Raw genomic sequence first — 72,089 nt, 5'->3', positions numbered from 1 at the left:
AGGATGATGAGGGACTATGAGAGAATGATGAGGTACTTTGAAGGAGGATGAGGGACTACGATAGGATGATGAGGGACTATGAGGCATGATGAGGGACTAGGAGAGGATCATGAGGGACTATGAGGGACTATGAGAGGATGGTGAGGGATTATGAGGGATGATGAGGGACTATGAGGGATGATGAGCGACTATGAGAGGATGATGAGGGACTATTAGGGACTATGGTGGAATATGAGGGGATGATGAGGGACTATTAGGGATTATGAGCGGATGATAAGGGACTATGAGAGGACTATGAGAGGATGATGAGGGACTATGAGAGGATGATGAGGGACTATGAGGGACTATGGAGGATGATGAGGGACTATGAGAGGATGATGAGGGACTATTAGGGACTATGGGGGATTTTGAGGGGATGATGAGGGACTATTAGGGAATGTGAGGGACTATGATGGGACTATGAGAGGATGATGAGGGACTATGAGGGACTATGAGAGGATGATAAGGGATTATGAGAGATGATGAGGGACTATGATAGGATGATGAGGGACTATGAGGGATGATGAGGGAGTATGGGAGGATGATGAGGGACTATGAGGGATGATGAGGAACTATGAGGGACTATGAGAGGATGATGAGGGACTATGAGAGGATGATGAGGGACTGTGAGAGGATGATGAGGGACTATGAGGGACTATGAGGGATGATGAGGGACTATGAGGGATGATGAGGGACTATGAGGGATGATGAGGAATTATGATAGGATGATATAGGACTATGAGGGATGATGAGGGACTATGAGAGGAGGATGAGGGACTATGAGGGATGATGAGGGACTATGAGGGACTATGAGAGGATGACGAGGGACTATGAGAGGATGATAAGGGACTATGAGAGGACTATGAGAGGATGATGAGGGACTTTGAGAGGATGATGAGGGACTATTAGGGACTGTGAGGGACTATGATGGGACTATGAGAGGATGATGAGGGATTATGAGAGGATGATGAGGGACTATGATGGGACTATGAGAGGATGATGAGGGACTATGAGAGGATGATGAGGGACTATGAGGGACTATGGGGGATGATGAGGGACTAGGAGAGGATGATGAGGGACTATGAGAGGATGATGAGGTACTATGAAGGATGATGAGGGACTACGATAGGATGATGAGGGACTATGAGGCATGATGAGGGACTATGAGAGGATGATGAGGGACTATGAGGGACTATGAGAGGATGGTGAGGGATTATGAGGGATGATGAGGGACTATGAGGGATGATGAGGGACAATAATAGGATGATGATGGACTATGAGGGATGATGAGGGACTATGGGAGGATGATGAGGGACTATGAGGGATGATGAGGGACTATGAGAGGATGATGAGGGACTATGAGAGGATGATGAGGGACTATGAGGGACTATGAGGGATGATGAGGGACTAAGAGAGGATGATGAGGAACTATAAGAGGATGATGAAGGACTATAAAGGGATGATGAAGGACTATGAGAGGATGATGAGGGACTATGAGGGATGATGAGGGAGTATGAGGGACTATGAGAGGATGATGAGGGACAATGAGAGGATGATGAGGGACTATGAGAGGATGATGAGGGACTATGAGGGATGATGAGGAACTATGATAGGATGATCAAGGACTATGAGGGATGATGAGGGACTATGAGGGACTATGAGAGGATGATGAGGGACTATGAGAGGACTATGAGAGGATGATGAGGGACTATGAGAGGATGATAAGGGACTATGAGAAGACTATGAGAGGATTATGAGAGACTTTGAGAGGATGATGAGGGACTATTAGGGGACTGTGAGGGAGTATGATGGGACTATGAGAGGATGATGAGGGACTATGAGAGGATGATGAGGGACTATGAGGGACTATGAGAGGATGATGAGGGACTATGAGAGAATGATGAGGTACTTTGAAGGATGATGAGGGACTACGATAGGATGATGAGGGACTATGAGGCATGATGAGGGACTATGAGAGGATGATGAGGGACTATTAGGGACTATGGGGGATGATGAGAGACTACGAGAGAAGGATGAGGGACTATGAGAGGATGATGAGGGACTATTAGGAACTATGGGGGATTATGAGGAGATGATGAGGGACTATGAGGGACTATGAGAGGATGATGAGGGACTATGAGAGGACTATGAGAGGATGATGAGGGACTATGAGAGGATGATAAGGGACTATGAGAGGACTATGAGAGGATTATGAGAGACTTTGAGAGGATGATGAGGGACTATTAGGGGACTGTGAGGGAGTATGATGGGACTATGAGAGGATGATGAGGGACTATGAGAGGATGATGAGGGACTATGAGGGATGATGAGGGAGTATGAGGGACTATGAGAGGATGATGAGGGACAATGAGAGGATGATGAGGGACTATGAGAGGATGATGAGGGACTATGAGGGATGATGAGGAACTATGATAGGATGATGAAGGACTATGAGGGATGATGAGGGACTATGAGGGACTATGAGAGGATGATGAGGGACTATGAGAGGACTATGAGAGGATGATGAGGGACTATGAGAGGATGATAAGGGACTATGAGAGGACTATGAGAGGATTATGAGAGACTTTGAGAGGATGATGAGGGACTATTAGGGGACTGTGAGGGAGTATGATGGGACTATGAGAGGATGATGAGGGACTATGAGAGGATGATGAGGGACTATGAGGGACTATGAGAGGATGATGAGGGACTATGAGAGAATGATGAGGTACTTTGAAGGATGATGAGGGACTACGATAGGATGATGAGGGACTATGAGGCATGATGAGGGACTATGAGAGGATGATGAGGGACTATTAGGGACTATGGGGGATTATGAGGGGATGATGAGGGACTATTAGGGATTATGAGAGGATGATAAGGTACCATGAGAGGACTATGAGAGGATGATGAGGGACTATGAGAGGATGATGAGGGACTATGAGGGACTATGGGGGATGATGAGAGACTACGAGAGAAGGATGAGGGACTATGAGAGGATGATGAGGGACTATTAGGAACTATGGGGGATTATGAGGAGATGATGAGGGACTATGAGGGACTATGAGAGGATGATGAGGGACTATGAGAGGACTATGAGAGGATGATGAGGGACTATGAGAGGATGATAAGGGACTATGAGAGGACTATGAGAGGATTATGAGAGACTTTGAGAGGATGATGAGGGACTATTAGGGGACTGTGAGGGAGTATGATGGGACTATGAGAGGATGATGAGGGACTATGAGAGGATGATGAGGGACTATGAGGGACTATGAGAGGATGATGAGGGACTATGAGGGACTATGGGGGATGATGAGGGACTAGGAGAGGATGATGAGGGACTATGAGAGAATGATGAGGTACTTTGAAGGATGATGAGGGACTACGATAGGATGATGAGGGACTATGAGGCATGATGAGGGACTATTAGGGATTATGAGAGGATGATGAGGGACTATGAGAGGATGATGAGGGACTATGAGGGACTATGGGGGATGATGAGGGACTAGGAGAGAAGGATGAGGGACTATGAGAGGATGATGAGGGACTATTATGGACTATGGGGGATTATGAGGGGATGATGAGGGACTATTAGGGAATGTGAGGGACTATGATGGGACTATGAGAGGATGATGAGGGACTATGAGGGACTATGAGAGGATTATGAAGGATGATGAGGGACTATGATAGAATGATGAGGGACTATGAGGGATGATGAGGGAGTATGGGAGGATGATGAGGGACTATGAGGGATGATGAGGGACTATGAGAGGATGATGAGGGACTATGAGAGGACTATGAGAGGATGATGAGGGACTTTTAGGGACTATGCGGGATTATGAGGGGATGATGAGGGACTATTAGGGATTATGAGATGATGAAAAGGGACTATGAGAGGACTATGAGAGGATGATGAGGGACTATGAGAGGATGATGAGGGACTATTAGGGACTGTGAGGGACTATGATGGGACTATGAGAGGATGATGAGGGACTAAGAGAGGATGATGAGGGATTATGATGGATGATGAGGGACTATGAGGGATGATGAGGGACTATGATAGGATGATGAGGGACTATAAGGGATGATGAGGGACTATGAGGGACTATGAGAGGATGATGAGGGACTATGAGAGGATGATGAGGGACTATGAGAGGACGATGAGGAACTATGAGGGACTATGAGAGGATGATGAGGGACTATGAGGGATGATGAGGAACTATGATAGGATGATGAAGGACTATGAGGGATGATGAGGGACTATGAGAGGATGATGAGGGACTATGAGGGATGATGAGGGACTATGAGGGCATATGAGAGGATGATGAGGGACTATGAGAGGACTATGAGAGGATGATGAGGGACTATGAGAGGATGATAAGGGACCATGAGAGGACTATGAGAGGATTATGAGAGACTTTGAGAGGATGATGAGGGACTATTAGGGGACTGTGAGGGAGTATGATGGGACTATGAGAGGATGATGAGGGACTATGAGAGGATGATGAGGGACTATGAGGGACTATGAGAGGATGATGAGGGACTATGAGGGACTATGGGGGATGATGAGGGACTAGGAGAGGATGATGAGGGACTATGAGAGAAAGATGAGGTACTTTGAAGGATGATGAGGGACTACGATAGGATGATGAGGGACTATGAGGCATGATGAGGGACTAGGAGAGGATGATGAGGGACTATGAGGGACTATGAGAGGATGGTGAGGGATTATGAGGGATGATAAGGGACTATGAGGGATGATGAGCGACTATGAGAGGATGATGAGGGATGATTAGGGACTATGGGGGATTATGAGGGGATGATGAGGGACTATTAGGGATTATGAGAGGATGATAAGGGACTATGAGAGGACTAAGAGAGGATGATGAGGGACTATGAGAGGATGATGAGGGACTATGAGGGACTATGGAGGATGATGAGGGACTATGAGAGGATGATGAGGGACTATTAGGGACTAAGGGGGATTTTGAGGGGATGATGAGGGACTATTAGGGAATGTGAGGGACTATGATGGGACTATGAGAGGATGATGAGGGACTATGAGGGACTATGAGAGGATGATAAGGGATTATGAGAGATGATGAGGGACTATGATAGGATGATGAGGGACTATGAGGGATGATGAGGGAGTATGGGAGGATGATGAGGGACTATGAGGGATGATGAGGGACTATGAGAGGATGATGAGGGACTATGAGAGGATGATGAGGGACTATGAGAGGATGATGAGGGACTATGAGGGACTATGAGGGATGATGAGGGACTATGAGGGATGATGAGGGACTATGAGGGATGATGAGGAATTATGATAGGATGATATAGGACTATGAGGGATGATGAGGGACTATGAGAGGAGGATGAGGGACTATGAGGGATGATGAGGGACTATGAGGGACTATGAGAGGATGACGAGGGACTATGAGAAGATGATAAGGGACTATGAGAGGACTATGAGAGGATGATGAGGGACTTTGAGAGGATGATGAGGGACTATAAGGGACTGTGAGGGACTATGATGGGACTATGAGAGGATGATGAGGGATTATGAGAGGATGATGAGGGACTATGATGGGACTATGAGAGGATGATGAGGGACTATGAGGGACTATGGGGGATGATGAGGGACTAGGAGAGGATGATGAGGGACTATGAGAGGATGATGAGGTACTATGAAGGATGATGAGGGACTACGATAGGATGATGAGGGACTATGAGGCATGATGAGGGACTATGAGAGGATGATGAGGGACTATGAGGGACTATGAGAGGATGGTGAGGGATTATGAGGGATGCTGAGGGACTATGAGGGATGATGAGGGACAATGATAGGATGATGAGGGACTATGAGAGGATGATGAGGGACTATGAGAGGATGATGAGGGACTATGAGGGACTATGAGGGATGATGAGGGACTATGAGAGGATGATGAGGAACTATAATAGGATGATGAAGGACTATAAAGGGATGATGAAGGACTATGAGAGGATGATGAGGGACTATGAGGGATGATGAGGGAGTATGAGGGACTATGAGAGGATGATGAGGGACAATGAGAGGATGATGAGGGACTATGAGAGGATGATGAAGGACTATGAGGGATGATGAGGGACTATGAGGGACTATGAGAGGATGATGAGGGACTATGAGAGGATGATGAGGGACTATGAGAGGATGATGAGGGACTATGAGGGACTATGAGGGATGATGAGGGACTATGAGGGATGATGAGGGACTATGAGGGATGATGAGGAATTATGATAGGATGATATAGGACTATGCGGGATGATGAGGGACTATGAGAGGAGGATGAGGGACTATGAGGGATGATGAGGGACTATGAGGGACTATGAGAGGATGACGAGGGACTATGAGAGGATGACAAGGGACTATGAGAGGACTATGAGAGGATGATGAGGGACTTTGAGAGGATGATGAGGGACTATAAGGGAATGTGAGGGACTATGATGGGACTATGAGAGGATGATGAGGGATTATGAGAGGATGATGAGGGACTATGATGGGACTATGAGAGGATGATGAGGGACTATGAGGGACTATGGGGGATGATGAGGGACTAGGAGAGGATGATGAGGGACTATGAGAGGATGATGAGGTACTATGAAGGATGATGAGGGACTACGATAGGATGATGAGGGACTATGAGGCATGATGAGGGACTATGAGAGGATGATGAGGGACTATGAGGGACTATGAGAGGATGGTGAGGGATTATGAGGGATGCTGAGGGACTATGAGGGATGATGAGGGACAATGATAGGATGATGAGGGACTATGAGAGGATGATGAGGGACTATGAGAGGATGATGAGGGACTATGAGGGACTATGAGGGATGATGAGGGACTATGAGAGGATGATGAGGAACTATAATAGGATGATGAAGGACTATAAAGGGATGATGAAGGACTATGAGAGGATGATGAGGGACTATGAGGGATGATGAGGGAGTATGAGGGACTATGAGAGGATGATGAGGGACAATGAGAGGATGATGAGGGACTATGAGTGGATGATGAAGGACTTTGAGGGATGATGAGGGACTATGAGGGACTATGAGAGGATGATGAGGGACTATGAGAGGACTATGAGAGGATGATGAGGGACTATGAGAGGATGATAAGGGACTATGAGAGGACTATGAGAGGATTATGAGAGACTTTGAGAGGATGATGAGGGACTATTAGGGGACTGTGAGGGAGTATGATGGGACTATGAGAGGATGATGAGGGACTATGAGAGGATGATGAGGGACTATGAGGGACTATGAGAGGATGATGAGGGACTATGAGGGACTATGGGGGATGATGAGGGACTAGGAGAGGATGATGAGGGACTATGAGAGAATGATGAGGTACTTTGAAGGATGATGAGGGACTACGATAGGATGATGAGGGACTATGAGGCATGATGAGGGACTATGAGAGGATGATGAGGGACTATTAGGGACTATGGGGGATTATGAGGGGATGATGAGGGACTATTAGGGATTATGAGAGGATGATAAGGTACTATGAGAGGACTATGAGAGGATGATGAGGGACTATGAGAGGATGATGAGGGACTATGAGGGACTATGGGGGATGATGAGGGACTAGGAGAGAAGGATGAGGGACTATGAGAGGATGATGAGGGACTATTAGGGACTATGGGGGATTATGAGGGGATGATGAGGGACTATTAGGGAATGTGAGGGACTATGATGGGACTATGAGAGGATGATGAGGGACTATGAGGGACTATGAGAGGATTATGAAGGATGATGAGGGACTATGATAGAATGATGAGGGACTATGAGGGATGATGAGGGAGTATGGGAGGATGATGAGGGACTATGAGGGATGATGAGGGACTATGAGAGGATGATGAGGTACTATGAGAGGACTATGAGAGGATGATGAGGGACTATGAGAGGATGATGAGGGACTATGAGGGACTATGGGGGATGATGAGGGACTAGGAGAGAAGGATGAGGGACTATGAGAGGATGATGAGGGACTATGAGGGACTATGGGGGATGATGAGGGACTAGGAGAGGATGATGAGGGACTATGAGAGGATGATGAGGTACTATGAAGGATGATGAGGGACTACGATAGGATGATGAGGGACTATGAGGCATGATGAGGGACTATGAGAGGATGATGAGGGACTATGAGGGACTATGAGAGGATGGTGAGGGATTATGAGGGATGCTGAGGGACTATGAGGGATGATGAGGGACAATGATAGGATGATGAGGGACTATGAGAGGATGATGAGGGACTATGAGAGGATGATGAGGGACTATGAGGGACTATGAGGGATGATGAGGGACTATGAGAGGATGATGAGGAACTATAATATGATGATGAAGGACTATAAAGGGATGATGAAGGACTATGAGAGGATGATGAGGGACTATGAGGGATGATGAGGGAGTATGAGGGACTATGAGAGGATGATGAGGGACAATGAGAGGATGATGAGGGACTATGAGAGGATGATGAAGGACTATGAGGGATGATGAGGGACTATGAGGGACTATGAGAGGATGATGAGGGACTATGAGAGGACTATGAGAGGATGATGAGGGACTATGAGAGGATGATAAGGGACTATGAGAGGACTATGAGAGGATTATGAGAGACTTTGAGAGGATGATGAGGGACTATTAGGGGACTGTGAGGGACTATGAGGGACTATGAGAGGATGATGAGGGACTATGAGGGACTATGGGGGATGATGAGGGACTAGGAGAGGATGATGAGGGACTATGAGGGACTATGAGAGGATGATGAGGGACTATGAGGGACTATGGGGGATGATGAGGGACTATGAGAGAATGATGAGGTACTTTGAAGGATGATGAGGGACTACGATAGGATGATGAGGGACTATGAGGCATGATGAGGGACTATGAGAGGATGATGAGGGACTATTAGGGACTATGGGGGATTATGAGGGGATGATGAGGGACTATTAGGGATTATGAGAGGATGATAAGGTACTATGAGAGGACTATGAGAGGATGATGAGGGACTATGAGAGGATGATGAGGGACTATGAGGGACTATGGGGGATGATGAGGGACTAGGAGAGAAGGATGAGGGACTATGAGAGGATGATGAGGGACTATTAGGGACTTTGGGGGATTATGAGGGGATGATGAGGGACTATTAGGGAATGTGAGGGACTATGATGGGACTATGAGAGGATGATGAGGGACTATGAGGGACTATGAGAGGATTATGAAGGATGATGAGGGACTATGATAGAATGATGAGGGACTATGAGGGATGATGAGGGAGTATGGGAGGATGATGAGGGACTATGAGGGATGATGAGGGACTATGAGAGGATGATGAGGGACTATGAGAGGACTATGAGAGGATGATGAGGGACTTTGAGAGGATGTTGAGGGACTATTAGGGACTGTGAGGGGCTATGATGGGACTATGAGAGGATGATGAGGGATTATGATAATGAGAGGATGATGAGGGACTATGATGGGACTATGAGAGGATGATGAGGGACTATGAGAGGATGATGAGGGACTATGAGAGGATGATGAGGGACTATGAGGGACTATGAGGGATGATGAGGGATGATGAGGGACTATGAGAGGATGATGAGGGACTATGAGGGACTATGAGGGATGATGAGGGACTATGAGGGATGATGAGGAACTATGATAGGATTAAATAGGATTATGAGGGATGATGAGGGACTAAGAGAGGAGGATGAGGGACTATGAGGGATGATGAGGGACTATGAGAGGATGATAAGGGACTATGAGAGGACTATGAGAGGATGATGAGGGACTTTGAGAGGATGATGAGGGACTATTAGGGACTGTGAGGGACAATGATGGGACTATGAGAGGATGTTGAGGGATTATGAGTGGATGATGAGGGACTATGATGGGACTATGAGAGGATGATGAGGGACTATGAGGGACTATGGGGGATGATGAGGGACTAGGAGAGGATGATGAGGGACTATGAGAGGATGATGAGGTACTATGAAGGATGATGAGGGACTACGATAGGATGATGAGGGACTATGAGGCATGATGAGGGACTTGGAGAGGATGATGAGGGACTATGAGGGACTATGAGAGGATGGTGAGGGATTATGAGGGATGATGAGGGACTATGAGGGATGATGAGGGACTATGATAGGATGATGAGGGACTATGAGGGATGATGAGGGACTATGGGAGGATGATGAGGGACTATGAGGGATGATGAGGGACTATGAGAGGATGATGAGGGACTATGAGAGGATGATGAGGGACTATGAGGGACTATGAGGAATGATGAGGGACTATGAGAGGATGATGAGGGACTATGAGAGGATGATGAGGGACTATGAGGGACTATGGGGAATGATGAGGGACTAGGAGAGGATGATGAGGGACTATTAGGGACTATGGGGGATTATGAGGGGATGATGAGGGACTATTAAGGATTATGAGAGGATGATGAGGGACTATGAGAGAATGATGAGGGACTATGAGGGATTATGAGGGACTATTAGAGGATGATGAGGGACTATGAGGGATGATGATGGACTATGAGGGATTATGAGAGGATGATGAGGGACTATGAGAGAATGATGAGGAACTATGAGGGATTATGAGAGGATGATGAGGGACTATGAAGGACTATGAAGGATTATTAGGGACTATGAGGGACTATCAGAGGACTGTGAGCGACTATGGGAGGACTATGAGAGGACCGTGAGCGACTATGGGAGGACTATGAGGGATTATGAGAGGATGATGAGGGACTATGAGGGACTATGAAGGATTATTTGGGACTATGAGGGACTATCAGAGGACTGTGAGCGACTATGGGAGGACAATGAGAGGACTATGAGCGACTATGGGAGGATTATGAGAGGACTGTGAGCGACTATGGGAGGACTAAGAGGGATTATGAGAGGATGATGAGGGACTATGAGGGACTATCAGAGCGACTATGGGAGGACTATGTGGGTCAAATATTTCTCAGAGGCCGGTCATCCCGCCTCCTCCATGTCCTGGTCTATACAGCAGATAAACCTTCAGGTAGGGCGGCTCATCTTCTCCAGAGAGAATGTAGTTGTTACGGTTCTGTCCTGATATGTGTTTTATCCTCGGAGAAAGAGCTGTGATATTCAGATACAGTGCCTTGCGAAAGTATTCGGCCCCCTTGAACTTTGCGACCTTTTGCCACATTTCAGGCTTCAAACATAAAGATATAAAACTATTTTTTTGTGAAGAATCAACAAGTGGGACACAATCATGAAGTGGAACGACATTTATTGGATCTTTCAAACTTTTTTAACAAATCAAAAACTGAAAAATTGGGCGTGCAAAATTATTCAGCCCCTTTACTTTCAGTGCAGCAAACTCTCTCCATAAGTTCAGTGAGGATCTCTGAATGATCCAATGTTGACCTAAATGACTAATGATGAAAAATACAATCCACCTGTGTGTAATGAAATCTCCGTATAAATGCACCTGCACTGTGATAGTCTCAGAGGTCCGTTAAAAGCACAGAGAGCATCGTGAAGAACAAGGAACACACCAGGCAGGTCCGAGATACTGTTGTGAAGAAGTTTAAAGCCGGATTTGGATACAAAAAGATTTCCCAAGCTTTAAACATCCCAAGGAGCACTGTGCAAGCGATAATATTGAAATGGAAGGAGTATCAGACCACTGCAAATCTACCAAGACCTGGCCGTCCCTCTAAACTTTCAGCTCATACAAGGAGAAGACTGATCAGAGATGCAGCCAAGAGGCGCATGATCACTCTGGATGAACTGCAGAGATCTACAGCTGAGGTGGGAGACTCTGTCCATAGGACAACAATCAGTCGTATATTGCACAAATCTGGCCTTTATGGAAGAGTGGCAAGAAGAAAGCCATTTCTTAAAGATATCCATAAAAAGTGTCGTTTAAAGTTTGCCACAAGCCACCTGGGAGACACACCAAACGTGGAAGAAGGTGCTCTGGTCAGATGAAACCAAAATTGAACTTTTTGGCAACAATGAAAAACGTTATGTTTGGCGTAAAAGCAACACAGCTGAACACACCATCCCCACTGTCAAACATGGTGGTGGCAGCATCATGGTTTGGGCCTGCTTTTCTTCAGCAGGGACAGGGAAGATGGTTAAAATTGATGGGAAGATGGATGGAGCCAAATACAGGACCATTCTGGAAGAAAACCTGATGGAGTCTGCAAAAGACCTGAGACTGGGACGGAGATTTGTCTTCCAACAAGACAATGATCCAAAACATAAAGCAAAATCTACAATGGAATGGTTCAAAAATAAACATATCCAGGTGTTAGAATGGCCAAGTCAAAGTCCAGACCTGAATCCAATCGAGAATCTGTGGAAAGAACTGAAAACTGCTGTTCACAAATGCTCTCCATCCAACCTCACTGAGCTCGAGCTGTTTTGCAAGGAGGAATGGGAAAAAATGTCAGTCTCTCGATGTGCAAAACTGATAGAGGCATACCCCAAGCGACTTACAGCTGTAATCGCAGCAAAAGGTGGCGCTACAAAGTATTAACTTAAGGGGGCTGAATAATTTTGCACGCCTAATTTTTCAGTTTTTGATTTGTTAAAAAAGTTTGAAATATCTAATAAATGTCATTCCACTTCATGATTGTGTCCCACTTGTTGTTGATTCTTCACAAAAAAATACAGTTTTATATCTTTATGTTTGAAGCCTGAAATGTGGCAAAAGGTTGCAAAGTTCAAGGGGGCCGAATACTTTCGCAAGGCACTGTAAGAGACTGTTCCTGATGTACAGCCCTGTGGGGAGAGGTAACAGATAAGAGACTGTTCCTGATGTACAGCCCTGTGGGGAGAGGTAACAGATAAGAGACCGTTCCTGATGTACAGCCCTGTGGGGAGAGGTAACAGATAAGAGACTGTTCCTACTGTACTGGCCGGTATGGAGTGATGAGGAGAGTGGTGGCTGATAGGAGACTGTTCCTACTGTACTGGCCGGTATGGAGTGATGAGGAGAGTGGTGGCTGATAGGAGACTGTTCCTACTGTACTGGCCGGTATGGAGTGATGAGGAGAGTGGTGGCTGATAGGAGACTGTTCCTACTGTACTGGCCGGTATGGAGTGATGAGGAGAGTGGTGACAGATAAGTGGTTATCTGTTGAGGCTGACTGTGTTTCCAGACCTGAGGCGCTGCGGCTCTATTCAGCGCTGCGGCGGAGAAAATATATTTAGTCCCGTAACCATGGATATAGAACCATAACATCACCTACCGTTCTGAGCTGGACCAGGCAGCTGATCCATAATCTTGATGATGGTACAGAGGACTACAAAACAATGTTTTGCTTTGTGAATGAAGACATTATTCTGGTTTAAGAAGATGAAAACTGTTCTTCCTGTTTATCGTTTGTGTCTAGTCTGTCAAGCCATTCCTCAGGTTATGTCCTGTTGTTTGGCAAGTTGGCTCTTCTTTGTGGGTTTGCTTATTAACTTGTTTGTTGTCTGTATGTGAAGGACATTTAGTGTTGACATTTAAGTAGCTGCTTCTGTTCCACACCACAGTCATCCTGATCCGGCTGCTATTCTGAGTATGTAGAATAGAATAGACTAGACAGGATAATATGTCTAGGTTAGAGTGTTCAATAGACTAGACAGGATATTGTGTGATGAAGACAGGCTGTAAATCCTAACTGAGGGTCCCAGCTGAGCCTTCGTATTAAAAAGAAGTGTGTGAGCGCCTGTGTTTGTGTGACGCCTGTGGGTGTGAGTGCCTGTGCGCGAGTGTGTGTGAGTATTCAGGAGATGACTGTGTCAGACTTCACTGAACTGGCGCCCTCTATCTGTACCCACAGCACCAACTGAGACAGAGAACCAGCCCCTCCTAAAGAACACAAGTACTAGAACACCAATCGTATTTGGTACAGTTAAAGAGAGTTCCTGCACCTCGTTGATCATTACACCTCGAGACCAACTCCTCTCCAGTCAGCAAGTCTCTCCCAGATATTACGTAACCTTTTTCAAACCCAATTTTGTTGTTGTCTGTTGGTTTTAGTCAATTACAAAACTACGTTTAATAAAAGAACATGTCTAAAGATGACTTGTCAACATTGTCTGCTCCCGAGCGTTCTCACATGATGCCTCTGACAATAGCCACACGAGTGAGAGCTAGCTAGCTACCAACCAGAACATTAAGCTAACCAAGACCAATAACACAAACAAATGGTCTTTACAGCTACAAGTAGTGAATGGAGTAACTAACAGACTATACAACTACAAGTAGTGAATGGAGTTACTAACAGACTATGCAACTACTAGTAGTGAGTGGAGTTACTAACAGACTATATAACTACAAGTAGTGAGTGGAGTTACTAACAGACTATACAACTACTAGTAGTGAGTGGAGTTACTAACAGACTATACAACTACTAGTAGTGAGTGGAGTTACTAACAGACTATATAACTACTAGTAGTGAGTGGAGTTACTAACAGACTATATAACTACTAGTAGTGAGTGGAGTTACTAACAGACTATATAACTACTAGTAGTGAGTGGAGTTACTAACAGACTATATAACTACTAGTAGTGAGTGGAGTTACTAACAGACTATATAACTACTAGTAGTGAGTGGAGTTACTAACAGACTATATAACTACTAGTAGTGAGTGGAGTTACTAACAGACTATATAACTACTAGTAGTGAGTGGGGTTACTAACAGACTATATAACTACTAGTAGTGAATGGAGTAACTAACAGACTATATAACTACTAGTAGTGAGTGGAGTTACTAACAGACTATATAACTACTAGTAGTGAGTGGAGTTACTAACAGACTATATAACTACTAGTAGTGAGTGGAGTTACTAACAGACTATATAACTACTAGTAGTGAGTGGGGTTACTAACAGACTATATAACTACTAGTAGTGAATGGAGTAACTAACAGACTATATAACTACTAGTAGTGAGTGGAGTTACTAACAGACTATACTAAATGAGTTGAATGTCTTACCTGTGATTAAATGTTTTCCACACATAGCTATGTGTAGTCTACTTGGACACAGGGTTTCCATAATTTCCCCCACATATATCCTGAATCCACAGCACACGGCTTTTCTTTTAGGCTCTATTTCACTAGGTGGGAGCATCGCGAACCATAGGTAGGGATTTTTGACCTGGTTACATGTACATTGAACAACAAAGCAGCTTTTCGGCATGTTTTGTGATTTCTGTTTATCAAAAAAACGACAACTAAATTGTCTCTTTTACAATGGGATCAATGGGAAAGAATATTTGTTTTCCTCAATTTGTGGGCGTGGCTGAGGGGAATTCCTTCTCATGACATGAATACCTCTGAGTTTAGGGTGTCACACACAGCTGTCTGTTTCCTAGGTAACGACCCATATGACTGACATCAGTAGATGATTCTCTGGTTCTCTAGTACAGGAGTTCACACACAACATAGCTAGTATTCTAGTTGACAGTTTATCATAGAGGAATCATTTAATAATGTACATTCCAAATCCTCACAACAAAAACAACAAGAACATATACAATACACATTGATAACAGGAGCTGCCTTTAACAGTATTCGTTATGTACAGTTTTCTTTACCATTTACTTACTTGTTAGTTTGTAATCAACAATGTCTTTAGAAGAACATGATTTAGAGTGTTATACATATAAACATGATCTGTACCGTGAGATCGGTACAGTATTTACAAATCTTTACTGTATATCATACAGAGAGAAGCCGGATCAACATGTACCACAAACAGTACAACAACAGATTATCACAGATCATCAACCAATGATCAATAAATAAATTGCTCAAATATCTGAGTACTCCTGATTAATTACATTTAGTTCCTGATTTGCTATTGCTGACATATTATAATCTGGATATGTGAGGTGACATTGTGGTAACTTTGTGGTATTCAACAGCTATTTGTTATAAAAATACATTTGCTGCTTTGAGTTCCGTCACTCATGAAATTATGATAATAATCTGCGTGTGAGAGACGCAACACTCAGTGTAGACTAGTGGTTAGAGAAACAACTCTCAGTGTAGCCTAGTGGTTAGAGAAACAACACTCAGTGTAGACTAGTGGTTAGAGAAACAATTCTCAGTGTAGACTAGTGGTTAGAGAAACAACTCTCAGTGTAGACTAGTGGTTAGAGAAACAACTCTCAGTGTAGCCTAGTGGTTAGAGAAACAACTCTCAGTGTAGTCTAGTGGTTAGAGAAACAACTCTCAGTGTAGCCTAGTGGTTAGAGAAACAACTCTCAGTGTAGCCTAGTGGTTAGAGAAACAACTCTCACAGTGTGGCCGAGTGGTTAGAGAAATAACTTTCACAGTGTGGCCGAGTGGTTAGAGAAACAACTCTCACAGTGTAGCCTAGTGGTTAGAGAAATAACTATCTCTTCAACACATCAAACATAGGAGATTTACAGTAGAACAACGAACAGAAACAACTCTCTCAGCGTAGTCTAGTGGTTAGAGAAACAACTCTCAGGTAGTCTAGTGGTTAGAGCGTAGAGCGAAACAACTCTCTCAGTGTAGTCTAGTGGTTAGAGCGTAAAGCGAAACAACTCTCTCTGTGTAGCCTAGTGGTTAGAGAAACAACTCTCTCAGCTTAGTCTAGTGGTTAGAGCGTAAAGCGAAACAACTCTCTCAGTGTAGCCTAGTGGTTAGAGAAACAAATCTCTCAGGTAGTCTAGTGGTTAGAGCGCAGAGCGAAACAACTCTCTCAGCTTAGTCTAGTGGTTAGAGCATACAGCGAAACAACTCTCTCAGCTTAGTCTAGTGGTTAGAGCATACAGCGAAACAACTCTCTCAGCTTAGTCTAGTGGTTAGAGCATACAGCGAAACAACTCTCTCTTCAACACATCATCAAACATAGAAGAAGATTTACAGCATGACAACAAACAAAACAGAAACTTCTATCTAAACTATAACGTCTGGGACAGAACCAATAGTATTATAGTCTGGGACAGAACCAATAGTATTATAGTCTGGGACAGAACCAATAGTATTATAGTCTGGGACAGAACCAATAGTATTATAGTCTGGGACAGAACCAATAGTATTATAGTCTGGGACAGAACCAATAGTATTATAGTCTGGGACAGAACCAATAGTATTATAGTCTGGGACAGAACCAATAGTATTATAGTCTGGGACAGAACCAATAGTATTATAGTCTGGGACAGAACCAATAGTATTATAGTCTGGGACAGAACCAATAGTATTATAGTCTGGGACAGAACCAATAGTATTATAGTATCGGACAGGGACAGACAGAACCAAAGTATTATAGTATAGGACAGTACAGACAGTACCAATACTATTGTAGTATGATACCATACATGGGACAGGTATGTGTTGGAGTCATTATTATTAATAAAAGGTCTGTGTTGTATATGGTATGGGACAGGTCTGTGTTGTATATTGTATGGGACAGGTCTGTGTTGTATATTGTATGGGACAGGTCTGTGTTGTATATTGTATGGGACAGGTCTGTGGTATGGGACAGGTCTGTGTTGTATATTGTATGGGACAGGTCTGTGTTGGAGTCATTATTATTAATAAAAGGTCTGTGTTGTATATGGTATGGGACAGGTCTGTGTTGTATATTGTATGGGACAGGTCTGTGTTGGAGTCATTATTATTAATAAAAGGTCTGTGTTGTATATGGTATGGGACAGGTCTGTGTTGTATATTGTATGGGACAGGTCTGTGTTGTATATTGTATGGGACAGGTCTGTGTTGTATATTGTATGGGACAGGTCTGTGGTATGGGACAGGTATGTGTTGTAGTCATTATGGTATGAGACAGGTCTGTGTTGTACATGGTATGGGACAGGTCTGTGTTGTACATGGTATGGGACAGGCCTGTATTCTAGTCATTATGGTATGGGACAGGTCTGTGTTGTAGATGGTATGGGACAGGTCTGTGTTGTATATTGTATGGGACAGGTCTGTGTTGTAGTCATTATGGTATGGACAGGTCTGTGTTGTAGTCATTATGGTTTGGAAAGGTCTGTGTTGCATATGGTATGGGACAGGTCTGTGTTGTAGTCATTATGGTATGGAAAGGTCTGTGTTGCATATGGTATGGGACAGGTCTGTGTTGTATATGGTATGGACAGGTCTGTGTTGTTTATGGTATGGGACAGGTCTGTGTTGTATATGGTATGGGACAGGTTTGTATTGTAGTCATTATGGTATGGGACAGGTCTGTGTTGTATATGGTATGGACAGGTCTGTGTTGTATATGGTATGGGACAGGTCTGTGTTGTAGTCATTATGGTATGGACAGGTCTGTGTTGTATATGGTATGGACAGGTCTGTGTTGTAGATGGTATGGGACAGGTCTGTGTTGTATATTGTATGGGACAGGTCTGTGTTGTATATTGTATGGGACAGGTCTGTGGTATGGGACAGGTATGTGTTGTAGTCATTATGGTATGGGACAGGTCTGTGTTGTACATGGTATGGGTCAGATCTGTATTGTAGTCATTATGGTATGGGACAGGTCTGTGTTGTACATGGTATGGGACAAGTCTGTGTTGTATATGGTATTGGACAGGTCTGTGTTGTACATGGTATGGGACAGGTCTGTATTGTAATCATTATGGTATGGGACAGGTCTGTGTTGTACATGGTATGGGACAGGTCTGTGTTGTATATGGTATGGACAGGTCTGTGTTGTATATGGTATGGACAGGTCTGTATTGTAGTCATTATGGTATGGAAAGGTCTGTGTTGCGTATGGTATGGGACAGGTCCGTGTTGTATATGGTATGGACAGATCTGTGTTGTTTATGGTATGGGACAGGTCTGTTTTGTATATGGTATGGACAGGTCTGTATTGTAGTCATTATGGTATGGGACAGGTCTGTGTTGTATATGGTATGGACAGGTCTGTGTTGTATATGGTATGGACAGGTCTGTGTTGTATATGGTATGGACAGGTCTGTGTTGTATATGGTATGGACAGGTCTGTATTGTAGTCATTATGGTATGGACAGGTCTGTGTTGTTTATGGTATGGGACAGGTCTGTGTTGTACATGGTATGGGACAAGTCTGTGTTGTAGTCATTATGGTATGGAAAGGTCTGTATTGCATATGGTATGGGACAGGTCTATGTTGTATATGGTATGGACAGGTCTGTGTTGTATATGGTATGGGACAGGTCTGTGTTGTAGTCATTATGGTATGGACAGGTCTGTGTTGTATATGGTATGGACAGGTCTGTGTTGTATATGGTATGGACAGGTCTGTGTTGTATATGGTATGGACAGGTATGTGTTGTTTATGGTATGGGACAGGTCTGTGTTGTATATGGTATGGGACAGATCTGCATTGTATTCATTATGGTATGGGACAGGTATTTAGTGTATATGGTATGGAACAGATCTGTGTTGTTTATCGTATGGAACAGATCTGTGTTGTATATCGTATGAGACAGTTCTTTGTTGTACATGGTATGGGACAGATCTGTGTTGTTTATCGTATTGGAAAACAGTTATTATAGTATAGGACAATACGGCCCACAGCGTAGAGACTCTAGACTGCTCTGTACCTGCAGAGCCCTGCTCCGTCCAGACATACCCACTGCAGTCCTGGAGCTTGGCTCTACAGCAGACTCTGACCCACCCAGCCCCGCCTCCGGATGCACCCTGCCGTCCCGCATCCTGAACTCCACCGAGGCGAACGACGACATGCTGCCGTTTTTCCTCGCCCAGGTCCGGGATGTGTCCACAACTGTCTCCCTCTTAGACCTGCCCTGCAATCCCTGATCCTTGCTCTCTGACCTCTCCCTGGCCCCGTTCCCGTTGAGACTGAGATTGTCAAGGAAGGGGTCTGAGTCGCTGCTGTGGGACATGTTATAATAGGTGCACTTAGGGGTCGGAGGTCGGGCCAGCTCCTCTAGCTCGGAGGAGGAGAGGACAGACAGGGGGTTGAGGTGGTGGTGATGGTGGAGGGAGGTGGAGGAGAGGTGGTCGTAGGCTGGAGCCTCCTCACTGAGGGTTGTATCCACGGATGTGTTGTCAAGGTTACCATACATCCCCATGGGAACCGGGGGAGACTTCCTGATTAGGTGATTCTCCTTAAGAAGCCAGCGCCCTTGGTCAATCAGAACCCCCTCACTAGAGTCAGGGAGGCTCTTAGAGTCTGCTGCGCTCTGCCACGCTCCTCCCACCCCTTCAGGAGAGTCCCCCTCCTTAAATAGCCAACGTCCCTGATCGATCATCCTGACCAGCTCTGGTCCTGGTTCTGTCTTCACTGAGCTGGACCCGCTGACGTACGACAGGCTCTCCCCACAGACTTTAGCCCCAGAGTGACAAGACTCAAAGCTCCCTGTGGGCCTCTTCCCTTCAAGACTCTCAGGGCTCCTTAACTGATCTGCTTTCATTTCTACCGAGGGTTTAGAGGCCCAGAGCTCCAGAGAGGTAGTACTGGCTTTACTCTGCTTGTCACTAGTCTGTCTGATACGTCGAAAGCCAGGCGAGTGTCTCCCTGCCTCTTCCTTGTCTTCATCTCCGCTCTCCGTTGACATGTCCACTGACCCCTGGGTCTTGTACCCTCCGCTGCTGGATGTCTCAGGTCTGTAGTCAGACAGGTCAGAGGTGTTGGGGCTGGGCAGTCTCTTCAGGCCGTACTGGCTGTCGACGCACCCGTTAAATATAACCATCTGTTTGGTATGGACGACTCTGGTTGCCCCCTCCGGTTCGATCCGCAGGTTACCCTTAGGGTCGTAGGTGAACATCAGGGAGGAGGACTTCAGAGCAGTGTTGACAAAGTCTAGAAGCTCCTGAGATATCTCAACAGGATGGGAGCAGTCTTTACCTCTGACCTTTTCTTCCTCATCCTCATCCTCATCTTCCTCTCCTTCGTCAGTCTTTAGTTCGTTGGAGGTGTCTAGACCCTGATCTTTGACACCACAGAGGTATATGGCTCTAGAGGAGGAGTTGTTGGACACTACGTCAACCTCCTCGTGTTCTGAGACTTTACACTCTACCTCAGATTTATCTGACTTTACAGACTTATCTGACTTTACAGACTGCCTTGAAGTCATTGACTTTTCTGAATTTACGGATTTCATTGATTTCTCAGACATTACAGATTTCTCTGACTTTACTGAATTATCTGACTTTAAAGACTTAATTGACTTCCTTGACATTGATACTTCAGACCCAACCTCTGCTGCCTCCTCTTCCTCCACCTGCTCCCCCTCGTCATAATTCTGCTCTTCACAGCTGCCCTGGTCCTCCTCCTTCTCCTCTCCCTCCTCTTCTAAACCTCGTTCTTCTATATAACAGACTTCATCTAACATCCTGCCACTGGAACAGACTTTGTTATCTGAGGATGGATGACTATCAACACTCCTGCCCTCTTCAAAGTCTGATTCAGATCTTTTGTCCTCACTCTCCACCACTTCTTCCTTCTCCTCTTCCCCCACCTCTTCTCTCTCCTCCTTTTTCTCCTCCTCATCTTCTTCACCTTCTCCCTCCTCTTCCTTTTCTGCTAACTCCTTCCTCTGCCTCTCAACTTCCTCACCCTCCTCCTCCTCTGTCTCCTCCTGCTCATCTCCTTCCTCCCCTTCCTCCTCCACCCTTTCCTCCTCCCCCTCATAATCTCCCTCCATATCCTTAACTTCCTCCTCAACCAACTCCTCGTATTTCTCCTCCTCTTCCTCATTATCTCCCTTCTCTCCATTCTGTGCCTTTTCACCCTCCTCCTCTTCTTTCTCATCCTCCTCCACCTCCTCCTCCTCCACCTTAACTCCCTCCTCCACCTCTTCTTTCTCATCCTCCTCCTCCTCCACCTTAACTACCCCCTCCACCTCCTCCTCATCCACCTCTTCTTTCTCATCCTCCACCTCCTCATCTTCCTCCTCCACCTCTTCTTTCTCCTCCTCGACCTCCTCCCCCACCTCTTCTTTCTCATCCTCCACCTCCTCCTCCACCTCTTCTTTCTCATCCTCCACCTCTTCTTTCTCATCCTCCACCTCCTCATCTTCCTCATCCACCTCTTCTTTCTCATCCTCCACCTCCACATCTTCCTCCACCTCTTCTATCTCATCCTCCACCTCCTCATCTTCCTCCTCCACCTCTTCTTTCTCATCCTCCACCTCCACATCTTCCTCCTCCACCTCTTCTTTCTCATCCTCCACCTCCTCCTCCTCCTCCTCCTCCACCTCTTCTTTCTCATCCTCCACCTCCTCATCTTCCTCCTCCACCTCTTCTTTCACATCCTCCACCTCCACATCTTCCTCCTCCACCTCTTCTTTCTCATCCTCCACCTCAGCATCATATCCTTCCTCCACATCTTTCTCATGAACAGAACCAGCTGGACTAGATACTTCAGAAGCTGACTGAGCTGACTTCAATGACTGAGCTGACTTTACTGACTTCAATGACTGAGCTGACTTTACTGACTTCAATGACTGAGCTGACTTCAATGACTGAGCTGACTTCAATGACTGAGCTGACTTTACTGACTTCAATGACTGAGCTGACTTTACTGACTTCAATGACTGAGCTGACTTTACTGACTTCAATGACTGAGCTGACTTTACTGACTTCAATGACTGAGCTGACTGAGCTGACTTCAATGACTGAGCTGACTGTACTGACTTCAATGACTGAGCTGACTTTACTGACTTCAATGACTGAGCTGACTGTACTGACTTCAATGACTGAGCTGACTTTACTGACTTCAATGACTGAGCTGACTGTACTGACTTCAATGACTGAACTGACTTTGCTGACTTCATTGAAACTGATACTTCAGACTCTACCTCTGCTGGTGATTTCAGTGACTGTACTGACTTTACTGTTGTAATTGAATTCTCTGACTTTACTGATTTCAATGACTGAATAGACTTCATTGACAGCATTGACATTGACTTTGATTCCCTCATGCCTGATTCTGTTAATGAACTAACATCTTGGGATGTCTTTACTGATTTCAATGACTGTACCGACTTCAATGACTGTACTGACTTCAATGACTGAGCTGACTTTACTGACTTCAATGACTGTACTGACTTCAATGACTGAGCTGACTTTACTGACTTCAATGACTGTACTGACTTCAATGACTGTACTGACTTCAATGACTGTACTGACTTCAATGACTGTACTGAAAGCAATGACTGTACTGAAAGCAATGACTGTACTGAAAGTAATGACTGTACTGAAAGCAATGACTTCATTGACTCTCTCTCTTTTGACTCCATCCTGTCAGGGTCTGATAGTCCACCAATATCAGGCTCTGACTTCACTGACTTCAATGACATTTCTGAGTTAATTGACTGCATTGACTGTACTGACTTTGCTGATTTCAATGACGTCACTGACTTCAATGACTGTACTGACTTCAATGACTGCATTGACTTGGACTTCATTGACTCTCTTTCTGTTTCAGGCTCAATTAGTAAACCATCATCCGTCTCTAATGACTTCAGTGACTGTAATGACTTTACTGACCTCAGTGACTGTACTGATAGCAATGACTTCATTGACTGAATTGACTTGGTTTCTGTTGACTCCCTCCTGACAGGATCTGAAAGTATATCAACACCCGACTGTAGTGTTGGTTCTGACTTCACTGAAGCAATTGACTTTACTGACATCAACTTTGATTCCCTGATGCCTGATTCTATGGCTTTATTAACATCTTGTGTCTGATCTGCAGCGCTGACCTCCTCAGAGTGAATGGCTGTTGCTTCTGTTTGTGGGAAGTCTCTTCTCTCCCTAGCATCCAAACCCTCCCCCTCCTCCTCCTGCACCTCCTCCTCCTGTTCCTCCTCCTTCTGCTCCTCCTCATTTTCCTCTCCCTCCTGCTTCCCCTCCTCCTCCTCTTCAGCTGAAGGTCTGGGTTGAGAAGCTTCAGACCCAGGCCAGTTATCAGGTATCTTCTTGACATCTTCCTCAAACACCTCTAGTTCCTCAATCTCATCACACTCTACTTTGTCTACCTCAGTGTCAACAGCATAAGACATATCACTGACGCTGCCCCCTAACATTGGAGACCTCATGGCGTATTGCACTGTTCTCTCTCCCTCCACCAACGACGACACCTCATCCCTGAGTTCCTGGGGCATGTTAAGTTCCTCCATGAGCTCCTCGATACCCAACCGTCCTCCGTTCTCGTCACCCGCCTCAGACTCCACATCCAAGGCGAACTCCTGGTTGGTGCTCGGAGACAGAGGAGGACTTTCCCTGTCTCCCATTTCACTGCTCCTTTCCTGGAAGTCTCTCCAGCTGTCCTTCAGCTGATCAGATGTCCGGCTCTGCAGGCTGGCCAGGCTGGCTCTCTGCTGTTCCTCGTCCTCCATGGTGGAGATCTTCTGGAGCGACTGCATCACCAGGAGGGCCTCCGACCCGCTGTTAGAGTTCCCTCTACAAAACTCTCCTCCTCCTCCTTTTCCCAGGGCTGACGACAGGGTGTCCTTCAGGGTGGACACCGACAGGAAGGACATCAGCGCCTTGGAGGACGAGCCGAACACCGATGACACCTGGAGAAGAAGAAGAAGAAGTAGAAGAAGACGAAAAGGATGAAGAAGAAGAATTCTCATCTTTAGCTTGTGTCTAGTCTGTCAAACCATTCCTTAGGTTCTATCCTGCTGTTTGGCAAGCTGGCGCTTATTTGTGTGAAGGAGTTAGAATTATTAATCTGTCAGTTAGTCATCGATTCATAAAAACACAGAAGCCATACAATACAAATAAATCAGCAGAAACAATCCTATGGCTAAGAACAACAACACGACTATTCCTAATAAACATGTGAACCCAGCTACCTGAGAGGAGAAGTCAGGCATGCTGTGTGATTTCTCCAGGCTGGCAGGAGGCTGGGAGGCCTGTCTGATGCACTGTATCGAGGAGCAGAGCTGACGGAAGATCGGTGTAAGAGTGGCCTTGGGGATAAGGAGGTGGTGGGTGGAGGAGGAAGACTCACTGTGCTCAACAGGATGAGGGACAAAGGACGCTGAGCGGTGGAGGAGACCGAGCCTGCTCTGCTGTTCCACCGGGTCGATCCTATTAGTAGTGGGAATAGCATTAGAGTAGTAGTAGTAGTAGAGAAGTAATAGTAGTATAAGTATAATTAGTAAGACTATTGTTAGAGGAGGAGCAGTAGATTATTATTATTATTAGTAGTAGTAGTAGCAGGAGCAGTTGAAGTAGTGGTAGTTGTATTGGCAGTAGTAGTAGTATTAGTGGTGGTATTAGTAGTAGTAGCAGTAGGAGTCAGAATATAGTTTGAGGAAGAGTAGTGGTAGCAGTAGAAATAGAGTTAGAATTGTAGTAGCTGAGTACTAGTTGTAGTAGTTATTATTATTATTAGTAGTAGTAGTAGTAGTAGTAGTAGCAGTAGTAGCAGTAATATTATTATTATTAGTAGTAGAAGTAGTAGAAGTAGTAATATTATTGTTATTATCGTTATTATTAGTAGTAGTAGTAGTAGTAATATTATTGTTATTATCGTTATTATTATTATTATTATTATTATAGTAGTAGTAGTAGTAGTGGTAGTAATATTATTATTATTAGTAGTAGTAATAGTAATAGTATTGTTATTATCGTTATTATTATTAATATTATTATTATTAGTAGTAGTAGTAGTAATATTATTGTTATTATCGTTATTATTATTATTATTATTATTAGTAGTAGTAGTAGTAGTAGCAGTGGTAGTAATATTATTATTATTATTAGTAGTAGAGGTAGTAATATTATTATTATTAGTGGGAGAAGTAATATTATTATTATTATTAGTAGTAGTAGTAGTAGTAGTAGTAGTAATATTATTATTATAAGTTGTAGTAGTAGTAATATTTGTATTATTATTAGTGGTAGTAGTAGTAATATCTGTATTATTATTAATAGTAGTAGTAGTAGTAGTAGTAATATTTTTATTAGTAGTAGTATTCGTAATAGTATTATTATTATTGGTAGTAGTAGTGGTACTATTATTATTATTATCAGTAGTAGTAGTCGTAATATTATTATTGGTAGTAGTAGTAGTATTCGTAATATTATTATTAGTAGTAGTAGTAGTAGTAGTAGCAGTAGAAATATTATTATTATTAGTTGTAGTAGTAGTAATATTTGTATTATTATTAGTGGTAGTGGTAGTAATATCTGTATTATTATTAATAGTAGTAGTAGTAGTAGTAGTAATATTTTTATTAGTAGTAGTATTCGTAATAGTATTATTATTAGTAGTAGTAGTAGTGGTACTATTATTATTATTAGCAGTAGTAGTAGTCGTAATATTATTATTGGTAGTAGTAGTAGTATTCGTAATATTATTATTATTATTAGTAGTAGTAGTAGTCAAAATAATATTATTAGTGGGAGTAGTAGTAGTAGGAGGAAGAGTAGAGTTAGTAGTAGAAATAGAGTTAGAAGAGTAATAGCTGAGTACTAGTTGTAGTAGTTATTATAATTATTAATGGTAGTAGTAGTAGTAGTTGTCGTAATATTAATATTATTATTAGTAGTAGTATTCGTAATATTATAATTATTATTATAATTATTATTATTATTATTATTAGTAGTAGTAGTAATATTATAATTATTATTAATAGTAGTAGTAGTAGTAGTAGTAGTAGTAATATTATTACTAGTAGTAGTAACAGTAATATTATTATTTTTTTAGCAGTAGAGTAGTAGCAGAAGTAGCAGTAGTAATACTATTATTATTATTAGCAGTAGTAGTAGTAATAATATTAGTATTATGTGTAGTAGTAGTAATATTATTATTATTATTATTATTGGTAGTAGTAGTAGTAGTAATATTTTTATAGTTGTAAAATTATTATTATTATTAGCATAGTAGTAGTAGCAGTAGTAGTAGTAAATGTATTAGTAGTAGTAGTAGTAGTAGTAATATTATTATTATTAGTAGAAGTAGTAGTAGTAATATTATTATTAGTAGTAGTAGCAGTAGCAGTAAAGCAGTAGTAGTAGTAATGTTATTATTAGTAGTTGTAGTAGTAGTGGTAGTAGTAGTGGTAATATTATTATTATTATTAGTAGTAGTGGTAATATTATTATTATTATTAGTAGTAGTAGTAGTAGTGGTAATATTAGTAGTAGTACTAGTAGTAGTAGTAGTAGTTGTAGTGGTAATATTATTATTATTATTAGTAGTAGTAGCAGTTGTAGTGGTAATAGTATTAGTATTATTGTTAATATTATTAGTAGTAGTAGTAGTAGTGATAATATTATTATTAGTAGCAGTAGTAGTAATATTATTTGTAGTTGTCGTAGTAGTAGTAGTAGTAGTAGTAGTAGTATTATTATTAGTAGTAGTAGTAGTAATATTATTATTCTTTTTAGCAATAGTAGCAGTAGCAGAAGTAGTAGTAGTAGTAATATTATTATTAGTAGTAGTAGTAGTAATATTATATATTTATTATTATTATTATTAGTAGTAGTAGTAGTAGCAGTAGTAGTAATATTATTATAGTCGTAAAATTATTATTATTATTATTAGCATAGAAGTAGTAGCAGTAGTAGTAGTAAATGTACTAGTAGTAGTAGTAATATTATTATAATTATTAGTAGTAGTAGTGGCAGTAGTAGTAGTAATATAATAATAATGATTATTATTATTCGTTATTATTATTAGTAGTAGTGGTAGTAGTAGTAGTACTATTATTATTATTATTAGTAGTAGTAGTAGTAGTAGTAGTAGTAATTTTAGTAGTAGTAGCAGTACCAGTAAAGCAGTAGCAGTCGTAATATTATTATTATTATTAGTAGTAGTAGTAGTAGTAGTAGTAGTATATAATTATTATTATTAGTAGTAGTAGTTGTTCTAGTAGTAGTAGTAGTAGTAATATTATTAGCAGTAGCAGTAGTAGTATTATTATTATTTTTAGCAGTAGTAGAGGTAGCAGAAGTAGTAGTAGTAGTAATATTATTATTATTATTATTATTAGTAGTAGTAGTAGTAGTAGTAGTAGTAATATTATTATTATTATTAGTAGTAGTAGTAGTAGTAATATTATTATTAGTAGCCATAGTAGTAGTAGTAGTAGTAGTAATATTATTAGCAGTAGTAGTAATAGTAATATTATTATTATTAGGAGTAGTAGTAGTAGTAGTATTAATATTATTATTCAATTATAGCAATAGTCGCAGTAGCAAAAGTAGTAGTAGTAGTAATATTATTACAGTTGTAAAATTATTATTATTATTAGCATTGTAGTAGTAGCAGTAGGAGTAGTAAATGTATTAGTAGTAGTAGTAGTAGTAAAAATAATATAATAATAATAATTATTATTATTATTATTATAAGTAGTAGTAGTAGTATTAATAGTAGTAGTAGTGGAAGTAGTAGTAGAAGTAATATTATTATTAGTAGTAGTAGTAATATTAGAAGTAGTAGGAGTAGAAGTAAAGCAGTAGTAGTAGTAATATTTTTAGTAGTAGTAGTAGTCATAATAGTAATATAATTATTATTATTAGTAGTAGTAGAAGTAGTAAATTATTGTTACTATTATTATTATTATTACTACTACTAGTAGTAGTAGTAGTAGTAATAGTAGTAGTAGTAGTAATATTATTAGCAGTAGTAGTAGTAGTAATATTATTATTATTTTTAGCAGTAGTAGTAGTAGCAGAAGTAGTAGTAGTAATATTATTATTATTAGTAGTAGTAGTAATATTATTTTTATGTTTAGTAATAGTATTAGTAGTAGTAGTAGTAGTAATATTATTATTAGAATTAGTAGTAGTAGAAGTAGAAGTAGTAGTAGTAGTAGTAATATTATTGTTTTTTTAGCAGTAGTAGTAGTGGCAGTAGTAGTAGTAGTAATAATATTATGATTATTATTATTATTAGTAGTAGTAGTAGTAGTAGTAGTAGTAGTAGTGTAATATTATTATTAGTAGTAGTAGTAGTAGTAGGAGGAGAAATATTATTAATAGTATTATTAGTAGTATTAGTATTAGTAGTGGAATTATTATTATTATTATTATTATTGTTGTTGTTGTTATTAGTAGTAGTAGCATAAGTAATAATACTGTTAATATTAGTATTAGTAGTAGTAGTAGTAATAGTAATATTATTATTACTATAATTAATAGTGTTATTAGTAGTAGTAGTAGCAGTAGTAGTGGTAATTGTATTATTATTAGTAGTGTTCATAGTATTATTATTAATAGTAATAGTAGTAATATTATTATTGTTGTCATTATTAGTAGTAGTAGTAATAGTAGTGGTAATATAGAAATGATTGGTAGAAGTAGCAGTAGTAGTAGTTGCAGCAGTAGTGTTAATATTATTATTATTAGTAGTAGCAGTGGTAGTGGTAATATAGTTATTATTAGTAGTAGCAGAAGTAGTAGTGTTAATATTATTATTAGTAGTAGTAGAAGTAGTAGTGGTAATATAGTTATTATTGGTGGTAGTAGCAGTAGTAATAATACTCGTATTAGTAGTAGTAATATCAGTAGTAGTAGTAGTAATATTATTATGATTAGTTGTTGTGGTATTATTATTAGTGGTAGCATTAGTAGAGATAATATTATTATGATCAGTAGTAGCAGCAGTAGTAGTGGTATTATTATTATTATTAGTAGTAGTAGTAGCAGTAGTAGTGGTAATATTATTAGTATTATTAGTAGGAGTGGTAGTAATAATATTATTATTAGGAGTAGTGGTATTATTATTATTATTCGTAGTAGTAGTGGTACTACTATTATTATTATTAGTAGTAATAGTAGTAGTAGTAGTAATAGTAGTAATATTATTATTATTATTAGTAGTAGTAGTAGTAGTAGTAGTAGCAGTTGTAGTGGTAATATTATTATTATTATTGTTAGTATTATTATTATTAGTATTATTAGTAGTAGTAATAATATTATTGTTCATAGTAGTAGTAGTGGTAGTAGTAGTGGCAATATTATTAGTATTAGTAGTAGTAGTTGTGGTAAATTATTATTATTATTAGTAGTAGTAGTAGTAGTAGTAGTGGTAATAGTAGTATTAGTAGTAGTAGTAGTAGTAGTAGAAGTAGTAGTAGTAGTGGTAATATTATTATTACTATTATTAGTAGTAGTAGTAGCAGTTGTGGTGGTAATATTATCAGTATTATTGTTAATATTATTATTATTATTAGTAGTAGTAGTGATATTATTATTAGTAGTAGTAGTAGTGGTAGTAATATTATTATAGTTATAATTATATTATTATTATTATTAGCATAGTAGCAGTAGCAGTAGTAGTAGTACATGTATTATTAGTAGTAGTAGTAGTAGTAGTAGTAGTAATATAATAATAATAATAATATTATTATTATTATTAGTAGTAGTAGTATTAGTAGTAGTAGTAGTAGTTATTATTATTAGTAGTAGTAGTAGTAGTAATATTATTATAGTTGTACAATTATTATTATTATTAGCATAGTAGTAGTAGTAGTAAATGTATTAGTAATAGTAGTAGTAGTAGTAGTAGTAGTAATATAATAATAGTAATAATTATTATTATTATTATTAGTAGTAGTAGTAGTAGTAGTAATTTCATTATTATTATTATTATTATTATTAGTAGCAGTAGTAAATTATTATTATTGTTATTATTATTAGTAGTAGCAGTAGTAGTGGTAATATTATTATTATCAGTAGTAGCAGTGGTAGTTGTAATATAGTTATTATAAGTAGTAGCAGAAGTAGTAGTTGCAGTAGTAGTGTTAATATTATTATTAGTAGTAGTAGCAGGAGTAGTGTTAATATAGTTATTATTGGTAGTAGTAGCAGTAGTAATAATACTATTATTAGTAGTAGTAATATCAGTAGTAGTAGTAGTAGTAATGTTATTATTATTAGTGGTAGTTTTGGTAGTAATATTATTATTATTAGTTGTAGTGGTATTATTATGAGTAGTAGTAGTAGTAGCAGTAGTAATATTATTATTATTAGTTGTTGTGGTATTATTATTAGTGGTAGCATTAGTAGAGGTAATATTATTATTATTAGTAGTAGCAGTAGTAGCAGTGGTATTATTATTATTAGTAGTAGTAGTAGTAGTAGTAGTGGTAGCAGTAGTAGTGGTAATATTATTAGTTTTATTAGTAGTAGTGGTAGTAATAATATTATTAATAGGACTAGTGGTATTATTATTATTAGTAGTAGTAGTAGTAGTAGTAGTAGTAGTAATATTATTATTAGTAGTAGTAGTAGAAGTAGTAATAATATTATTATTAGTAGTAGTAGTAGTATTTGTAGAAGCTCGAAGTCATACACTGAATTGTAAACCAATTTACAATCATTTTTTTATTTTTTTATTTCACTTGGCCTGGCCAAGATAAAGCAAAGCAGTTCGACAGATACAACGACACAGAGTTACACATGGAGTAAAACAAACATATAGTCAATAATACAGTATAAACAAGTCTATATACGATGTGAGCAAATGAGGTGAGAAGGGAGGTAAAGGCAAAAAAGGCCATGGTGGCAAAGTAAATACAATATAGCAAGTAAAACACTGGGATGGTAGATTTGCAATGGAAGAATGTGCAAAGTAGAAATACAAATAATGGGGTGCAAATGAGCAAAATAAATAAATACATTAAATACAGTAGGGAAAGAGGTAGTTGTTTGGGCTAAATTATAGGTGGGCTATGTACAGGTGCAGTAATCTGTGAGCTGCTCTGACAGTTGGTGCTTAAAGCTAGTGAGGGAGATAAGTGTTTCCAGTTTCAGAGATTTGTGTAGTTCGTTCCAGTCATTGGCAGCAGAGAACTGGAAGGAGAGGCGGCCAAAGAAAGAATTGGTTTTGGGGGTGACTAGAGAGATAAACCTGCTGGAGCGTGTGCTACAGGTGGGAGATGCTATGGTGACCAGCGAGCTGAGATAAGGGGGGCCTTTACCTAGCAGGATCTTGTAGATGACATGGAGCCAGTGGGTTTGGCGACGAGTATGAAGCGAGGGCCAGCCAACGAGAGCGTACAGGTCGCAATGGTGGGTAGTATATGGGGCTTTGGTGACAAAACGGATTGCACTGTGATAGACTGCATCCAATTTGTTGAGTAGGGTATTGGAGGCTATTTTGTAAATGACATCGCCAAAGTCGAGGATTGGTAGGATGGTCAGTTTTACAAGGGTATGTTTGGCAGCATGAGTGAAGGATGCTTTGTTGCGAAATAGGAAGCCAATTCTAGATTTAACTTTGGATTGGAGATGTTTGATATGGGTCTGGAAGGAGAGTTTACAGTCTAACCAGACACCTAAGTATTTGTAGTTATCCACGTATTCTAAGTCAGAGCCGTCCAGAGTAGTGATGTTGGACAGGCGGGTAGGTGCAGGTAGCGATCGGTTGAAGAGCATGCATTTAGTTTTACTTGTATTTAAGAGCAATTGGAGGCCACGGAAGGAGAGTTGTATGGCATTGAAGTTTGCCTGGAGGGTTGTTAACACAGTGTCCAAAGAAGGGCCAGAAGTATACAGAATGGTGTCGTCTGCGTAGAGGTGGATCAGAGACTCACCAGCAGCAAGAGCGACCTCATTGATGTATACAGAGAAGAGAGTCGGTCCAAGAATTGAACCCTGTGGCACCCCCATAGAGACTGCCAGAGGTTCGGACAGCAGACCATCCGATTTGACACACTGAACTCTATCAGAGAAGTAGTTGGTGAACCAGGCTAGGCAATCATTTGAGAAACCAAGGCTGTCGAGTCTGCCGATGAGGATGTGGTGATTGACAGAGTCGAAAGCCTTGGCCAGATCAATGAATACGGTTGCACAGTAATGTTTCTTATCGATGGCAGTTAAGATATCGTTTAGGACCTTGAGCGTGGCTGAGGTGCACCCACGACCAGCTCTGAAACCAGATTGCATAGCAGAGAAGGTATGGTGAGATTCGAAATGGTCGGTAATCTGTTTGTTGACTTGGCTTTCGAAGACCTTAGAAAGGCATGGTAGGATAGATATAGGTCTGTAGAAGTTTGGGTCAAGAGTGTCCCCCTCTTTGAAGAGGGGGATGACCGCAGCTGCTTTCCAATCTTTGGGAATCTCAGACGACACGAAAGAGAGGTTGAACAGGCTAGTAATAGGGGTGGCAACAATTTCGGCAGATAATTTTAGAAAGAAAGGGTCCAGATTGTCTAGCCCGGCTGATTTGTAGGGGTCCAGATTTTGCAGCTCTTTCAGAACATCAGCTGAACGGATTTGGGAGAAGGAGAAATGGGGAAGGCTTGGGCGAGTTGCTGTTGGGGGTGCAGTGCTGTTGACCGGGGTAGGAGTAGCCAAGTGGCAAGCATCATAGATTGTCATCAAATAGTAAAACATGAAAACTGATCAATGAAAAATACATATTGTACGAAAAATACAATAAAAAAACTGTATTTGGTGTAGTATTTGGTGTAGAAAATTAAGATTAACAAACATTTGTTCTGATTTTGACTTCTTAGCTACTTGCTGCTGCTTTCTTAGCCAGATGTCCCTTGTAAAAAATATTCTATATCTCATTGGGACATTCCTTAAATGAAAGGTTAAATAACATGAAAATAAATAAAGGCCGACCGACCTGACACTGGGCATAGAGGAGCACAGTTTCCTGGTCCTCTGGGGGTTAGAGAGGTCGACCTGAGCTTCGGCGTAGCTGACAGGGACAGACAGGCAGGACATGGACATGCCTCCCACTGAGAGGTGGTCTCCCCCCTGGGGCAGATGTTGATCCTCTGGGTAATCACTCTTCACTTCTGACTCAACATCTGAGTCGGCTCCTATCTGGAAGATCACCTTGGTCCTGGGCTCAGCCTCCCCAGTGTCCTGGCCTTCGTCCTCCATGTTTACCTTAAAAGAAGAAGAAGATTTAATTCATCCATACGAGACATAAATGTATCTTCTGCTGTACAAAACCCCTCCAATACACAAACACACCTTGGTCCTGGGTTCAGCCTCCCCAGTGTCCTGGCCTTCGTCCTCCATGTTTACCTTAGAAGAAGAAGAAGATTTTATTAATCCATACGAGACATAAATGTATCTTCTGCTGTACCCAACCCCTCCAATACACAAACACACCTTGGTCCTGGGTTCAGTCTCTTCTGTGTCCTGGCCTCCCTCCTCCATGTAGGGGACATAGGGGATGGACTCCGGGGCGATGTTCTGCAGCCAGTTCTCTACGTACTGGTGTACCCCAGAGGGGGCTAGAGGGGGGTGCAAGACAGGCATGGAGAAGCTCTCACTCAGTAGAGTCTGTTTAGGGGATTTGGTTCTGTCCTCGTTAGACATGGACCTCTGCTTAGCCAAGGTCTTTCTGGTTGGCTGGCTGGCCATCTTTCGACCCGTCTGTCTGACTATCTGTCTACTGTCTGTTTGTCTGTCTGTCTGTCCGGTATCTGTATGTATGTCTGTCTCTCCGATGTCAGTCTGTCTGGCTGGGGAAACATAAAACACATTCTTCCTCGGCTGTGTCTTCTGCCTGGAATACTTAGCGGTGTTGACCTTCTGGGATCTTTGCCCTCTTCCAAACTTCTCACCTATATTCAGCTGTTTTTCAGAAGCTAAACCTCGTTTTTCAGAATCTTTCAAGTTTATGTTTAACACCAAGGGCCCATTCTTCACAGGAATATAATTGATATTCTTCTCTACCTTCTCTCTACTCCTCTGGCTGACTTGGCTGTCACTCTCTGTTGCGCTTAGAATTTGTTCACTTCCTGTTGCACTGCCGCTCTTCTTCTCTGTGCTGGCAGGAGAAAAGGTATTTTTGGTGCTCCGAACAGACCCTGCAACGCTGTCCTTCTGTCTGCTCTTTGAGCTCGTAGTGGACGTTGGGCTTATTTGAATCCCGTTCCGCTTCACTGTCCTCTTCTTGTTGTTCTCTTCAAGAGCATCCGCCTCAACCCCCTTCTCTTCTTTCGCTACTGTCTTGGAACATTCCAGTTCCTTTCTCCCTGAACATCCTAATTCCTTTCTCTCTGAACATCCTAATTCCTTTGTCTCTGAACATCCTAATTCCTTTCTCTCTGAACATCCTAATTCCTTTGTCTCTGAACATCCAAATTCCTTTGTCTCTGAACATCCAAATTCCTTTGTCTCTGAACATCCTAATTCCTTTCTCTCTGAACATCCAAATTCCTTTGTCTCTGAACATTCAAATTCATTTGTATCGGAACATTCCAATACCTTTGGTTCTGGCCATTCTGTCTCTTTAGGAGATGACCCTGTGTAAGACTCTGACGCGGCGTAAGCTTCGTTGTCTGGGAAAGACGCCAGTTTGTTGCTAATGATCTCTGGTTGTTTTTGAAATGGAAGGGTGACATTCTGAGAAGGTGAGGTGGGTTCAGAAGACAGAGAGAGTATCTCATCCCTCTGTTGGTTCAGTGAGTCGCTGGTACTGGATGGTCGGGTTAAGTCCACGGAGGAGCGCGGCCCCGAATCTGAAGAGGCCGGTTTACTCCGCGGAATGGGGTTGGAGCCACCACCACAACCTCCACCATACCCTGCCTCGCCTGCATAACCCCCACCTCCCTCCCCACATGTCCCATACCCGGCCCCCAGGGCGTTGGCATAGTAGTTATCGTAGCTGCTCTGTCTCCTCTCGTAGATGTGCATGACGGTCTCAGTGATCTCCCTGCCATTACCATTGTTCTGAATCTGCATCACCTCTGCTACTCCAGAGGACCGGAGTGAGGAGTGGGAGCTGGTCCTGATGGCCCTGCTGGCCCCAGCCGAGCCACTCTTCCTGGGCTTGGGGACAGGTGGTATGGCGGGTAACCTGGAGCTGCTGCTGCTCTGCCGGACCACACAGTACCCCTCTGTGGTTTCCCCGTCTGCCATGCACTCTGTGTACGAAAAAGTCCCCAGGCTGGTCTCCTGGACACCTGTCTCCGTCACCGTGGTTACGCTCTCCACGGACGCCTGTTTCTTTTTCACCTGTCTCAGCCCAGGGGTTGGCATCCGCTTCTGACGGGGGTGGGCCTTCAGAGAACCAGCCCTGCCTCCACCGCCACTGTCCGTCCCTCCTCCGTCTGTCCCGCTGAAGGCCACGTCCCTCTCTGCATTGCGGCTGGGGTGGTTACTCTCCTTGGTCTCATCCTCACTGAGACCAATGTTAGGGTCTTTCGCCTCCACGTTGTTGTCGGGGGACTGTGGGGTGGATACCGACTTGGCTCCTAGTTTATGATTGGTCACCACGCTGGAGCGGCTCAACGTGGTCGTCCAATGGATCATCTCCTCCTCCTTAATGGTCAGACGGACCTGCCAATCAGAATCAAATCAGAGGTGCTTTAAACCATGACATTCCATAAATATATAAATAATGGAAGTAATGATATTAATAATATTAGTAACAACAACACCATACTCAACAACAACAACAACACCATTCTCAAACAACAATATTCTCAACAACAACATACTCAACAACATCAACATACTCAACAACATCAACATACTCATCGAAAATAACAACAACACCACCATAGTCAACAACAATAACAACAACAACATACTCAACAACAGCACCACCATACTCAAAAACAACAACAACACCATACTCAACAACAATAACAATAACAACAACAACATACTCAACAACAGCAGCAGCAACAACAACAACAGTACTAACCTTCATCTCGACGGTCATGCTGCCATCCTGGTTGACCCTGAAGGACTTCTCAATGTCATCATCCTGCGGTACGATGGAGGTCTTCCCGTTGTCCTCTACAAGCTGATACGTCTCTGTCTCCATATCTATAGAGCCCCCGGTCTTTCTCTGGTTTAGCTCTGTCTCCATGTTCTCTGGGAGGCGGACCGGCTGGCCATAGGAGCTATCGTTCACAGACTTGTTGATCTGGTTCACAAAGTATCTTTCTGATGACAGGCTGAAGTTCCTGGACCGCCGTCCGCTGGATAACGATGTTTTATTTTCTAAGAGATAAGAGTGTTGATAAGAGATAAGAGTGTTGATAAGAGATAAGAGTGTTGATAAGAGATAAGAGTGTTGATAAGAGATAAGAGTGTTGATAAGAGATAATAGTGTTGATAAGAGATAAGAGTGTTGATGGGAGAGGAGGAGAGGAAGGAAGAGAGAAAAAATAAATATATATTTTTTTGTTGTTGTTGAAAAAGTAGGACTATCAGAAGAAAAATAATATGTTTAGTCACAATACAATCAAACAATTTGATCTATGACACACTCAATCACGCTGATTAAGGTCTTATCCTTCACACATCGGTGTTTATTTAAATAATGACTTAGCCCACAAAATAAAAGCTTTTTAACTTGCAAATCCACATGATTGCCTGGACCTGGATTGTTGTATGCCACTCAACACCCATTTGTTATAATTCTTCCTTTTGCTTTTTGATATACTATCCCCCCAAGGGCACCTGTGGTTGTTCTGGAATACCTGAAGCAATCCTGCTACATTTTTCTTCAATCAATCAGTCACTAGTCAACACAAAGCACTACCAAGCTGAACACTCACCTGTTAGAGGCTTTAGCCTGGTTGGTTCTATAGAGTCTGAGTTAAAGGACAGAGCAGCAGCAGGCTGGGTCGGTCTCAGGAAGTCATAGTTCCCTGGTCTAAAAGGTTCGTTCCCCGAAGCTACCACCACCCCAGAACACAGGATCAAGGCTGGCAGACCTTCAACCTGAAAGACAAAGGAGGAGACATACAATCTCAAGTCAATGGAATTACAATATCTATCAGAATGAACAGTTGTTAGGTTTCATAATAATTCAATAAAGTTGGCTGCCGTTTTGCTCCGACCCAACTTTGCTATTTTGGGATTCTTTTAGCGATTATTTGTCCTTTATTTGAATTAAATGTATCCACTATCATTTCTTAAAACCGACAAGACGTTAAACATCAGATCAGCAGTCACTTACCTCAATTCCAGCTTCAACTTTGACCTCAACTCATCTGCCCTGGGCTCTTTCTGTTATTTTGGGGGTTTACAAGAGGAAACACCTGCGTTACAGAGACAACCGAAGGGGAGTCCAGGCGAGATCAAGCTGAAGGGAAAGCAAGCCACCTCTTCCCTCCATTCTACTGGCCAATCTTATTGCTCTTGATAATAAGATGGATAACATCCGATTGCGGATTTGCTACCAATGAGACTTGCTACCAATGTAACTGCAATATTCTCTGCTTTTCTGAAACATTTCTTTTGGACAAGATAGAACCCATGGCTATCCAACTCAATGAATTCTCCATTCACAGAGAGGACAGGACAGTGGAGTCATGGAAATCAAGAGGGGGAGGGATTCGCCTCTTCATCAGAAAAAAATGGTTTCTGACTCGAGCACAGTGGAAGTCCAGGTCCCGAACTCCCTGACCTATATTTTTTTCTTGACAGTTGTTTCTGGTGTGGTGTATTCCATTAGATCTGGAAAAGAGACATAAAGGAGGAGATCCTTCTGACTTAGATAACTACTGCCCAATTTCCAAGTTATCTTGCCAAAGTTTAAGAATCGCTGACTAACTTTCACCTAATAACATTTTTAACTTCGTACTTTTTAATGTGCACCAATCCAGTTTTAGATCTGGACATAGCAGTTTCAGCTGCTACCCTCGTTATAGATGGTTAAATTGCTTGGATCATAAAAATCATTGTTTATAGACCTCTTCAAGGCCTTCGATACCATTGACGATCACATTTTTAGTCAAAGGTTCAAAGGTTTACTGATATACGCAGGGATCAGGCTTCTTGCAAGTGGTTTGAAAATGATCTTACAGACAGAACTCAATGTGTGATTTCTGATGGTGTTAAGTCTAGTTTTCTGGATATTATAAAAGCTGTACCACAGGGGTCGGTGCTGGGACCTGTCCTCTTTACTATTTAAATCAATTATATTGGTCTATCTGTTAAAACTCATCACATTCATCTGTATGCAGACAACACTGTTATGTATGCCATTGTCACAACTGTTTACCATTCTATATTAGAGCTGCAATCTGACCTTGTTACCATACAGAATGCCCTGGTTGGCTTAAAACTTGTATTTAATGTGGGCAAGACTAAATATATGTTGTTCTCTAGTTCTCTCCAGAATGTTTCAGATGGACTACATATGTATTCATTGGATGGTTCTCCCATTGATCGGGTAAAGTGAAGAGGCGACTCCTGGATGCTGGCCTTCTAGGCAGAGTTCCTCTGTCCAGTGTCTGTGTTCTTTTGCCCATCATATAATTTTTTTTTTTTGGACAGTCTGAGATATTACTTTGTCTTTGCAACTCTGCCTAGAAGGCCAGCATCCCGGGGGTTGCCTCTTCACTGTTGACGTTGAGACTGGTGTTTTGCGGGTACTATTTAATGAAGCTGCCAGTTGAGGACTTGTGAGGCGTCTGTTTCTCAAACTAGACACTAATGTACTTGTCCTCTTGCTCAGTTATGCACCGGTGTCTCCCATTCCTCTTTCTATTCTGGTTAGAGCCAATTTGCGCTGTTCTGTGAAGGGAGTTGTACACAGCGTTGTACAAGATCTTCAGTTTCTTGGCAATTTCTCGCATGGAATAGCCTTAATTTCTCAGAACAACAATATACTGACGTGTTTCAGAAGAAAGTGCTTTGTTTCTGGCCATTTTGAGCCTGTAATTGATCCCACAAATGCTGATGCTCCAGATACTCAACTAGTCTAAAGAGGGACAGTTTTATTGCTTCTTTAATTAGCACAACAGTTTTCAGCTGTGCTACCATAATTGCAAAAGGCTTTTCTAATGATCAATTAGCCTTTTAAAATGATAAACTCGGATTAGCTAACACAATGTGCCATTGGAACACAGGAGTGATGGTTGCTGATAATGGGCCTCTGTACGCCTATGTAGATATTCCATAAAAAAATCAGCTGTTACCAGCTACAATAGTCAATTATAACATTAACAATGTCTACACTGTATTTCTGATCAATTTGATGTTATTTTAATGGACCAAAAATGTGCTTTTCTTTCAAAAACATGGACATTTCCAAGTGACTCCAAACTTTTGAACAGTAATGTATCTCTGTATATAGTATGTTAAGCTAGTCCCTATAAATATCTCTGTATATAGTATGTTATACTAGTGCCGATATATATATATATATATATATATCTATGTATATGGTATGCTATAATAGTCCCTATATATATATGTATATATATATATATATATATATATATATGTATATAGTATGCTATACTAGTGCCTATATATATATCTGTATATAGTATGCTAAACTTATGCCTATATATATATATATATGTGTGTGCTCCAAGATGGCAGACGTCTTTTGTCCTCGTCTTGTCGTGTCCCGTATATGTATATATATATATATTTACAACTTTCTTCGCATACCTTTTTATATTTTTATTTTATTTTCCATAAACTCATCTTCAAAACAATCTCCTCACCAATTTATATATTTTTTAAAATAAAGTATTATTTACCTCAAATCTGTAATCCTCCATAGAAGCTAACCAGAAGCTAGTCAGAAGCTAACCAGAAGCTAGCCAGAAGCTAGACAGAAGCTAGCCAGAAGCTAGACAGAAGCTAATCCAGAAGCTAGCCAGAAGCTAACCTGAAGCTAATCAGAAGCTAGTTAGCTTCTTTACTGGCTAATCGTTAGTATTCAGCTAACTACGGTTTGTGGTTATCAGCTATCCTTTAGCTCGAAAATCTATCGCCAGTTTTGTACGGCGCGGCTCGGACCGGAACATACCGGACCTATTTTTCTCTCCATGTCCCCGGATTTCAACCACTAACTCTGGACATTTGCACCTGGATCTCGCAGCTAGCTAGCTGCTATCCGTGTGACTATCGGCTTACGTCGATTCCGGAGCAAACATCAATTATTCCGGAGCTAGCCAGCTGAAGAGTTCCATCACTCACTCCTGGTCTACAATCACCTATCCGGACCCGTTTTACTGCCAACCCGGAGCCCCACCGGGCCTCCACAACTGGACTACCGACGTTATCTGCCTGAGGGAGTTATCCGGCTGGCTCCTCCGTCGCGACGCTACCTGAACGCCCATCTGCGGTCCGCTAATCGTTAGCTGTCTTATCGGCTGCTATCTGAATAGACCTATCGGACAATTTATTTTTAAAAAATTTAAAAATTCTTGGGCCTCTATAACTATATCTATTGTTTTTTTTGCGAATTGGATTGATCCCCTCTACCACACGGAACCTCACTAATCCTACCGACGGAAACACACGAGGTGGCTAAAAACAGACCTCCATCCTATGCTAGCTTGCCAGGCTAGCTGGCCCGATGGCCCGGCTAGCTGTCTGAATCGCCGTGACCCCAACCAACCTCCCTACTCACTGGACCCTTTTGATCACTCGACTAAGCATGCCTCTCCTTAATGTCAATATGCCTTGTCCATTGCTGTTCTGGTTAGTGTTTATTGGCTTATTTCACTGTAGAGCTCACTATACCTTATCCAACCTATTAGTTCCACCACCCACACATGCGATGACATCTCCTGGTTTCAATTATGTTTCTAGAGACAATATCTCTCTCATCATCACTCAATACCTAGGTTTACCTCCACTGTATTGACATCCTACCATACCTTTGTCTGTACATTATACCTTGAAGCTATTTTATTGCCCCCAGAAACCTCCTTTTACTCTCTGTTCCAGACGTTCTAGACAACCAATTCTTATTGCTTTTAGCCGTACACTTATCCTACTCCTCCTCTGTTCCTCTGGCGATGTAGAGGTGAATCCAGGCCCTGCAGTGCCTAGCTCCACTCCTATTCCCCAGGCGCTCTCTTTTGATGACTTCTGTAACCGTAATAGCCTTGGTTTCATGCATGTTAACATTAGAAGCCTCCTCCCTAAGTTTGTTTTATTCACTGCTTTAGCACACTCTGCCAACCCGGATGTTCTAGCTGTGTCTGAATCCTGGCTTAGGAAGACCACCAAAAATTCTGAAATTTTCATCCCAAACTACAACATTTTCAGACAAGATAGAACTGCCAAAGGGGGCAGTGTTGCAATCTACTGCAAAGATAGCCTGCAGAGTTCTGTCCTACTATCCAGGTCTGTAGCCAAACAATTTGAACTTCTACTTTTAAAAATCCACCTCTCTAAAAACAAGTCTCTCACCGTTGCCGCCTGCTATAGACCACCCTCTGCCCCCAGCTGTGCTCTGGACACCATATGTGAACTGATTGCCCCCCATCTATCTTCAGAGCTTGTGCTGCTAGGCGACCTAAACTGGAACATGCTTAACACCCCAGCCATCCTACAATCTAAGCTTGATGCCCTCAATCTCACACAAATGATCAATGAACCTACCAGGTACCTCTCCAAAGCCTTAAACACGGGCACCCTCATAGATATCATCCTAACCAACTTGCCCTCTAAATACACCTCTGCTGTCTTCAACCAAGATCTCAGCGATCACTGCCTCATTGCCTGCATCCGTAATGGGTCAGCGGTCAAACGACCTCCACTCATCACTGTCAAACGCTCCCTGAAACACTTCAGCGAGCAAGCCTTTCTAATCGACCTGGCCGGGGTATCCTAGAAGGATATTGATCTCATCCCGTCAGTAGAGGATGCCTGGTTATTTTTTTTAAATGCCTTCCTAACCATCTTAAGTAAGCATTCCCCATTCAAGAAATGTAGAACCAGGAACAGATATAGCCCTTGGTTCTCCCCAGACCTGACTGCCCTTAACCAACACAAAAACATCCTATGACGTTCTGCATTAGCATCGAACAGCCCCCGTGATATGCAGCTGTTCAGGGAAGCTAGAAACCGTTATACACAGGCAGTTAGAAAAGCCAAGGCTAGCTTTTTCAAGCAGAAATTTGCTTCCTGCAACACTAACTCAAAAAAGTTCTGGGACACTGTAAAGTCCATGGAGAATAAGAACACCTCCTCCCAGCTGCCCACTGCACTGAAGATAGGAAACACTGTCACCACTGATAAATCCACTATAATTGAGAATTTCAATAAGCATTTTTCTACGGCTGGCCATGCTTTCCACCTGGCTACCCCTACCCCGGTCAACAGCACAGTATACCCCACAGCAACTCGCCCAAGCCTTCCCCATTTCTCCTTCTCCCAAATCCAGTCAGCTGATGTTCTGAAAGAGCTGCAAAATCTGGACCCCTACAAATCAGCCGGGCTAGACAATCTGGACCCTTTCTTTCTAAAATTATCTGCCGAAATTGTTGCCACCCCTATTACTAGCCTGTTCAACCTCTCTTTCGTGTCGTCTGAGATTCCCAAAGATTGGAAAGGAGCTGCGGTCATCCCCCTCTTCAAAGGGGGGACACTCTTGACCCAAACTGCTACAGACCTATATCTATCCTACCATGCCTTTCTAAGGTCTTCGAAAGCCAAGTCAACAAACAGATTACCGACCATTTAGAATCTCACCATACCTTCTCTGCTATGTAATCTGGTTTCAGAGCTGGTCATGGGTGCACCTCAGCCACGCTCATGGTCCTAAAAGATAACTTAACCGCCATCGATAAGAAACAATACTGTGCAGCCGTATTCATTGATCTGGCCAAGGTTTTCGACTCTGTCAATCACCACATCCGCATCGGCAGACTCGACAGCCTTGGTTTCTCAAATGATTGCCTCGCCTGGTTCACCAACTATTTCTCTGATAGAGTTCAGTGTGTCAAATCGGAGGGTATGCTGTCCGGACATCTGGCAGTCTCTATGGGGGTGCCACAGGGTTCAATTCTTGGACCAACTCTCTTCTCTGTATACATCAATGATGTCGCTCTTGCTGCTGGTGAGTCTCTGATCCACCTCTACGCAGACGACACCATTCTGTATACTTCTGGCCCTTCTTTGGACACTGTGTTAACAACCTTCCAGGCAAGCTTCAATGTCATACAAGTCTCCTTCCGTGGCCTCCTATTGCTCTTAAATACAAGTAAAACTAAATGCATGCTCTTCAACCGATCGCTGCCTGCACCTGCCCGCCTGTCCAACATCACTACTCTGGACGGCTCTGACTTAGAATACGTGGACAACTACAAATACCTAGGTGTCTGGTTAGACTGTAAACTCTCCTTCCAGACCCATATCAAACATCTCCAATCCAAAGTTAAATCTAGAATTGGCTTCCTATTTCGCAACAAAGCATCCTTCACTCATGCTGCCAAACATACCCTTGTAAAACTGACCATCCTACCAATCCTCGACTTTGGCGATGTAATTTACAAAATAGCCTCCAATACCCTACTCAACAAATTGGATGCAGTCTATCACAGTGCAATCCGTTTTGTCACCAAAGCCCCATATACTACCCACCATTGCGACCTGTACGCTCTCGTTGGCTGGCCCTCGCTTCATACTCGTCGCCAAACCCACTGGCTCCATGTCATCTACAAGACCCTGCTAGGTAAAGTCCCCCCTTATCTCAGCTCGCTGGTCACCATAGCATCACCCACCTGTAGCATGCGCTCCAGCAGGTATATCTCTCTGGTCACCCCCAAAACCAATTATTTCTTTTGTCGCCTCTCCTTCCAGTTCTCTGCTGCCAATGACTGGAACGAACTACAAAAATCTCTGAAACTGGAAACACTTATCTCCCTCACTAGCTTTAAGCACCAACTGTCAGAGCAGCTCACATATTACTACACCTGTACATAGCCCACCTATAATTTAGCCCAAACAACTACCTCTTTCCCTACTGTATTTATTTTATTTATTTTGCTCCTTTGCACCCCATTATTTTTATTTCTACTTTGCACATTCTTCCACTGCAAATCTACCATTCCAGTGTTTTACTTGCTATATTGTATTTACTTTGCCACCATGGCCTTTTTTTGCCTTTACCTCCCTTATCTCACCTCATTTGCTCACATCGTATACAGACTTGTTTATACTGTATTATTGACTGTATGTTTGTTTTACTCCATGTGTAACTCTGTGTCGTTGTATGTGTCGAACTGCTTTGCTTTATCTTGGCGAGGTCGCAATTGTAAACTTGCCTACCTGGTTAAATAAAGGTGAAATAAAATGTTTTAAAAAAAATATATATATATACATAGATCTGTATATAGTATGCTATACTAGTGACTATATATATCAATATATATGGTATGTTATACTAGTCCCTATATATATATATCTGTATATGGTATGTTATACTAGTGCCGATAAATATATATATCTGTAAATTGTATGTTATACTAGTCCCTATATATATATATCTGTGTATATAGTATGCTATACTAGTCCCTATACATATATATATATATATATATATATATATATATATATATATATATATCTGTAAATAGTATGTTATACTAGTCCCTATATATATATATATATATATATATATATATATATTTGTGTATATAGTATGTTATACTAGTCCCTATATATATATATATATATATATATATATATATATATCTGTGTATATAGTATGCTATACTAGTCCCGATACATATCTGTACATAACTTCTTACTTTCTCATGTTTGTCTTATTTGTGGAGTGTTTTTGTTCTACCTTGTTATTTTGAGGGCTACATTGATATTGATTACAGCATTGTTGGGGATAGACATTACAACTTGGCATCAATATATTTCAGGGCCCGTATGTATCACGTGTCTCAGAGTAGGTGTGTTGATCTAGGATCGGGTCTCTCCTGTCCATATCATTATATCTAAAACACAAAACTGATCCTAAATCCCACTCCTACCCTGAGATACTTGATACATATGACCCCTGATCTCCCTCTCATCTCAAAGAACATCCAGAAGGAAACCATTAACCACTTTGATCTGCTGCTCCCATCAACTCTGGGTTAATCAAAGATAATTAAGAGGAATTAATCCCTGACTCTGGGCCAGAACAGGTACGTCATCCTGATAGCAGATGGACGGCAGACAGATTATTCTGTTAATTCCCAGTAGGGGGCAGAAGGCTTGATAGTACGTCATCAGGGTGCCCTGGGGTGTCTCCGATCAGTCCTAGAGATAGGGTGCATACATAGAGATAGATAGAGGACTCATCTTTGTATCTATGCCATTATAGCATCTGTGATAGCCTAAATGGCTCTGCCCAAGCTATCTCCATTTTAAAGTAGTACATTTTCTTAATCACGATTGGATGATCCCTCCTGATGACCCGGTCACCAGGAGGGATCAGCCAATGAAATTGGAATCCCCCAATGGCGCTGCCCATGCTTGGACGGCCTTTTGGCCACTAGAGGCCTCTATCAATCTCTATGGGTGAGTCCAAAATTGCAGCCGTTTCTCTGTGGAGTGTACTACATTTGGCCGGAACCACATAAGGTTCTTTAGTCAGTAGCTAACATGTGGTTCTTTAGTCAGTAACTAACATGTTGTTCTTTAATTCTTTAGTCAGTAACTAACATGTTGTTCTTTAGTCAGTAACTAACATGTTGTTCTTTAGTCAGAAACTAACATGTTGTTCTTTAGTCAGTAACTAACATGTTGTTCTTTAGTCAGTAACTAACATGTTGTTCTTTAGTCACTAACTAACATGTTGTTCTTTAATCAGTAACTAACATGTTGTTCTTTAGTCAGTAACTAACATGTTGTTCATTAGTTCTTTAGTCAGTAACTAACATGTTGTTCTTTAGTCAGTAACTAACATGTTGTTTTTTAGTCAGTAACTAACATGTTGTTCTTTAGTCAGAAACTAACATGTTGTTCTTTAGTCAGTAACTAACATGTTGTTCTTTAGTCAGTAACTAACATGTTGTTCTTTAGTCAGTAACTAACATGTTGTTATTTAGTCAGAAACTAACATGTTGTTCTTTAGTCAGAAACTAACATGTTGTTCTTTAGTCAGAAACTAACATGTTGTTCTTTAGTCAGTAACTAACATGTTGTTATTTAGTCAGTAACTAACATGTTGTTCTTTAGTCAGAAACTAGCATGTTGTTCTTTAGTCAGAAACTAACGTGTTGTTCTTTAGTCACTAACTAACATGTTGTTCATTAATTCTTTAGTCACTAACTAACATGTTGTTCATTAATTCTTTAGTCACTAACTAACATGTTGTTCTTTAATTCTTTAGTCACTAACTAAAATGTTGTTCTTTAGTCAGTAACTAACATGTTGTTCTTTAGTCGGTAACTAACATGTTGTTCTTTAATTCTTTAGTCAGTAACTAACATGTTGTTCTTTAGTCAGTAACTAACATGTTGTTCTTTAGTCAGAAACTAACATGTTGTTCTTTAATTCTTTAGTCAGTAACTAACATGTTGTTCTTTAGTCAGTAACTAACATGTTGTTCTTTAGTCAGAAACTAACATGTTGTTCTTTAGTCAGTAACTAACATGTTGTTCTTTAGTCAGTAACTAACATGTTGTTCTTTAATTCTTCAGTCAGTAACTAACATGTTGTTCATTAGTTCTTTAGTCACTAACTAACATGTTGTTCTTTAGTCAGTAACTAACATGTTGTTCTTTAGTCAGTAGCTAACATGTTGTTCTTTAGTCAGTAACTAACATGTTGTTCTTTAGTCACTAACTAACATGTTGTTCTTTAATTCTTTAGTCACTAACTAACATGTTGTTCATTAATTCTTTAGTCAGTAACTAACATGTTGTTCTTTAGTCGGTAACTAACATGTTGTTCTTTAGTCAGAAACTAACATGTTGTTCTTTAGTCAGTAACTAACATGTTGTTCATTAATTCTTTAGTCAGTAACTAACATGTTGTTCATTAATTATTTAGTCAGTAACTAACATGTTGTTCTTTAGTCAGTAACTAACATGTTGTTCTTTAGTCAGTAACTAACATGTTGTTCTTTAGTGAGAAACTAACATGTTGTTCTTTAGTCAGTAACTAACATGTTGTTCTTTAGTCAGTAACTAACATGTTGTTCATTAATTCTTTAGTCAGAAACTAACATGTTGTTCTTTAATTCTTTAGTCAGTAACTAACATGTTGTTCTTTAGTCGGTAACTAACATGTTGTTCTTTAGTCAGAAACTAACATGTTGTTCTTTAGTCAGTAACTAACATGTTGTTCTTTAGTCAGTAACTAACATGTTGTTCTTTAGTCAGAAACTAACATGTTGTTCTTTAGTCAGTAACTAACATGTTGTTCTTTAGTCAGTAACTAACATGTTGTTCTTTAGTCAGTAACTAACATGTTGTTCTTTAGTCACTAACTAACATGTTGTTCTTTAGTCACTAACTAACATGTTGTTCTTTAGTCACTAACTAACATGTTGTTCTTTAATTCTTTAGTCAGTAACTAACATGTTGTTCTTTAGTCACTAACTAACATGTTGTTCTTTAGTCACTAACTAACATGTTGTTCTTTAGTCACTAACTAACATGTTGTTCTTTAGTCAGTAACTAACATGTTGTTCTTTAGTCAGTAACTAACATGTTGTTCTTTAGTCAGTAACTAACATGTTGTTCTTTAGTCAGTAACTAACATGTTGTTCTTTAGTCAGTAACTAACATGTTGTTATTTAGTCACTTACTAACATGTTGTTCATTAATTCTTTAGTCAGTAACTAACATGTTGTTCTTTAGTCAGAAACTAACATGTTGTTCATTAATTCTTTAGTCACTAACTAACATGTTGTTCTTTAATTCTTTAGTCAGTAACTAACATGTTGTTCTTTAGTCAGTAACTAACATGTTGTTCTTTAGTCAGTAACTAACATGTTGTTCTTTAGTCAGTAACTAACATGTTGTTCTTTAGTCAGTAACTAACATGTTGTTCTTTAGTCAGAAACTAACATGTTGTTCTTTAGTCAGTAACTAACATGTTGTTATTTAGTCACTAACTAACATGTTGTTCATTAATTCTTTAGTCACTAACTAACATGTTGTTCTTTAATTCTTTAGTCAATAACTAACATGTTGTTCTTTAGTCAGTAGCTAACATGTAGTTCTTTAGTCAGTAACTAACATGTTGTTCTTTAGTCAGTAGCTAACATGTTGTTCTTTAGTCAGTAACTAACATGTTGTTCTTTAGTCAGTAACTAACATGTTGTTCTTTAGTCAGTAACTAACATGTTGTTCTTTAGTCAGTAACTAACATGTTGTTCTTTAGTCAGAAACTAACATGTTGTTCTTTAGTCAGTAACTAACATGTTGTTCTTTAGTCAGTAACTAACATGTTGTTCTTTAGTCACTAACTAACATGTTGTTCTTTAATCAGTAACTAACATGTTGTTCTTTAGTCAGTAACTAACATGTTGTTCATTAGTTCTTTAGTCAGTAACTAACATGTTGTTCTTTAGTCAGTAACTAACATGTTGTTTTTTAGTCAGTAACTAACATGTTGTTCTTTAGTCAGAAACTAACATGTTGTTCTTTAGTCAGTAACTAACATGTTGTTCTTTAGTCAGTAACTAACATGTTGTTCTTTAGTCAGTAACTAACATGTTGTTATTTAGTCAGAAACTAACATGTTGTTCTTTAGTCAGAAACTAACATGTTGTTCTTTAGTCAGAAACTAACATGTTGTTCTTTAGTCAGTAACTAACATGTTGTTATTTAGTCAGTAACTAACATGTTGTTCTTTAGTCAGAAACTAACATGTTGTTCTTTAGTCAGAAACTAACATGTTGTTCTTTAGTCACTAACTAACATGTTGTTCATTAATTCTTTAGTCACTAACTAACATGTTGTTCATTAATTCTTTAGTCACTAACTAACATGTTGTTCTTTAATTCTTTAGTCACTAACTAACATGTTGTTCTTTAGTCGGTAACTAACATGTTGTTCTTTAGTCGGTAACTAACATGTTGTTCTTTAGTCACTAACTAACATGTTGTTCTTTAGTCAGTAACTAACATGTTGTTCTTTAGTCACTAACTAACATGTTGTTCTTTAATTCTTTAGTCAGTAACTAACATGTTGTTCTTTAGTCAGTAACTAACATGTTGTTCTTTAGTCAGAAACTAACATGTTGTTCTTTAGTCAGTAACTAACATGTTGTTCTTTAGTCAGTAACTAACATGTTGTTCTTTAATTCTTCAGTCAGTAACTAACATGTTGTTCATTAGTTCTTTAGTCACTAACTAACATGTTGTTCTTTAGTCAGTAACTAACATGTTGTTCTTTAGTCAGTAGCTAACATGTTGTTCTTTAGTCAGTAACTAACATGTTGTTCTTTAGTCACTAACTAACATGTTGTTCTTTAATTCTTTAGTCACTAACTAACATGTTGTTCATTAATTCTTTAGTCAGTAACTAACATGTTGTTCTTTAGTCGGTAACTAACATGTTGTTCTTTAGTCAGAAACTAACATGTTGTTCTTTAGTCAGTAACTAACATGTTGTTCATTAATTCTTTAGTCAGTAACTAACATGTTGTTCATTAATTATTTAGTCAGTAACTAACATGTTGTTCTTTAGTCAGTAACTAACATGTTGTTCTTTAGTCAGTAACTAACATGTTGTTCTTTAGTGAGAAACTAACATGTTGTTCTTTAGTCAGTAACTAACATGTTGTTCTTTAGTCAGTAACTAACATGTTGTTCATTAATTCTTTAGTCAGAAACTAACATGTTGTTCTTTAATTCTTTAGTCAGTAACTAACATGTTGTTCTTTAGTCGGTAACTAACATGTTGTTCTTTAGTCAGAAACTAACATGTTGTTCTTTAGTCAGTAACTAACATGTTGTTCTTTAGTCAGTAACTAACATGTTGTTCTTTAGTCAGTAACTAACATGTTGTTCTTTAGTCAGTAACTAACATGTTGTTCTTTAGTCACTAACTAACATGTTGTTCTTTAGTCACTAACTAACATGTTGTTCTTTAGTCACTAACTAACATGTTGTTCTTTAATTCTTTAGTCAGTAACTAACATGTTGTTCTTTAGTCACTAACTAACATGTTGTTCTTTAGTCACTAACTAACATGTTGTTCTTTAGTCACTAACTAACATGTTGTTCTTTAGTCAGTAACTAACATGTTGTTCTTTAGTCAGTAACTAACATGTTGTTCTTTAGTCAGTAACTAACATGTTGTTCTTTAGTCTTTAGAAACTAACATGTTGTTCATTAATTCTTTAGTCAGTAACTAACATGTTGTTCTTTAGTCAGAAACTAACATGTTGTTCATTAATTCTTTAGTCACTAACTAACATGTTGTTCTTTAATTCTTTAGTCAGTAACTAACATGTTGTTCTTTAGTCAGTAGCTAACATGTTGTTCTTTAGTCAGTAACTAACATGTTGTTCTTTAGTCAGTAACTAACATGTTGTTCTTTAGTCAGTAACTAACATGTTGTTCTTTAGTCAGAAACTAACATGTTGTTCTTTAGTCAGAAACTAACATGTTGTTATTTAGTCACTAACTAACATGTTGTTCATTAATTCTTTAGTCACTAACTAACATGTTGTTCTTTAATTCTTTAGTCAGTAACTAACATGTTGTTCTTTAGTCAGTAGCTAACATGTTGTTCTTTAGTCAGTAACTAACATGTTGTTCTTTAGTCAGTAACTAACATGTTGTTCTTTAGTCAGTAACTAACATGTTGTTCTTTAGTCAGTAACTAACATGTTGTTCTTTAGTCAGAAACTAACATGTTGTTCTTTAGTCAGTAACTAACATGTTGTTCTTTAACATGTTGTTCTTTAGTCAGTAACTAACATGTTGTTCTTTAGTCAGTAACTAACATGTTGTTCTTTAGTCAGTAACTAACATGTTGTTCTTTTCTTTAGTCAGTAACTAACATGTTGTTCATTAGTTCTTTAGTCAGTAACTAACATGTTGTTCTTTAGTCAGTAACTAACATGTTGTTCTTTAGTCAGTAACTAACATGTTGTTCTTTAGTCAGAAACTAACATGTTGTTCTTTAGTCAGTAACTAACATGTTGTTCTTTAGTCAGTAACTAACATGTTGTTCTTTAGTCAGTAACTAACATGTTGTTATTTAGTCAGAAACTAACATGTTGTTCTTTAGTCAGAAACTAACATGTTGTTCTTTAGTCAGAAACTAACATGTTGTTCTTTAGTCAGTAACTAACATGTTGTTATTTAGTCAGTAACTAACATGTTGTTCTTTAGTCAGAAACTAACATGTTGTTCTTTAGTCAGTAACTAACATGTTGTTCTTTAGTCACTAACTAACATGTTGTTCATTAATTCTTTAGTCACTAACTAACATGTTGTTCATTAATTCTTTAGTCACTAACTAACATGTTGTTCTTTAATTCTTTAGTCACTAACTAAAATGTTGTTCTTTAGTCAGTAACTAACATGTTGTTCTTTAGTCGGTAACTAACATGTTGTTCTTTAGTCACTAACTAACATGTTGTTCTTTAGTCAGTAACTAACATGTTGTTCTTTAGTCACTAACTAACATGTTGTTCTTTAATTCTTTAGTCAGTAACTAACATGTTGTTCTTTAGTCAGTAACTAACATGTTGTTCTTTAGTCAGAAACTAACATGTTGTTCTTTAGTCAGTAACTAACATGTTGTTCTTTAGTCAGTAACTAACATGTTGTTCTTTAATTCTTCAGTCAGTAACTAACATGTTGTTCATTAGTTCTTTAGTCACTAACTAACATGTTGTTCTTTAGTCAGTAACTAACATGTTGTTCTTTAGTCAGTAGCTAACATGTTGTTCTTTAGTCAGTAACTAACATGTTGTTCTTTAGTCACTAACTAACATGTTGTTCTTTAATTCTTTAGTCACTAACTAACATGTTGTTCATTAATTCTTTAGTCAGTAACTAACATGTTGTTCTTTAGTCGGTAACTAACATGTTGTTCTTTAGTCAGAAACTAACATGTTGTTCTTTAGTCAGTAACTAACATGTTATTCATTAATTCTTTAGTCAGTAACTAACATGTTGTTCATTAATTATTTAGTCAGTAACTAACATGTTGTTCTTTAGTCAGTAACTAACATGTTGTTCTTTAGTCAGTAACTAACATGTTGTTCTTTAGTGAGAAACTAACATGTTGTTCTTTAGTCAGTAACTAACATGTTGTTCTTTAGTCAGTAACTAACATGTTGTTCATTAATTCTTTAGTCAGAAACTAACATGTTGTTCTTTAATTCTTTAGTCAGTAACTAACATCTTGTTCTTTAGTCGGTAACTAACATGTTGTTCTTTAGTCAGAAACTAACATGTTGTTCTTTAGTCAGTAACTAACATGTTGTTCTTTAGTCAGTAACTAACATGTTGTTCTTTAGTCAGAAACTAACATGTTGTTCTTTAGTCAGTAACTAACATGTTGTTCTTTAGTCAGTAACTAACATGTTGTTCTTTAGTCAGTAACTAACATGTTGTTCTTTAGTCACTAACTAACATGTTGTTCTTTAGTCACTAACTAACATGTTGTTCTTTAGTCACTAACTAACATGTTGTTCTTTAATTCTTTAGTCAGTAACTAACATGTTGTTCTTTAGTCACTAACTAACATGTTGTTCTTTAGTCACTAACTAACATGTTGTTCTTTAGTCACTAACTAACATGTTGTTCTTTAGTCAGTAACTAACATGTTGTACTTTAGTCAGTAACTAACATGTTGTTCTTTAGTCAGTAACTAACATGTTGTTCTTTAGTCAGTAACTAACATGTTGTTCTTTAGTCAGTAACTAACATGTTGTTATTTAGTCAGAAACTAACATGTTGTTCTTTAGTCAGAAACTAACGTGTTGTTCTTTAGTCACTAACTAACATGTTGTTCATTAATTCTTTAGTCACTAACTAACATGTTGTTCATTAATTCTTTAGTCACTAACTAACATGTTGTTCTTTAATTCTTTAGTCACTAACTAAAATGTTGTTCTTTAGTCAGTAACTAACATGTTGTTCTTTAGTCGGTAACTAACATGTTGTTCTTTAGTCACTAACTAACATGTTGTTCTTTAGTCAGTAACTAACATGTTGTTCTTTAGTCAGTAACTAACATGTTGTTCTTTAATTCTTTAGTCAGTAACTAACATGTTGTTCTTTAGTCAGTAACTAACATGTTGTTCTTTAGTCAGAAACTAACATGTTGTTCTTTAGTCAGTAACTAACATGTTGTTCTTTAGTCAGTAACTAACATGTTGTTCTTTAATTCTTCAGTCAGTAACTAACATGTTGTTCATTAGTTCTTTAGTCACTAACTAACATGTTGTTCTTTAGTCAGTAACTAACATGTTGTTCTTTAGTCAGTAGCTAACATGTTGTTCTTTAGTCAGTAACTAACATGTTGTTCTTTAGTCACTAACTAACATGTTGTTCTTTAATTCTTTTGTCACTAACTAACATGTTGTTCATTAATTCTTTAGTCAGTAACTAACATGTTGTTCTTTAGTCGGTAACTAACATGTTGTTCTTTAGTCAGAAACTAACATGTTGTTCTTTAGTCAGTAACTAACATGTTGTTCATTAATTCTTTAGTCAGTAACTAACATGTTGTTCATTAATTATTTAGTCAGTAACTAACATGTTGTTCTTTAGTCAGTAACTAACATGTTGTTCTTTAGTCAGTAACTAACATGTTGTTCTTTAGTGAGAAACTAACATGTTGTTCTTTAGTCAGTAACTAACATGTTGTTCTTTAGTCAGTAACTAACATGTTGTTCATTAATTCTTTAGTCAGAAACTAACATGTTGTTCTTTAATTCTTTAGTCAGTAACTAACATGTTGTTCTTTAGTCGGTAACTAACATGTTGTTCTTTAGTCAGAAACTAACATGTTGTTCTTTAGTCAGTAACTAACATGTTGTTCTTTAGTCAGTAACTAACATGTTGTTCTTTAGTCAGAAACTAACATGTTGTTCTTTAGTCAGTAACTAACATGTTGTTCTTTAGTCAGTAACTAACATGTTGTTCTTTAGTCAGTAACTAACATGTTGTTCTTTAGTCACTAACTAACATGTTGTTCTTTAGTCACTAACTAACATGTTGTTCTTTAGTCACTAACTAACATGTTGTTCTTTAATTCTTTAGTCAGTAACTAACATGTTGTTCTTTAGTCACTAACTAACATGTTGTTCTTTAGTCACTAACTAACATGTTGTTCTTTAGTCACTAACTAACATGTTGTTCTTTAGTCAGTAACTAACATGTTGTTCTTTAGTCAGTAACTAACATGTTGTTCTTTAGTCAGTAACTAACATGTTGTTCTTTAGTCAGTAACTAACATGTTGTTCTTTAGTCAGTAACTAACATGTTGTTATTTAGTCACTTACTAACATGTTGTTCATTAATTCTTTAGTCAGTAACTAACATGTTGTTCTTTAGTCAGAAACTAACATGTTGTTCATTAATTCTTTAGTCACTAACTAACATGTTGTTCTTTAATTCTTTAGTCAGTAACTAACATGTTGTTCTTTAGTCAGTAGCTAACATGTTGTTCTTTAGTCAGTAACTAACATGTTGTTCTTTAGTCAGTAACTAACATGTTGTTCTTTAGTCAGTAACTAACATGTTGTTCTTTAGTCAGAAACTAACATGTTGTTCTTTAGTCAGAAACTAACATGTTGTTATTTAGTCACTAACTAACATGTTGTTCATTAATTCTTTAGTCACTAACTAACATGTTGTTCTTTAATTCTTTAGTCAGTAACTAACATGTTGTTCTTTAGTCAGTAGCTAACATGTAGTTCTTTAGTCAGTAACTAACATGTTGTTCTTTAGTCAGTAGCTAACATGTTGTTCTTTAGTCAGTAACTAACATGTTGTTCTTTAGTCAGTAACTAACATGTTGTTCTTTAGTCAGTAACTAACATGTTGTTCTTTAGTCAGTAACTAACATGTTGTTCTTTAGTCAGAAACTAACATGTTGTTCTTTAGTCAGTAACTAACATGTTGTTCTTTAGTCAGTAACTAACATGTTGTTCTTTAGTCACTAACTAACATGTTGTTCTTTAATCAGTAACTAACATGTTGTTCTTTAGTCAGTAACTAACATGTTGTTCATTAGTTCTTTAGTCAGTAACTAACATGTTGTTCTTTAGTCAGTAACTAACATGTTGTTTTTTAGTCAGTAACTAACATGTTGTTCTTTAGTCAGAAACTAACATGTTGTTCTTTAGTCAGTAACTAACATGTTGTTCTTTAGTCAGTAACTAACATGTTGTTCTTTAGTCAGTAACTAACATGTTGTTATTTAGTCAGAAACTAACATGTTGTTCTTTAGTCAGAAACTAACATGTTGTTCTTTAGTCAGAAACTAACATGTTGTTCTTTAGTCAGTAACTAACATGTTGTTATTTAGTCAGTAACTAACATGTTGTTCTTTAGTCAGAAACTAACATGTTGTTCTTTAGTCAGAAACTAACATGTTGTTCTTTAGTCACTAACTAACATGTTGTTCATTAATTCTTTAGTCACTAACTAACATGTTGTTCATTAATTCTTTAGTCACTAACTAACATGTTGTTCTTTAATTCTTTAGTCACTAACTAAAATGTTGTTCTTTAGTCAGTAACTAACATGTTGTTCTTTAGTCGGTAACTAACATGTTGTTCTTTAGTCACTAACTAACATGTTGTTCTTTAGTCAGTAACTAACATGTTGTTCTTTAGTCACTAACTAACATGTTGTTCTTTAATTCTTTAGTCAGTAACTAACATGTTGTTCTTTAGTCAGTAACTAACATGTTGTTCTTTAGTCAGAAACTAACATGTTGTTCTTTAGTCAGTAACTAACATGTTGTTCTTTAGTCAGTAAATAACATGTTGTTCTTTAATTCTTCAGTCAGTAACTAACATGTTGTTCATTAGTTCTTTAGTCACTAACTAACATGTTGTTCTTTAGTCAGTAACTAACATGTTGTTCTTTAGTCAGTAGCTAACATGTTGTTCTTTAGTCAGTAACTAACATGTTGTTCTTTAGTCACTAACTAACATGTTGTTCTTTAATTCTTTAGTCACTAACTAACATGTTGTTCATTAATTCTTTAGTCAGTAACTAACATGTTGTTCTTTAGTCGGTAACTAACATGTTGTTCTTTAGTCAGAAACTAACATGTTGTTCTTTAGTCAGTAACTAACATGTTGTTCATTAATTCTTTAGTCAGTAACTAACATGTTGTTCATTAATTATTTAGTCAGTAACTAACATGTTGTTCTTTAGTCAGTAACTAACATGTTGTTCTTTAGTCAGTAACTAACATGTTGTTCTTTAGTGAGAAACTAACATGTTGTTCTTTAGTCAGTAACTAACATGTTGTTCTTTAGTCAGTAACTAACATGTTGTTCATTAATTCTTTAGTCAGAAACTAACATGTTGTTCTTTAATTCTTTAGTCAGTAACTAACATGTTGTTCTTTAGTCGGTAACTAACATGTTGTTCTTTAGTCAGAAACTAACATGTTGTTCTTTAGTCAGTAACTAACATGTTGTTCTTTAGTCAGTAACTAACATGTTGTTCTTTAGTCAGAAACTAACATGTTGTTCTTTAGTCAGTAACTAACATGTTGTTCTTTAGTCAGTAACTAACATGTTGTTCTTTAGTCAGTAACTAACATGTTGTTCTTTAGTCACTAACTAACATGTTGTTCTTTAGTCACTAACTAACATGTTGTTCTTTAGTCACTAACTAACATGTTGTTCTTTAATTCTTTAGTCAGTAACTAACATGTTGTTCTTTAGTCACTAACTAACATGTTGTTCTTTAGTCACTAACTAACATGTTGTTCTTTAGTCACTAACTAACATGTTGTTCTTTAGTCAGTAACTAACATGTTGTTCTTTAGTCAGTAACTAACATGTTGTTCTTTAGTCAGTAACTAACATGTTGTTCTTTAGTCAGTAACTAACATGTTGTTCTTTAGTCAGTAACTAACATGTTGTTCTTTAGTCAGTAACTAACATGTTGTTCTTTAGTCAGAAACTAACATGTTGTTCATTAATTCTTTAGTCAGTAACTAACATGTTGTTCTTTAGTCAGAAACTAACATGTTGTTCATTAATTCTTTAGTCACTAACTAACATGTTGTTCTTTAATTCTTTAGTCAGTAACTAACATGTTGTTCTTTAGTCAGTAGCTAACATGTTGTTCTTTAGTCAGTAGCTAACATGTTGTTCTTTAGTCAGTAACTAACATGTTGTTCTTTAGTCAGTAACTAACATGTTGTTCTTTAGTCAGTAACTAACATGTTGTTCTTTAGTCAGAAACTAACATGTTGTTATTTAGTCACTAACTAACATGTTGTTCATTAATTCTTTAGTCACTAACTAACATGTTGTTCTTTAATTCTTTAGTCAGTAACTAACATGTTGTTCTTTAGTCAGTAGCTAACATGTAGTTCTTTAGTCAGTAACTAACATGTTGTTCTTTAGTCAGTAGCTAACATGTTGTTCTTTAGTCAGTAACTAACATGTTGTTCTTTAGTCAGTAACTAACATGTTGTTCTTTAGTCAGTAACTAACATGTTGTTCTTTAGTCAGTAACTAACATGTTGTTCTTTAGTCAGAAACTAACATGTTGTTCTTTAGTCAGTAACTAACATGTTGTTCTTTAGTCAGTAACTAACATGTTGTTCTTTAGTCACTAACTAACATGTTGTTCTTTAATCAGTAACTAACATGTTGTTCTTTAGTCAGTAACTAACATGTTGTTCATTAGTTCTTTAGTCAGTAACTAACATGTTGTTCTTTAGTCAGTAACTAACATGTTTTTTTAGTCAGTAACTAACATGTTGTTCTTTAGTCAGAAACTAACATGTTGTTCTTTAGTCAGTAACTAACATGTTGTTCTTTAGTCAGTAACTAACATGTTGTTCTTTAGTCAGTAACTAACATGTTGTTATTTAGTCAGAAACTAACATGTTGTTCTTTAGTCAGAAACTAACATGTTGTTCTTTAGTCAGAAACTAACATGTTGTTCTTTAGTCAGTAACTAACATGTTGTTATTTAGTCAGTAACTAACATGTTGTTCTTTAGTCAGAAACTAACATGTTGTTCTTTAGTCAGAAACTAACATGTTGTTCTTTAGTCACTAACTAACATGTTGTTCATTAATTCTTTAGTCACTAACTAACATGTTGTTCATTAATTCTTTAGTCACTAACTAACATGTTGTTCTTTAATTCTTTAGTCACTAACTAAAATGTTGTTCTTTAGTCAGTAACTAACATGTTGTTCTTTAGTCGGTAACTAACATGTTGTTCTTTAGTCACTAACTAACATGTTGTTCTTTAGTCAGTAACTAACATGTTGTTCTTTAGTCACTAACTAACATGTTGTTCTTTAATTCTTTAGTCAGTAACTAACATGTTGTTCTTTAGTCAGTAACTAACATGTTGTTCTTTAGTCAGAAACTAACATGTTGTTCTTTAGTCAGTAACTAACATGTTGTTCTTTAGTCAGTAACTAACATGTTGTTCTTTAATTCTTCAGTCAGTAACTAACATGTTGTTCATTAGTTCTTTAGTCACTAACTAACATGTTGTTCTTTAGTCAGTAACTAACATGTTGTTCTTTAGTCAGTAGCTAACATGTTGTTCTTTAGTCAGTAACTAACATGTTGTTCTTTAGTCACTAACTAACATGTTGTTCTTTAATTCTTTAGTCACTAACTAACATGTTGTTCATTAATTCTTTAGTCAGTAACTAACATGTTGTTCTTTAGTCGGTAACTAACATGTTGTTCTTTAGTCAGAAACTAACATGTTGTTCTTTAGTCAGTAACTAACATGTTGTTCATTAATTCTTTAGTCAGTAACTAACATGTTGTTCATTAATTATTTAGTCAGTAACTAACATGTTGTTCTTTAGTCAGTAACTAACATGTTGTTCTTTAGTCAGTAACTAACATGTTGTTCTTTAGTGAGAAACTAACATGTTGTTCTTTAGTCAGTAACTAACATGTTGTTCTTTAGTCAGTAACTAACATGTTGTTCATTACTTCTTTAGTCAGAAACTAACATGTTGTTCTTTAGTCAGTAACTAACATCTTGTTCTTTAGTCGGTAACTAACATGTTGTTCTTTAGTCAGAAACTAACATGTTGTTCTTTAGTCAGTAACTAACATGTTGTTCTTTAGTCAGTAACTAACATGTTGTTCTTTAGTCAGAAACTAACATGTTGTTCTTTAGTCAGTAACTAACATGTTGTTCTTTAGTCAGTAACTAACATGTTGTTCTTTAGTCAGTAACTAACATGTTGTTCTTTAGTCACTAACTAACATGTTGTTCTTTAGTCACTAACTAACATGTTGTTCTTTAGTCACTAACTAACATGTTGTTCTTTAATTCTTTAGTCAGTAACTAACATGTTGTTCTTTAGTCACTAACTAACATGTTGTTCTTTAGTCACTAACTAACATGTTGTTCTTTAGTCACTAACTAACATGTTGTTCTTTAGTCAGTAACTAACATGTTGTTCTTTAGTCAGTAACTAACATGTTGTTCTTTAGTCAGTAACTGACATGTTGTTCTTTAGTCAGTAACTAACATGTTGTTCTTTAGTCAGTAACTAACATGTTGTTATTTAGTCAGTAACTAACATGTTGTTATTTAGTCACTTACTAACATGTTGTTCATTAATTCTTTAGTCAGTAACTAACATGTTGTTCTTTAGTCAGAAACTAACATGTTGTTCATTAATTCTTTAGTCACTAACTAACATGTTGTTCTTTAATTCTTTAGTCAGTAACTAACATGTTGTTCTTTAGTCAGTAGCTAACATGTTGTTCTTTAGTCAGTAACTAACATGTTGTTCTTTAGTCAGTAACTAACATGTTGTTCTTTAGTCAGTAACTAACATGTTGTTCTTTAGTCAGAAACTAACATGTTGTTCTTTAGTCAGAAACTAACATGTTGTTATTTAGTCACTAACTAACATGTTGTTCATTAATTCTTTAGTCACTAACTAACATGTTGTTCTTTAATTCTTTAGTCAGTAACTAACATGTTGTTCTTTAGTCAGTAGCTAACATGTAGTTCTTTAGTCAGTAACTAACATGTTGTTCTTTAGTCAGTAGCTAACATGTTGTTCTTTAGTCAGTAACTAACATGTTGTTCTTTAGTCAGTAACTAACATGTTGTTCTTTAGTCAGTAACTAACATGTTGTTCTTTAGTCAGTAGCTAACATGTTGTTCTTTAGTCAGTAACTAACATGTTGTTCTTTAGTCAGTAGCTAACATGTTGTTCTTTAGTCAGTAACTAACATGTTGTTCTTTAGTCAGTAACTAACATGTTGTTCTTTAGTCAGTAACTAACATGTTGTTCTTTAGTCAGTAGCTAACATGTTGTTCTTTAGTCAGTAACTAACATGTTGTTCTTTAGTCACTAACTAACATGTTGTTCTTTAATTCTTTAGTCAGTAACTAACATGTTGTTCTTTAGTCAGTAGCTAACATGTTGTTCTTTAGTCAGTAACTAACATGTTGTTCTTTAGTCAGTAACTAACATGTTGTTCTTTAGTCAGTAACTAACATGTTGTTCTTTAGTCAGTAACTAACATGTTGTTCTTTAGTCAGTAACTAACATGTTGTTCTTTAGTCACTAACTAACATGTTGTTCTTTAATTCTTTAGTCAGTAACTAACATGTTGTTCTTTAGTCAGTAACTAACATGTTGTTCTTTAATTCTTTAGTCAGTAACTAACATGTTGTTCTTTAGTCAGTAACTAACATGTTGTTCTTTAATTCTTTAGTCAGTAACTAACATGTTGTTCTTTAGTCAGTAACTAACATGTTGTTCTTTAGTCAGTAACTAACATGTTGTTCTTTAGTCAGTAACTAACATGTTGTTCTTTAGTCAGAAACTAACATGTTGTTCTTTAGTCAGTAACTAACATGTTGTTCTTTAGTCACTAACTAACATGTTGTTCTTTAATTCTTTAGTCAGTAACTAACATGTTGTTCTTTAGTCAGTAACTAACATGTTGTTCTTTAGTCAGAAACTAACATGTTGTTCTTTAGTCAGTAACTAACATGTTGTTCTTTAATTCTTCAGTCAGTAACTAACATGTTGTTCATTAGTTCTTTAGTCACTAACTAACATGTTGTTCTTTAGTCAGTAACTAACATGTTGTTCTTTAGTCAGTAACTAACATGTTGTTCTTTAGTCAGTAACTAACATGTTGTTCTTTAGTCAGTAGCTAACATGTTGTTCTTTAGTCAGTAACTAACATGTTGTTCTTTAGTCAGTAACTAACATGTTGTTCTTTAGTCAGTAACTAACATGTTGTTCTTTAGTCAGTAACTAACATGTTGTTCTTTAGTCAGTAACTAACATGTTGTTCTTTAGTCAGTAACTAACATGTTGTTCTTTAGTCAGTAACTAACATGTTGTTCTTTAGTCAGTAACTAACATGTTGTTCTTTAGTCAGTAACTAACATGTTGTTCTTTAGTCAGTAACTAACATGTTGTTCTTTAGTCAGTAACTAACATGTTGTTCTTTAGTCAGTAACTAACATGTTGTTCTTTAGTCAGTAACTAACATGTTGTTCTTTAGTCAGTAACTAACATGTTGTTCTTTAATTCTTTAGTCAGTAACTAACATGTTGTTCTTTAGTCAGTAGCTAACATGTTGTTCTTTAGTCAGTAACTAACATGTTGTTCTTTAGTCAGTAACTAACATGTTGTTCTTTAGTTAATAACTAACATGTTGTTCTTTAGTCAGTAACTAACATGTTGTTCTTTAGTCACTAACTAACATGTTGTTCTTTAGTCAGAAACTAACATGTTGTTCTTTAGTCAGTAACTAACATGTTGTTCTTTAGTCAGTAACTAACATGTTGTTCTTTAGTCAGTAACTAACATGTTGTTCTTTAGTCAGTAGCTAACATGTTGTTCTTTAGTCACTAACTAACATGTTGTTCTTTAATTCTTTAGTCAGTAACTAACATGTTGTTCTTTAGTCAGTAACTAACATGTTGTTCTTTAGTCACTAACTAACATGTTGTTCTTTAATTCTTTAGTCAGTAACTAACATGTTGTTCTTTAGTCAGTAGCTAACATGTTGTTCTTTAGTCACTAACTAACATGTTGTTCTTTAATTCTTTAGTCAGTAACTAACATGTTGTTCTTTAGTCAGTAACTAACATGTTGTTCTTTAGTCAGAAACTAACATGTTGTTCTTTAGTCAGAAACTAACATGTTGTTCTTTAGTCAGAAACTAACATGTTGTTCATTAATTATTTAGTCAGAAACTAACATGTTGTTCTTTAGTCAGTAACTAACATGTTGTTCATTAATTCTTTAGTCAGTAACTAACATGTTGTTCATTAATTATTTAGTCAGAAACTAACATGTTGTTCTTTAGTCAGTAACTAACGTGTTGTTCATTAATTCTTTAGTCAGTAACTAACATGTTGTTCATTAATTATTTAGTCAGAAACTAACATGTTGTTCTTTAGTCAGTAACTAACATGTTGTTCTTTAGTCAGTAACTAACATGTTGTTCTTTAGTCAGTAACTAACATGTTGTTCTTTAGTCAGTAACTAACATGTTGTTCTTTAGTCAGTAACTAACATGTTGTTCTTTAGTCAGTAACTAAGTAAATAACATTGAAACAGATACCCGTATTCGCAAAGAGTCTCAGAATATGATTACAGATCCAGGATCAGGTCCTCCCTTTCCATGACGACCTACCCTGCTGCCATCTGGTGTGTACAGTACAGGGAACTAACTACATGATGACCTACCCTGCTGCCGTCTGGTGTGTACAGTACAGGGAACTGCATGATGACCTACCCTGCTGCCGTCTGGTGTGTACAGCTTCAGTACAGGGAACTGCATGATTACTGACAGGTAGTCCAGTAGAGCATCATAGGTTGGAGCCGTTCTTCTCTGCAGAACTACAGTCCTCCTCACACTGGGGTCTCTATTCTTAAATACTATCAGCCTTTTAGGGGTCCTGATCCTGCTGTCTGCCGGCCGGTTGATGTCCCCGGGGACACCACGACTCCCTCGCTGCGCCCTCCGACCCCCGCTGACGGGCCGGGTGGTGGTGTTCCAGGGTGGCTGGCGGCGGTTAGCCATGTCCAGGTTGAGGGGCTTCACCTTCCGCTGGTCCGAGCAGACATAGGAGCCCCCATTCTGCAGCTCTTCCAGACCCCGGACAGGGTGGGAGCCACGGGGGGTGGTGATGGTGCGGACCCCAAACGGCAGGGGGACCTTGCACATGGAGACATGGGAATGTGTTATATGTGTTGACTACATGGGGGGACTGTATGTACAAGACACAGGAAGGGGAGGGGTTGGAGTTGTCAATCAATCAATGTCATTTTCTGTAAACAACAGATGATACATTATTCCTAATATAAATCAGATCAATCAATCAATCTATAATCAATAATCTAATCACCTTTTTAGACAGGGCATCCAGGAGGGCATCGAAGGTCTTGAAGGTCCTGGCATTGATGACCATCCGGTGGCCTCCGAACTGGGGGTCTCCACTCTTATAGAAGCAGACACGTCTGGAGGCCTGGGGGTCTGAGTGGGGCTGAGGGGGGCGGGAGGCTACACTGCCTGAGGGTACCACCTCCCCACCCTGACCGCCACCCTGCTGAAGGACCTGGGCCTCTTGCTCATGCAGAGGAGTGGAACTCATAATGGAGCACGGCAGCTGATGAGAGAGAGACAGGGAGAGAGACAGGGGAGAGAAAGAGACAGGGAGAGAGAGACAGGGGAGAGACAGGGGAGAGAGAGACAGGGGAGAGAGACAGGGGGAGAGAGAGAGGGGGAGAGACAGGGGAGAGAAAGAGACAGGGGGAGAGACAGGGGGAGAGACATAGGGAGAGAGACAGGGGAGAGAAAGAGACAGGGGGAGAGACAGGGGGAGAGACAGGGGGAGAGACAGGGGGAGAGACATAGGGAGAGAGACAGGGGAGAGAAAGAGACAAGGGGAGAGACAGGGGGAGAGACATAGGGAGAGAGACAGGGAGAGAGACAGGGAGAGAGAGACAGGGAGAGAGAGACAGGGAGAGAGACAGGGAGAGAGACAGGGGAGAGAAAGAGACAGGGGGAGAGACAGGGAGAGAGACAGGGAGAGAGACATAGGGAGAGAGACATAGGGGAGAGAGAGACAGGGAGAGAGACATAGGGAGAGAGACAGGGAGAGATACAGGGAGAGAGACATAGGGAGAGAGACAGGGGAGAGAGACATAGGGAGAGAGAGACATAGGGAGAGAGACAGGGAGAGAGACATAGGGAGAGAGACATAGGGAGAGAGACATAGGGGAGAGAGAGACAGGGAGAGAGACATAGGGAGAGAGACAGGGAGAGATACAGGGAGAGAGACATAGGGAGAGAGACAGGGGAGAGAGACATAGGGAGAGAGAGACATAGGGAGGGAGAGACATAGGGAGGGAGAGAGACATAGGGAGAGAGACATAGGGAGAGAGACATAGGGAGAGACATAGGGAGAGAGAGACATAGGGAGAGAGAGACATAGGGAGAGAGAGACATAGGGAGAGAGACATAGGGAGAGAGACATAGGGAGAGAGACAGGGAGAGAGACATAGGGAGAGAGACAGGGAGAGAGACATAGGGAGAGAGAGACAGGGAGAGAGACATAGGGAGAGAGACATAGGGAGAGAGACATAGGGAGAGAGAGATATAGGGAGAGAGAGATATAGGGAGAGAGAGATAGGGAGAGAGAGACAGGGAGAGAGAGACAGGGAGAGAGAGACAGGGAGAGAGAGACAGGGAGAGAGACATAGGGAGAGAGACATAGGGAGAGAGACATAGGGAGAGAGAGACAGGGGAGAGAGACACAGGGAGAGAGACATAGGGAGAGAGAGACATAGGGAGAGAGACATAGGGAGAGAGACATAGGGAGAGAGAGACAGGGAGAGAGACATAGGGAGAGAGACATAGGGAGAGAGACATAGGTAGAGAGACAGGGAGAGAGACATAGGGAGAGAGACATAGGGAGAGAGACATAGGGAGAGAGACAGGGAGAGAGACATAGGGAGAGAGACATAGGGAGAGAGACATAGGGAGAGAGACAGGGAGAGAGACATAGGGAGAGAGAGACAGGGGAGAGATATAGGGAGAGATAGATAGAGGAGAGAGAGACAGGGGAAAGAGATATAGGGAGAGATATAGGGAGATATCGACAGGGGAGAGAGACAGGGGAGAGAGATATAGGGAGAGATCGACAGGGGAGAGAGAGACAGGGGAAAGAGATATAAGGAGAGAGAGACAGGGGAGAGAGAGACAGGGAGAGAGACAAGGGAGAGAGAGACAGGGGAGAGAGAGGGGAGAAAGAGACATGGGAGAGAGAGACAGGGAGAGATTTATAGGGAGAGAGACAGGGAGAGAGACACAAGGGAGAGAGAGACAGAGAAAAGGGAGAGAGAAATAGAGAGAGAGAGGGAGAGACTATGAACAGTTCAGGAGGGATTGGTTATGTACAGTTTGTATGTGAGTGTGTGCATGTGGGGGGAAAATAAAGAGGAAAGAATTCCTGTAATTCAAAGAATCAATCCAGTTGCCAATTGTACACTAGAATAAGTGTGGTGTGACTGACTGGAGTGACAGTACATATAAACTGTTGTTTCAGTCTGCCAGGCTGGAGAGAGAGCATTATGCTGCAACAAAAAACCACAACAAACCAGACTCTTCTAATCAGTAGCCTGTGCTGCTAATAAACCAGAACAACCCAGTCTTCTCATCAGTCACCTGTGCTGCTAATAAACTGTAGCAAACCATGGTCTTCTAATCAGTAGCCAATGCTGCTAATAAACTGTAGCAAACCATGGTCTTCTCATCAGTCACCTGTGCTGCTAATAAACCTGAACAAACCAGAGTCTTCTCATCAGTCACCTGTGCTGCTAATAAACTGTAGCAAACCATGGTCTTCTCATCAGTAGCCTGTGCTGCTAATAAACCAGAACAACCCAGTCTTCTCATCAGGCACCTGTGCTGCTAATAAACCTGAACAAACCAGAGTCTTCTCATCAGTCACCTGTGCTGCTAATAAACCTTAACAAACAAGTCTTCTCATCAGTAGCCTGTGATGCTAATAAACCAGAACAACCCAGTCTTCTCAATAGTATCCTGTGCTGCTATTAAACCAGAACAAACCAGAGGCTTCTCATCAGAAGCTTGTGCTGCTAATAAAATTGAACGAACCAATACTTTCATTAGTAGCCTGTTCTGCTTATCAACCAGAACAACCAGCCTCTGCTCATCAGTACCCTGTGCTGCTAATTAACCAATGCTGCACCCTCGACAACTACTGTGATTATTATTATTTGACCATGCTGGTCATTTATGAACATTTGAACATCTTGGCCATGTTCTGTAATCTCCACCCGGCACAGCCAGAAGAGGACTGGCCACCTTTCATAGCCTGGTTCCTCTCTATTTTTCTTCCTAGGTTTTGGCCTTTCTAGGGAGTTTTTCCTAGCCACCGTGCTTCTACACCTGCATTGCTTGCTGTTTGGGGTTTTAGGCTGGGTTTCTGTACAGCACTTTGAGATATCAGCTGATGTAAGAAAGGCTATATAAATACATTTGATTTGATTTGAATTACCTGAGCCACTGCTTGTTCACCCTGCTATCATCCAGAAGGCGAGGTCAGTACAGGTGCATCAAAGCTGGGACCGAGAGACTGAAAAACAGCTTCTATCTCAAGGCCATCAGACTGTTAAACAGCCACCACTAACATTGAGTGGCTGCTGCCAACATACTGACTCATCTATAGCCACTTTAATAATTAAAAATTGGATGTAATAAATGTATCACTAACCACTTTAAACAATGCCAGTTTATATAATGTTTACATACCCTACATTACTGATCTGATATGTATTTACTGTATTCTATACCATCTACTGCATCTTGTCTATGCCGTTCGGCCATCGCTCATCCATATATTTATATGTACATATTCTTATTAATTCCTTTACACTTGTGTGTATAAGGTAGTTGCTGTGAAATTGTTAGAATACTTGTTAGATATTACTGCACGGTCGGAACTAGAAACACAAGCATTTCGCTACACTCGCATTAAGATCTGCTAACCATGTGTATGTGACAAATAAAATTTGATTTGATTTGATTTACCAAATCATTTTATACATCTCATATTTACTTATATGAGTGCAGACAATACAAAAAAATATTTCCCAAAACGAATAACAAAGGAACTGACACACTATCAAAGTCTAAACACAATCTCCGCCCAACCTCTTAAGAATTTTTAAAAACATTTTCTCCTAAAATGACATACCAAATCTAACTGCCTGTAGCTCAGGACCTGAAGCAAGCATATGTATATTCTTGATACCATTTAAAGGAAACACTTTGAAGTTTGTGGACATGTAAAACGATAATACAAACAAAAAAACATGCGTTTTCTATTTAAAAAATATCTATATATTTACTGTGAAATAAATGCAAGAGAAAGGCCATACATTCAGATAGGGTTTTAGGTGTAATTTAGATGTTGTCCACAAGATGGCAGCAGTGTGTGTGCAAAGTTTCAGGCTGATCCAGTGAAGAATTACATCACCACACAACATTTTGTATCAAGTCTGCCAGGAGTTTGCCCAAACGTGCCGCATTGGTCAATTTATACATTTTCATGAGAACATACAAAAATGCAATGGTAATAAAACATATGAGTTTACACACTCCCAGAAATATAAAAATATATTTTTTTCAAACAAAACTACACTACATTTTATCTCTGCAACCCCCAGGATGACAAATCAGAGCAAGATTACTGAATGTATTATTTACCTTCAGAGGTGAATGTATCAAACCAGTTGCCGTGATACGTTGTCTGTTGTTGTGCACTATCCTCAAACAATAGCATGGTGTTTTTTTCCATAATCGCTAGTGTAAATTGGACACTGCAGTTAGATTAACAAGAATTTAAACTTTGTGCCCATTAAAGACATGGCTGCTGTATACAACGTTTTCTAATCACATTTTCGCATATTGAGCAACAACCGTCCCGGTATAGGCACACCAATCCCTACAGTAACACCTGACTAGTTATAAAGATCAACAAGGCTAAACACAATCTCTGTTTCAATAGGCCTACAATAACACCTGACTAGTTATAAAGATCAACAAGGCTAAACACAATCTCTGTTTCAATAGGCCTACATTAACAACTGACTAGTTATAAAGATCAACAAGGCTAAACACAATCTCTGTTTCAATAGGCCTACAATAACAACTGACTAGTTATAAAGATCAACAAGACTAAACAAAATCTCTGTTCAATAGTCCTACAATAACACCTGACTGGTTATGAAGATTGAAAATCTATAGAATCACCAGGTTAACTTGCAATTACAACGAATACAATGTAGCCTTTGTATCCATAACGACACCTCGACCTCTGACCAAATCAACATCAAGTGGTTACTCTGTATCCATAACGACAAGTCACCTCTGACCAAATCAACATCAAGTGTTTCCTCTGTATCCATAACGACACCTCACCTCTGACCAAATCAACATCAAGTGTTTCCTCTGTATCCATAACGACACCTCACCTCTGACCAAATCAACATCAAGTGTTTCCTCTGTATCCATAACGACACCTCACCTCTGACCAAATCAACATAAAGTGTTTCCTCTGTATCCATAACAACACCTCACCTCTGACCAAATCAACCAATACACATCAAGTGGTTCCTCTGTATCCATAACGACAACTCACCTCTGACCAAATCAACCAATACACATCAAGTGGTTCCTCTGTATCCATAACAACACCTCACCTCTGACCAAATCAACCAATACACATGAAGTGGTTCCTCTGTATCCATAACAACACCTCACCTCTGACCAAATCAACAAATACACATCAAGTGGTTCATCTGTATCCATAACAACACCTCACCTCTGACCAAATCAACCAATACACATCAAGTGGTTCCTCTGTATCCATAACAACACCTCACCTCTGACCAAATCAACATCAAGTGTTTCCTCTGTATCCATAACGACACCTCACCTCTGACCAAATCAACCAATACACATGAAGTGGTTCCTCTGTATCCATAACAACACCTCACCTCTGACCAAATCAACATCAAGTGGTTCCTCTGTGTCCATAACAACACCTCACCTCTGACCAAATCAACCAATACACATCAAGTGGTTCCTCTGTATCCATAACAACACCTCACCTCTGACCAAATCAACATCAAGTGGTTCCTCTGTATCCATAACAACACCTCACCTCTGACCAAATCAACCAATACACATCAAGTGTTTCCTCTGTATCCATAACAACACCTCACCTCTGACCGAATCAACCAATACACATCAAGTGTTTCCTCTGTATCCATAACAACACCTCACCTCTGACCGAATCAACCAATACACATCAAGTGGTTCCTCTGTATCCATAACGACACCTCACCTCTGACCAAATCAACAAATACACATCAAGTGGTTCATCTGTATCCATAATCATCTGTATCTATAAGTAAATAAAACATACCTTATATCACATTTTCATAGAGTTTTAATTGGCCAAACGGAAGAGCACGCCTGGTATCTCAAGGCGGTAAAAGCTGCTCACTGTCTCCCTGGGCTATTTTGGTCTGCTACTTCAGTCAATTTGCTTAATCTTTGCTCACGGTTAATCCACACATCTACAGAGAGGACGTGTTTGAAACACGGTCAGGGAAGGACCTAATAACATCTCATTATTAATTAGTGGAAATAATAACATAACCCATCCTTGGATAGCTTTGGAATGAATTGATCACATTTAGGAGCACGGAATAAAATACACATTTCTGGGTATTTGACAGTTCCTATTTGAAGATAAAAAATAATTCTGCATGTGTGTGTGTGTGTGTGTGTGTGTGTGTGTGTGTGTGTGTGTGTGTGTGTGTGTGTGTGTGTGTGTGTGTGTGTGTGTGTGTGTGTGTGTGTGCGTGCGTGCGTGTGTGTGTGCGTGCGTGCGTGTGAAAGAGAGAGAGAGAGCAATGCTTAATTTGTAAATTGGGACATGCCAGAACTGAAAGTTAGCTGCGAGGGGTACCGGAACGCATAAATTAAAAAAAACGTTATAATAAAGCATTGCATGCATTATCAGGACTTTGGCGTGCTGGCATAGAGCAGGAGAGTAGAGGTGCTGGCATAGAGCAGGAGAGTAGAGGTGCTGGAATAGAGCAGGAGAGTAGAGGTGCTGGAATAGAGCAGGAGAGTAGAGGTGCTGGAATAGAGCAGGAGAGTAGAGGTGCTGGAATAGAGCAGGAGAGTAGAGGTGCTGGCATAGAGCAGGAGAGTAGAGGTGCTGGCATAGAGCAGGAGAGTAGAGGTGCTGGAATAGAGCAGGAGAGTAGAGGTGCTGGAATAGAGCAGGAGAGTAGAGGTGCTGGCATAGAGCAGGAGAGTAGAGGTGCTGGCATAGAGCAGGAGAGTAGAGGTGCTGGCATAGAGCAGGAGAGTAGAGGTGCTGGCATAGAGCAGGAGAGTAGAGGTGCTGGAATAGAGCAGGAGAGTAGAGGTGCTGGCATAGAGCAGGAGAGTAGAGGTGCTGGCATAGAGCAGGAGAGTAGAGGTGCTGGCATAGAGCAGGAGAGTAGAGGTGCTGGCATAGAGCAGGAGAGTAGAGGTGCTGGCATAGAGCAGGAGAGTAGAGGTGCTGGCATAGAGCAGGAGAGTAGAGGTGCTGGAATAGAGCAGGAGAGTAGAGGTGCTGGAATAGAGCAGGAGAGTAGAGGTGCTGGCATAGAGCAGGAGAGTAGAGGTGCTGGCATAGAGCAGGAGAGTAGAGGTGCTGGCATAGAGCAGGAGAGTAGATGTGCTAGAATAGAGCAGGAGAGTAGAGGTGCTGGAGAGTAGAGGTGTTGGCATAGAGCAGGAGAGTAGAGGTGCTGGCATAGAGCAGGAGAATAGAGGTGTTGGAGAGTAGAAGTGTTGGCATAGAGCAGGAGAGTAGAGGTGCTGGCATAGAGCAGGAGAGTAGAGGTGCTGGCATAGAGCAGGAGAGTAGAGGTGCTGGCATAGAGCAGGAGAGTAGAGCTGCTGGCATAGAGCAGGAGAGTAGAGGTGCTGGCATAGAGCAGGAGAGTAGAGGTGCTGGCATAGAGCAGGAGAGTAGAGCTGCTGGCATAGAGCAGGAGAATAGAGGTGTTGGAGAGTAGAGGTGCTGGCATAGAGCAGGAGAGTAGAGGTGCTGGCATAGAGCAGGAGAGTAGAGGTGCTGGCATAGAGCAGGAGAGTAGAGCTGCTGGCATAG

The 72,089-nt window shown here is 39.6% G+C and overlaps 1 protein-coding gene across 2 annotated transcripts; it reads right to left on the bottom strand.

Moving 5' to 3' along the window:
* Nucleotides 1-19,229: 19,229 nt before the first annotated feature.
* LOC139375760 (retinitis pigmentosa 1-like 1 protein) lies at nt 19,230-68,211 on the bottom strand. Of its 2 annotated transcripts, XM_071117582.1 has the most exons (10): nt 67,404-68,211; nt 64,227-64,487; nt 63,614-64,036; nt 37,526-37,691; nt 36,664-36,965; nt 34,116-36,293; nt 33,975-34,028; nt 33,619-33,887; nt 24,881-25,118; nt 19,230-24,598 (listed from the first exon to the last, which is right to left on the bottom strand). In XM_071117582.1, exons 2-10 carry the CDS (start codon nt 64,470-64,472, stop codon nt 19,601-19,603), a joined length of 8,874 nt encoding a protein of 2,957 aa, XP_070973683.1. In that variant the 5' UTR covers nt 64,473-64,487; nt 67,404-68,211; the 3' UTR covers nt 19,230-19,600. The 2 variants fall into 2 exon arrangements, with proteins under 2 accessions (XP_070973683.1, XP_070973682.1); XM_071117581.1 differs by lacking the exon at nt 67,404-68,211 and having other exon boundaries at nt 64,227-64,681.
* Nucleotides 68,212-72,089: the final 3,878 nt, after the last annotated feature.

This window comes from Oncorhynchus clarkii, chromosome 20 (genome assembly GCF_045791955.1).
Source record: "Oncorhynchus clarkii lewisi isolate Uvic-CL-2024 chromosome 20, UVic_Ocla_1.0, whole genome shotgun sequence".
NCBI lineage: Eukaryota > Metazoa > Chordata > Actinopteri > Salmoniformes > Salmonidae > Oncorhynchus > Oncorhynchus clarkii.
Note: the sequence above shows the minus strand (reverse complement) of the source record. Positions and strands in the feature narration are given on the sequence as shown.

Coding starts and splice junctions, on each gene's coding strand:
- LOC139375760 (XM_071117582.1), bottom strand. CDS start 64,472: ATGAGTTCCACTCCTCTGCATGAGCAAGAGGCCCAGGTCCTTCAGCAG. Junction 36,294..36,663: donor GCATGACCGTCGAGATGAAG/GTTAGTACTGTT, acceptor TCTGATTGGCAG/GTCCGTCTGACCATTAAGGA. Junction 24,599..24,880: donor TGCCTGACTTCTCCTCTCAG/GTAGCTGGGTTC, acceptor CTTCTTCTCCAG/GTGTCATCGGTGTTCGGCTC.